The 52,538-nt window shown below is 34.3% G+C and overlaps 3 protein-coding genes, 1 long non-coding RNA gene and 4 pseudogenes across 8 annotated transcripts; 5 read left to right on the top strand and 3 right to left on the bottom strand.

Moving 5' to 3' along the window:
• The first annotated feature begins 265 nt into the window (after positions 1–265).
• LOC146939037 (protein SMAX1-LIKE 7-like) lies at positions 266–6,103 on the top strand. The gene is made up of 3 exons (XM_085752843.1): positions 266–1,750; positions 2,962–3,187; positions 4,115–6,103. Exons 1-3 carry the CDS (start codon positions 540–542, stop codon positions 5,927–5,929), a joined length of 3,252 nt encoding a protein of 1,083 aa, XP_085608969.1. The 5' UTR covers positions 266–539; the 3' UTR covers positions 5,930–6,103.
• Positions 6,104–6,324: 221 nt separating this feature from the next.
• On the top strand, positions 6,325–10,603 carry LOC146939038 (zinc finger CCCH domain-containing protein 66 pseudogene; annotated as a pseudogene).
• Positions 10,604–10,957: 354 nt separating this feature from the next.
• Positions 10,958–13,790, bottom strand: LOC146939039 (molybdate transporter 1-like; annotated as a pseudogene). Its single transcript, XR_015031530.1, has 2 exons — positions 13,480–13,790; positions 10,958–12,193 (listed from the first exon to the last, which is right to left on the bottom strand). The product of XR_015031530.1 is annotated as a molybdate transporter 1-like (transcript).
• A 6,997-nt stretch (positions 13,791–20,787) lies between these two features.
• LOC146939040 (zinc finger CCCH domain-containing protein 66-like) lies at positions 20,788–22,994 on the top strand (annotated as a pseudogene).
• A 1,386-nt stretch (positions 22,995–24,380) lies between these two features.
• On the top strand, positions 24,381–26,326 carry LOC146939041 (zinc finger CCCH domain-containing protein 66-like). The gene has a single exon (XM_085752845.1). The coding sequence runs from the start codon at positions 24,864–24,866 to the stop codon at positions 26,034–26,036; it is 1,173 nt and encodes a 390-aa protein (XP_085608971.1). The 5' UTR covers positions 24,381–24,863; the 3' UTR covers positions 26,037–26,326.
• A 1,632-nt stretch (positions 26,327–27,958) lies between these two features.
• LOC146939042 (zinc finger CCCH domain-containing protein 66 pseudogene) lies at positions 27,959–31,156 on the top strand (annotated as a pseudogene). The gene has a single exon (XR_015031531.1). The product of XR_015031531.1 is annotated as a zinc finger CCCH domain-containing protein 66 pseudogene (transcript).
• A 5,603-nt stretch (positions 31,157–36,759) lies between these two features.
• LOC146939043 (uncharacterized) lies at positions 36,760–41,039 on the bottom strand. Of its 2 annotated transcripts, XM_085752846.1 has the most exons (3): positions 40,897–41,039; positions 37,649–38,528; positions 36,760–37,205 (listed from the first exon to the last, which is right to left on the bottom strand). In XM_085752846.1, the coding sequence occupies exons 2-3, from the start codon at positions 38,517–38,519 to the stop codon at positions 36,847–36,849; spliced, it is 1,230 nt and encodes a 409-aa protein (XP_085608972.1). In that variant the 5' UTR covers positions 38,520–38,528; positions 40,897–41,039; the 3' UTR covers positions 36,760–36,846. The 2 variants fall into 2 exon arrangements, with proteins under 2 accessions (XP_085608972.1, XP_085608973.1); XM_085752847.1 differs by lacking the exon at positions 40,897–41,039 and having other exon boundaries at positions 37,649–38,672.
• A 1,124-nt stretch (positions 41,040–42,163) lies between these two features.
• Positions 42,164–45,639, bottom strand: LOC146939044 (uncharacterized). Of its 2 annotated transcripts, XR_015031532.1 has the most exons (6): positions 45,251–45,639; positions 44,055–44,130; positions 43,490–43,620; positions 43,127–43,193; positions 42,916–43,009; positions 42,164–42,478 (listed from the first exon to the last, which is right to left on the bottom strand). It is a non-coding gene; the product is annotated as an uncharacterized LOC146939044 (long non-coding RNA). The 2 variants fall into 2 exon arrangements; XR_015031533.1 differs by lacking the exons at positions 44,055–44,130; positions 45,251–45,639 and adding an exon at positions 43,706–44,047.
• Positions 45,640–52,538: the final 6,899 nt, after the last annotated feature.

The raw sequence follows: 52,538 nt of genomic DNA on the forward strand, positions 1-52,538 counted from the left end.
AAACACCCTTAAACTAAGTTAATCATATTGATTGACTTCAAAACTATTTTTTTCCGGGAAAATTGACTTCAAAACTTGATAGATACTATCAAATTTCTTGCCAAAATATATTTTTCTTGGTAAATAATTCATGATTAAACCTCTTGAATTCACTCCTTTCTTTTCTTCAACAGAGAATCTATGCCCACCATTGAACATAACAAGGGCCCCACTTCAAACAATCCACCCCATCATCATATTAACATTAACCCTCTCCCAAAAAATCATAATCCTCTCCCAAAAAATCCATCCTTCTCTTCACCATCTTCATCCTTCTCACTTTCTCTTCCTCTCACTAAATTTTTTCCCATACCCAAACACACTCACTTGCATTAATAATTGCGTTGTATTCAACTTCAATAACTAAGCTAAACCAAAACAAAAAACCCTTCAATTATTTATCATTTTTATCACCTCACTAAAAAAAAAAAAACCTCAACTTCAATATCAAATAATAAATTATATCTATTTTTATAATTTTGAATATATGCTTGCCGGTGATGCCGACGCCGGTTAGCACAGCGCGCCAATGTTTAACTGACGAAGCAGCGCGTGCTCTCGACGAAGCAGTCTCCGTAGCGCGTAGACGTAGCCACCCTCAAACAACCTCTCTCCACGCTATCTCCGCTTTACTTTCTCTCCCCTCCAATACTCTACGCGCCGCCTGCTCATGCTCACGCGCCACCACCTTCCCTTACTCTCCTCGTCTCCACTTCCGTGCCCTAGAACTCTCTGTCGGAGTCTCCCTCGACCGTCTCCCCACAACAAAAACCACCGCCGCCGTCTCCTCCGGCGATGACGGCGGCCCACCGGTGTCAAACTCTCTCATGGCAGCCATTAAACGCTCTCAAGCAAACCAACGTCGTCATCCAGATAGCTTCCATTTACTACAGATAATGCAGCAACAGCAACAAAACCAGAATCAAACTGCGTCGTTTTTGAAAGTTGAGTTGAAGCATTTCATTCTCTCTATTCTTGATGATCCTATAGTGAGTAGGGTTTTTGCAGAAGCTGGTTTTCGTAGCTATGATGTTAAGTTTGCTTTACTTCAACCACCACCGCCGCCACCACCACCATCTTCTAGATTCTTTCACCGTTCTCCTCCTCCGGTTTTTTTATGTAATATTGAACCGGACCGGTTTGAAACGGTTCGGTTCGATGAGAATTCAAGAAGGGTTGTTGATGTTTTATCTGGGAAGAGTGGGAGTAAGAGAAATCCTCTTTTGATGGGTGTTTATGCAAAAACCGCTTTAAAAAGGTTTATAGAGTTAGCTCAAAGTGGAAAAGTTGGTTTTTTACCTACTGAGCTTGATGGGTTAAAAGTAGTTTCTATTGAGAATGAAATTTTTGAGTTTGTTATTGGAAATGGGAGTGAGGAGAAGATGGGGTTGAGATTTGATGAAGTGGGTCATTTAGTTGAACAAAGTTTATGTACTGGTGTTGTTCTAAGTTTTGGGGAGATTGAGGTTTTTGTGAAGAACAATAACGATGATGATGTTATTGATGATGGTGTTGTGTTTGTTGTTTCAAGGTTAACAAGGTTGTTGGAGGTTTATGGTGGGAAGATTTGGTTGGTGGGTGTAGCAGGAAATTGTGATGTTTATACTAAGTTTTTGAGGTTGTTCCCTAATGTTGAAAAAGATTTGGATTTGCATGTTTTACCTGTGACATCTGCTACTCCTTCTATGGAAGGACTATACTCTAAATCCAGGTATGTTTCTCTTTTTTCTTTCCTTTTCTGTTTCCTTATTGGTTCTGGTTTGTACTTGTCTTGACCTATGTTTGTTTTTTTGTCATAGGGTGTGTGTTCATGCACTTTCAGTTTTAATAATACTATATTATATAATACATACCATATAATATATATTACATAGTTCTATAGAAATATCAAGAACTATATAGTATATTATATACATGAAAAAGAAGTGTTATATGATATTGGTATTTGTTTAGATTTGTGTGTAACATATAGTTTTTTTGTGAATAAATTTTTTGACATGTCAATTTGATCATTGGCTATTAAGTTATGTGTTCTTGTCTTTAACTTGTTTTGTGGTTTTTAATGTTCTAAATTATTCAGATGGTTTTGTCTTTGGTTGCTTTCCAACTCTTCTTTATCACTCTAAAGCTGTTTGCTTGGTTATTGTGCATAGAGAAAGGAAGGAGTAATTTTATATTATGAATATTGAATTATAATCTGACTCCTGGAACTTTCTATAACCTTTTTCTTTTCTATGAATTAAGAGCATAATTTAATAAGGGTCATGATTCCATTCAATTGGTTTTGGTTTTTGAGACAAATTATTTACTTGCCATTGTTTTGCTGCAATGTTCTATTATCTGGGAACAAGTTAATCTGAATTGTTAAAGTATTGCTCTAATGGATGCTATAGATATTTGTGATTGTGCTGTTATTGATCTGTTTGTGTCATCACATGAGCCATTAGTGTTATTTCTACCTGCAGTCTTTTGATAAATGCTTCTTCTTTTTCTGTACCCCTGACCCACCTCTTCTTTTTTGGTGTTATGAATGTAGTTTTGTGCGGTCCGATCAAGATCACAATCCAAATTTCAATGCATACTTTGATTTATTTTTTTACAAAAAAATCTAAAATACTGAATATGAAATTTGGATTATCTGATCTTGATCGAGCAGTCCAAATGTGTAGTAGTTGATTGCGTGTAATCAGGGGTCGCGACTACACACAACCTATATTCAATGTTGACCTATCAAATTCTATAGCCTATTATGATGTAGTATATATATTGCTTGGAATATATTTACTTTTGGTTGATGATATATGTTTTTACTTTTATTGGGTTAGATGATTCTTAAAGTCTAACTCTTCATATGCACCTTAGCTTCTGACAGTTTGGTGTCTACTGAATCTAAAAGTTCCATGTTCATTATTTAATTTGCAGCTTAATGGGGTCTTTTGTTCCATTTGGTGGCTTCTTTTCCACACCTTCTGATTTCAGAAATCCAAATCCATCATCTTTAACTCTTTGTGACACATGCAATAAAAAGTATGAACAAGAAGTTGCTGATAATTATGTGAATGTAGGACCTTCTTCTTCATCATCAACAAGTTTACCTTGGTTACAAAAGGTTAATGTGGATTCAGATAGAGGATTAGGTTTGGCAAAGGTGCGTTAATGTTATGATCACCTAACATTATGTTTCATTTTTAATTGCATGCAGTGACACTCACATGCTCACACACATAATTGCAACATTAATTGTGAGACAATTGCTGTTCTGACCCACTAAAATAATTTAGTCAGAGGTAAGCTGCAATAATGCTTCTGGCCTAATATGGTAAAAGTAAAAAAAAATGCATTTTCCTTAGTAAGAATGAAAGTAGCAATATAGTGATTTGTCATCTTGAATGCCTATGCCTATACCAAAGATATGCCTACTGAACTAATCTGGTGATGTTTCTGAAAGTTGATTAGGACTATACATTTTTTATATTTCCATGTGTACTTTGGTCCTACAATATACAAATGCAAATAATGCAATCAGTGGACCCAGGTTTACCTCTAGGCAGTGGCACTTCCATAAAGCCAAAATATTTCCTATTTAGTATTGTTTATGATATATACTTTTGGCATATTTTATGTATAAGCTATTTTCATAAGCTATCTTGGAGAACTTATGGAAGTAAGCTGAAAACAGCTTATGAACATGTCAATAGATAAATTCTAATGTTTAGCACCACTTCCATAATTGCTTTCTAGTTGTCACTGCCTGCCTACACAAGATATTTAAGGACTTCCTTTGAGATTAATATTGGAAAATGAAAAAGTCATAACTTTTTTTCTCATAAGAAAACTCATGTAGAACATATTCAAAAGTTATTTGATTCTTTAACATTTTATCAAGAAATACTAATGTAAATGCTTGATTGCGTGAATGCCGAAATCCAAATCCGTTTAGCCATTTGTTTTCTCTCTTTGTTTCTCTCTTGATTAACATTATTGTTACTAATCGTTTTTTGCATAATGTGCCATACTTCATTGTTTCAGTTTGTGGCTGTACTATTTATTTAACAATGAATTTCATCATGTGCAGACCAATGAAGATAACACAAGTTTGAATGCTAAGATCTTCGGATTGCAGAGGAAATGGAGTGATATCTGTCAACATCTTCATCAAAACAAACCATTACCTGAAATCAATATTTCCCAAACATTAACAGGGTTCCAAGCTCCATTCCACGAGGGGTTTCGATTCGGTAGAGGAACTAGCAGCCTTAATGAAATCCACTGTTCTAATCCAATTCCCTACATGTCTAAAGAGTTACAAACTCCATTTCCATCCAAACAGATGTTACCATTTTCACAACCTTTTGATACTACTCTTAGTGCCAAAGATAAAGCTGAACATGTACCGAAAGTTTCAAAATTCGATGTACAAAATCCTTTCCTTAACCACAAGTCATCTATGTCCCTTAATCCCATCACCACAGATTTGGTTTTGGGAACGACATATACACCGGTTACTCATGAGCCAGATACCCCGAAACTAAGTGATCATAAGAAGCATCTTCAGCACTTGTCGGATTCTCTTTCGACTGATTTTGATGCTATGAATGAGAGTACTTCAAACCAAATTGCTAGATCCTCTTCCTACTCAGGTCATAATTCCGACGGAAAATTTGAAATGGTTGATTTCAAGTCACTTTACAAACTTCTTATCGAAAAAGTTTGGTGGCAAGATGAGGCAATATATTCTATCATCAATATTATGACACTTTGTAGATCAGGCGACGGAAAGCGCAGTGGATCAAATGTTAGAGCCGACACATGGTTTTCTTTTCTTGGGCCAGATAGAGTCGGAAAAAGAAAAATTGCTTCAGTACTTGCAGAAACTCTATTTGGAAGCAAACAATGCTTAATCTCAGTGGATTTAAGCTCTAAGGACACGTTTCAACCATTGAACTCGATTTTCGAATGTCACGATGTGCTTAGGAGGAAGACAGTCGTGGATTATATTGCTGGCGAGTTGAGTAAAAAGCCACGTTCGGTTGTGTTTCTTGAAAATATCGATAAAGCTGATTTAATTGTGCAGAATAGTTTGTTACAAGCAATAAGAACAGGTAAATTTCCATACTCACATGGTAGGGAAATCAGCATCAACAATTCAATATTTGTTGTGACCTCTTCTGTGTTCAAAGTTGGCGGCTTTTTTGATATGGAAAAGGAACCAAAGATATTTCCCGAGGAAAGAATCCTTGAAGCTAAAAGATGTCAAATTGAACTATCACTTGGACATGCTTCTGAGGATGTCTTTAGAAGCAGTAGCAAAAACGTGAGGGTTTCAAAGAGAAATGGAGCATTTCTGAATAAAAGAAAGCTCTGTGAAACTGAAAGCAGTGATTCCAATGAAAAAGTAACTAGCAAGACAATGAAACATAACAAAGAGGCGTCACGGTCGTATCTGGATTTGAATATGCCTCTAGAAGAGGAAGCGGAGGATGGTGATTGTGAAAATGAATCTGTAGTTCAAAATCATGAAACATGGTTAAATGATTTCCTTGCACAAATTGATGGAAAAGTGGTTTTTAAGCCATTCAATTTTGATTTACTTGCTGAGCAAGTAATCGAACACATTGACAAACAATTTCAAACACCATTTGGATCAAATTTTGTGCTGGAAATTGATTACGAGGTCATGTCAGAGATACTTGCAGCTGCTTGGCTATCAGACAAGAAAAAAGCAGTGGAAGATTGGATTGAACATGTTCTCGGAAACAGCTTTGTCGAGGCACAAAAAAAGTATCGCAATGTAGCTGAATATGTAATGAAATTGGTTAAATGTGAAAGCATTTTTGTGGAAGAGCAAGCTACAGGAGTATGCCTTCCAGCTAGAATTAACGTGAACTAAATTTTTGATCACTATATGTATTGTAATGTAATTATTTGTATAATGTAGCTTGTAGGGTATATATCATTTGGTAGTTATAGCATTTTAAGGCTAATTAATCCCATGATTTTTTTCTTTTTGTGGTGATCATTGTGATGTGATTTCTTATGGTAAAAGAATGTATAATCTTCACCAGTTCTCCTGATTATTCTGATGGAATGAAAAATTTAATGCCTCACTTATGAATATTTTATATTCAAACGAAGTGAAGGATCATTATAATGAGTTAAAAAAGGAGGAAAAGATTCTTTTCGCAGAAACAATTCACCTGGATTGGAGTAAGAGCATGATGTTGTATCCCCATTGAACCAAGTGGGGTTGGAGAAGGAGAATTTGCTGGTTTAAATTTCTCTGTCATGGAAGGTTTGTTGTATTGTCCCTAAAGTTTGAACAAACGAGGAGGATCTAGGAACATGGTTGATCAAAAAAGGGTAGTCAGGTACGATTGAAAGGGTCGGCTATGCTTATATAGGTGATGAAGTGTAAGTGATAAGTGTATCATCTTCTTGAGAAAATCAAGCTGACTATTGGGAAGAGTAATAGGCAAAATGCAGGGAAAATAATTATGGCAGTTGGTTGGCCGAAGTAAAGAAGACGTAAGATTGTTCAATTTCTTACTTTACAGTGCAATGGTGATACTATTCACGCTCATCTGCGATGAACTATGTGTAATCATTTCTCAAGAATCAACCAATGATACAATGTAGGGGGCATTTGGTTACACCTAAAAATAAATTATCCTATTAGCCAAATTCGGCAAATCAACGATTGAGCAATCAGGCGAGGAAACCCCTTAGCCGAGTGAAGGATATGTTATGCTAGAGCAGCCAGGTGAGGGAGCTGATTATTTGTCAAGGCCACTACTCAGAACGTGAGTCGTTAAAGGCTCAAAACTGAGTCAGAAGCATAGTGAGGCTAGACAATGACACATTATCCATGATCTTTGCTCTCAATAGCAATAATCATTTAGAGGAATGTGAGAAGAGACAAAATCTATAGTGGAGTTGCGGACAAAGAGACCTTGTCAACAGATCACGCTGAGGAGATGAAGTTGAAGCACACAGGGCACCATGATTCCAGTACCAAAGGAGTTATCATGCAACACTAGTGTGGTCACGTCGTATGGCTAATACGAAATAGTCACACTATAAACACTTTGTCCATACACCGTAATTGGAACATCTAATCAATCAAGCAAGCTTATTTTTTCAAATTCATTGCTTTATCTTTCTGCTTTTATTTATACATTTCTTATTGTAGCTTCAACCCAAAAAACAGTTGCACCTAACACCATACTAGAGTATTTAGGGAATCTACAATTGAGGAACAATGTTCCTCCTCAATGTTAATTGTCAACCACGTCTAATTTCAGCTTCCATCAACAATTGCATACTCCTGTGGATCCATGTTTTGGATTATGCTTTTCAAAACAATATTTTAACCATTCGAAAAATATGATCTGAAACATGTCATATATTGATCTCATCACGATGCTCCTAGATCATGGCACTATATTTCTAGTGATGAAATGACGATTGTATGCACCAAAATTGTGTCAAAAGGACCCTACATCATAGCACAATGATAACACTTCAATTATGCCTTGTGTCCAAGATACTTTCCAGTTCCCATGACAACTTTGGCCCATAGAATTGATTTTTAAATTCTCCTCATTTTTCTTTTTGGTGTTGACCCTTCAGTTTTTAGGGAAAAGAGGCTCCAATAATTCAGAGTTCGATCGAGAGTTAAGTAAAGTTTGACCAAAAACTGTTCTACTTAGAAATCGAACCCAGGTTCTTTTGAACAATTCATCCTTGGTGGAGTTCATTAACTATTTGAGTCCAATTGCTTGGTTAATTCTCTCATTTAATTAGAGGTATTTCTCTAAAAAGTTAATTAATGCATTTTAAATTTTAAAAAACTATTATATTTTGCAAAATGGTCTTATATATAGAGATGAAAATGGTAATACTTAAAAAAGTCTTGTTTACGAGTTCTCTAAGTATTGGTTAAAGATTCTATTAAAGACAATTTTGTTGTGCAAACACTAATTGTTACTTTTGTTAATGTAATAATTACACCACTTTCTTAAGCAATGTCCTGGAGACACTCGTTTACATTAAGAATTGTATTAGTGAGTGGTTATGTTAAAGTTTTTTTTTTTTTTACAGAATGTTATGCTAAAACAACCATATGCTCTCTCTTTCACTCTAGAAGATATACAGGTTGTTTTTGCTGTTTGGTTAATAAGGTTATTGTTACAACTTTATTTATTTCTTTTCTTTTTTCTGTTACTAATGTTTATGTTTATTTTTAGAATTATCGTTGTGCACAAACAAAGATACTGAACATTTAAAAATTAAACCAATACTTGTTGCAACTTTTCTGGGATTGATGATTTCCCAACAAATTTAGCAGAATCTGTCTCTTTTCATTTCCCTATCTGATTCTTTTCTGTTTATTATTGAATAAACTGAAATCTTATAAACGAATTTTTCTATGCTTTAAATATGAATAATTCTCTCTGGTTTAGTATCATATTGAAACATGTTTTCTCTTCTGATTTTGCAGATTCTGCATAGTAATAGAGAGGAAGACAAACAAACTGAGATAAAATAAAAGTCATATGCAACAGTGCGATTGGAAAACATTGTCAAACTAGTTTGATTAGGGAAACTGAATATGGAAGACAAGAAGAACTTCATCATAAAATTTCAGCCTTGCTGAGTTTTCAGCCAAAGATGATGTAATGGCTTTCACAGATGTTGTTGAAAAAGGCGAACATGATGTTGATGAGGTAGGGTTAAGGTATGGAAGGAGGGTTGGATCGAAGGAAATGGGATATGAAGAGAGGACACCTCTTATGGTTTCTGCCTTATTTGGAAGCAAGGGTGTCCTGTCTTATATTATTGGAACCGGTCGTGTAGATGTTAACCGAGTATGCGGCTCAGATAAGGCTACTGCTCTTCATTGTGCTGTTTCTGGTTGTTCTGCCACTTCTGCTGAGGTTATCAAGCTTTTGCTTGATGCATCTACAAATGGTAGTTCTGTTGTTGCGAATGGCAACCGGTTTGATTGTCTCGGTGTCTAATAATATCTTCGGTTCAACCAGTGAAGATGACTTTTATGTTGATGACACTGACAATATTCTTAAGGAAGCAGGTTTCCAAATGGTGAAGCTGCTACAAGATGCAGGTACACCTCACACTGAGAAGAAAGATTATCCGATTGATCGATCCCTTCCTGAGATAAATAATGGGATATATAGTACAAATGAATTTAGGATGTTTACATTCAAAGTGAAGCCTTGTTCAAGGGCTTATTCTCATGATTGGACCGAGTGTCCCTTTGTTCATCCAGGGGAAAATGCAAAGCGCCGTGATCCAAGGAAATATCATTATACCTGTGTCCCTTGCCCCGACTTTCGGAAGGGATCATGCAGCAAAGGAGATGCTTGTAAATATGCACATGGTATTTTTTAATGTTGGCTTCATCCTGCTCAATACAGAACAAGGCTTTGCACGGATGGAATCGGGCGTACAAGGAGGGTTTGCTTTTTCGCTCACAAACCAGATGAGCTTCGACCGTTGTATGTTTCTACCGGTTCTTCTTTGCCTTCACCTACATCATATTCGAATTCACCTAGTTCTTCTTCATCGGATTATTTCACATTGAGCTCTCCGTCTTATTTGACACAATCTGCATCGCCGCCACCTTTGACTCCATCTGCAGCATCATTGCCTACGGCTGGAACCATGTGGCCGACTCAGACTCGGCTTCATACTGTAGTCCCAGCTCTTCAGATGCCAAGAAACAGATTGAAAACTGCACTGAATGCTGTAGATAACATTGAATTTATCGAACATGAAAATCTCCTTATGCGGAAGTTAATGACGGGAGAGGTGACAAGTCTTTCATCTCCTTCAAATAGGCTTGCAGGAGTTAATCCCGCTAACCTTGAAAACATTTTCGGGTCATCAACACAATCTCCGACACCAATGCAGTCGCATCAGAACACGAACCATCAACTCTGGGGCTATCCTTCTGATCTTACCAATTCAAATGTTATTGGATCACCACAATTAAGAGTTGATGCCATCACAAAGCGGAGCGAGAGCTTTATTGAGCGCACCAGCGTGGCAAGCTTTAAGTCCTTGTGCTACCTCACTTGCTATGGATTCTTCTAAATTCTCTGGTTGGGGCTCCCCTGATGGAAAATTAGACTGGTCCATCCGCGGCGATGAACTCAATAAAATGAGGAAATCTTATTCTTTCGGCTTTCGAAACAGAAGTAGCACTTCAACAATGGTGGTTGCATCAAATGTTGATGATCCTGATATTTTTTTAAGGCAAGAAACTGGGGTTAATTCACTTGTGAAGGATGATGCTCCAGCAATTGAATTTGATGAATATTTTGTTCAAGATCAAATGCAATTTCATAATCTGGGTGCGGTTCCGTCTTAGCCGGAGCAATTTTACATGAAGCCGGAGCAAATGGTGGTGTGAATGCTAACTTTGACATTGGATCCTCTGTGCTTCTCTTGACTAGTGTATATATTACATGTTCTTTCTTTTATATATATTTAGGTGACATTTTGTAGAAAATATTGTAAAATGTTTATAATACAAAAGTTATGCAGGATACTTGAGATAATACTATTATTCTTTTTTATGAGATTTTTGACTAGATTTATTAGTGAAGAATTTTACTTCAAGAAAGTCTACCTTTCTAATTTTAACCAAGTAATTAGGCTCAAGTGGTTAATGAGTTACATCATATTAGCAGCCAACACTCGGTGGGATTTAGTTCCACATCCGATAGATAGGATTCTTTATAACCGGACAAGTGGTAACACCAAAAATATATTTATAATTTTAGATTCAAATAATATTGTGTGCTTAAGTTTTGGTTTATTTCCTTGTCTAGTGAACTGAAGTTTCAGGACAAAAAAAATTCATTGAATAACAAAAAAATCTTGTAAGAAACTCTTGAAACTGAATCAGATTATTGTTCTATTATTGAGAGTATAATCCTTGTGTGTGCGATAGCATACACAATACAAGGGACAAAAAGCAAAAGCCAACAACAACTAAATATATATATTCTCTTCACTTTTTACAATTATAATATAAAGAGTCTTGGAACTAGAACACATTCAAGTCCTCATTTGACTTGAAATACCAACAAATAAAAAACAAATTCAAGAAAGAAAAACTCAAACCTCTCCAAAAATTACCATATTTTTTAAATTTAGATGAGGCTTTTCTGATTCCAAATGGTTGAAAATGGTTCATCCTTTGTGGAACTCCTTAGCTTAAATATTATATAAACAATCATTCCAACTAAAAATCCAAATGATGCACTTGATCCAACCATTGAAACAGCAGTGGAAATAAGAGCCACAAAGAAATCTTCTTTGCTATTCATGTCTCTAGCACACATAGCAAGTTCAATTCCAGCAAACAAAAGCAACACTCCTAATATCCCGACCGGAAACATCTTTAAAATGTTTGCCAAGGAAGTTCCTAACAACAATCCCAATACCAATTTTCCTGCACCAAGAAGTGCCACACACCCGCCACTTCTTCCACCGAATTTATATTGTCCTGCGAGTCCACCGGCACCATGACAAGTCGGCACACAACCAAACCAACAGCTGATTAAATTCATTAGTCCAACTGTCACTGAAATTGAAGTAACTGAAAATTCCTTTTCTGGAAAAAGATCTGTTGATAACTTACAAACAGCTATGACAGAGTTCAAAATTGACAATGGAAGTTGAGGAATTGCACCTTTAACAAAACCTTTCTTCCATGAATGTTTAGTGAATTTCACCAATTCTATTGAAGTCGGTCCAAATTTAATTTCATCGATATAAAACAAGTACAAACAATAGCTAGAACCAACCCATCTAACCCTAACCAAGGCCTTTCACCCAAAGCTTTAGACTTCGGAAGATCTTGCACTTTCTTCACATATTTAACAGCAGTTAAAGCAAATGACAAACCTTCCCCTTACAACAGGTAAAGGAATAAACTTGTAAACCAGCTTCATCAATCCTGTGATGCCAAGAATGAACAACACGCCGCCGGTCATGATTCCAGCAGCCATGATTTCCGGTATGCCAAATTCTTTGTCTGATAAGGCCGAGGCGGCGATTGACTTCATGGGCTGGACAGGCATAGGTACCCCATAATTAATACCAGTGATGATGTTGTAGATACCTGTAAGATGGATTACATCAGCAAAAGAGATTGCATGCATGGCCGATCCAAAGGTAAAACTACGAAAGCCCTAGCTTTAGGGCTTAGGCGCACCAACAAATTAAAAGTCTTTTTATTTTTTTTGAAGGAACAAATTAAAAGTCTTTTTCATTAGATTTTATAAAAAAAAATAAAAATATGCTCATATGCTTATAATATGCCCCATTAATAAAAACTTGTTTTAGGTCACACTCACCATTAAAAGTTATCTGGTTAAATATGTAAATGGTCTCTCTAAATGTATAACATTTGATTTTAGTCCTCCTAAAAAATTTTTTAGGTTTTTGATCCCTCCAAAAATTTTCATCCATAAAATTAGTCCCTACGTTTTATTCGACTCATCTCTAACCTTCGTATTTTTTAATGAAATTTTCTATAAATGGATAGAAAATTATGACAATATTTTCCAAAAAAAATTAGAACTTTTTAACAAAACATGAATTTAATATGAATTTTTTAGCACCAAAAACATAAAAATACACATTTAATTCATGTTTTGTTAAAAAATTCTAATTTTTTTGGGAGAGATTTTCATAATATTCTACCAATTTATGTAAAATTTCATTAAAAAATATGAAGGTTAGACATGAGTTGACTAAAAAGTTGGGACTAATTTCATGGATGGAAAATTTTGCAACAACCAAAAGTCTAAAGAATATTCTAGGGGACTAAAATCAAATGTTGGTATATTTAAGGAGGTCATTTACTTATTTAACCCAAAATTATTTGACCGGCTCTGATTGCATGTGTGAAAATTTATGTATCGTTTACATGGATTTATTTATTCTCAAGTGAGTAGTTATTACTGAAGTTGTATCAAAGTAGTTAATTAGTAAATTACATTCTAATTGAATCTTAGCCTCTTGTTGTTTTTTGTTCTCTCTTTTCTCTTATAGTCGGGTTAAGAATGACAACATGGAAATTAGACACATGACTAACACATGAGGTGGGGTGGATATTGAAGTCTCACACATCGCCAAGATCACTACCAGAAAAAACAAATTAGAGAGGGAAATTAGTGATGGAAAAAATTAAAATTCCTCGCAAATTCCTTGATCGCAAAATTTAGTCACGGAATTAGAGAAGGATTTCACTTTTTTGCTTTTCCCTCTCTAAATTTCCCTCACCAATTTTTGCTTTAAGATTGAGGTTCAATCCCATTTAACAAAAGTATGCTACCAGAAGATTAATAGTGTACATGATCTTCATTTCTCATTCATTAATTAACAGGAAAAAATATAACATACCGTTGAAAATCAATGTGGTATACCAAGGTTGAGGTCTTAGCTAGAGTGAGAGCCAACACTATGGGTATGTAGGTGCCAAGGTCACCCATGGCACCATTTAATTCAGCCCATTTTGAACGGAAAACCAAGTTGGTTTTCAGTTTCTGCACTGCATCTTTGGTTGTAAAACGTGTTTTGACTGAAGGGTTAGTTGGAGTAATTTCAGGTGCTTCGGGATCTAAGGTTTGAACTAAAGGAGGGTTTTGGTTTTCCATATATGGAATGTGATGTGTTAGTTGGCTAATGGAGAGTTGGTTGAACCAATGGAAGAAAATAAAATGATTTGGAAAATGTGAATTGTTTGTTGGTTTTATTTATAGAGGTTCTAAACTCATTGTTGCCATCAACTTGATGTCATTTTTAAATTAAAATGAAAAGTAGCAAACTATTCCACTGGTATGCTGTCAAAAATAAAAACTATTCCACGGGTAAATAACTTTTTTTAAATTGCCTCTTCGTGAAGCCAAAATAAAATAAAATTATATATTCAAACAAATTTGTCATTTTTTTCTCAAATAGTCTAGTGGTTAGAAATTCACTTATAAAGTAAATAAGTGATATTTAGGATTCGAATTTTGTGAGTTGTAATTCAATTTAGCCAATTATAATAGAATATTTCAACTTCTGTTGTGACAATTAGTTAGTTTTACTAGTCTGTTAGTTGTTAAGCAAAAATAGCCACAACTGGTGATGTATAAATAACTACTTTGAATGTGAAAAATAAAACCAATATTGTTGGTGAAATTTCAGGTGAGAATCAGAAGTGAAGTGATCAATTTTTATTCAACAAGTGAAGTGACAAAACTTTTTCAAACAACTTGTTTTTTATTCTTCTTCTTCCCTAAAACATAAAATCAACAAAGTAAACAAAAACAAGATATATTGGAATGGTTCGAATTATATTTGCCGAACTACGAGCAATTTGTTTCGGCAAGTATAGTCCTAACATGTTCAGACACAATGAATAAAAAACGAAGCAAACAAAGATAAATCCAGGGATGAGATCTTACCTCGAGTTTGTTGTTTGAAAATGCTTTTGAGCAAAAAAATCAGCAAGAATCACACAATGTTAGGTTTTCAGATTTTGGGATATGAGAGAGAAGTTTGGATAGGGAAAAATGGAAACCGTTGAAGTGACGGGAGTTTATGATTTCAACTTATATATAGAATATGTTTGGCAAATAAAATCCGAACTGCAGTTCGGATTCTATTTTCCGAGCAAAGGGTAAATTTAGAAGAAAAAAATAGAGTTTGTGAGAAACGCATAACATGGAAAATTAATAGCCTAACTCTTAATTATAGACTGATGACTTGGGTGACATCCTATTCTAGATTGGCCCAAGGCCTAAAATCCTCATTATACAAGACCCAAATACATAAAGATTCAACCCAACAACATTGGATCGTCTCCATCCAATAAACGCCTAAATGATTTTATTTGGATTTCATTGTTTTATAGCGCATCAACGACTAAGAACGGTCGCTGAGATACAACATTGGTGAAGCTTCAATCATAAGAGACTCCCATTGACTCCACAATGGCTCTTTTGCCAATGCTTATAAAAGGTATCATTCAACACCAACAAGATACACAATTTTTATCATTTCAATACATCACACGTTTTGCTCTCATACTAAATTGAATGTAAGAGTGTTTGCATGTACCCTAACTTCAATTTCGATGGACGGATGTTCAAAACCCGTCCTCAATTGCTAAACTATTTTTAATGAAGTGCTGCTGTCCATAAAAATGGTAGTTCGTTTTGAATGTGTCAGCTATCCATTTTTATTTATCTCACCTTCTATCAATACCGTAAAATATTCCTTCTATCAATATTGTGCTTTCAACACCGAATATTTCCTTAGCTATGTTTGATGATTGAGGAAGCCTTGACACGTCCTGTAAAATATTCATTTTGGTGCCTTTTAAAGTGGGCAAATGGCTAATTAATTTTTCTATGGTGGAAAATTTTGTATTTGCAATCGGTGGTAAATGTGTTTTCAACAATATTTGCTTTTTTTTTTCCTTTCTCGTGGAACAAATATTTACTTTTTGTTATGCTCCAAATAAAGAATTCCCTAGTGACATGTTAACTAAACGACCAAAAAGATTTAATATTTTATTGCACAAATGACATGCAAGTGCAAAAATGTTTTTTGTCTTCGTCAACTCAAAAATGTTTTGAGTATCAATTGGTGGTAAGAAAGCGCAATTTTAACCTATTAATATTATCATACTTTCTTTTTAAATATCTTCTTTATTATGTTGAAGTACTTAAGTCTTAGAATGCTGGACGGATTTTGGATAGCATGAGTTTTAATTCTTTCGTTTGTTTAGAACAAAATGGTTGACAACAGAAAAGCTCAAAACGATGTGGTGACGATGCTATTGGATGCATTGCTTAAGCCTAAACCAACTCATGATGATCCTCATTTAACGATTCTTTTGATCCTGAAGGAGCTCTATGATGGAATGGATTAAGGGCACCCTAAAGATTTTTGCAGCCATCAAGTGTAATACGGACACTCTTCGAATTAGGGATGTCCCGGTGTCGAACACGCGTTGGTGTCTAACTCCAACACTGACACGACACCTATGACTACGCTAAATTGTGTTATTTTCTCAAATTATTATTAATCGTGTCGGCGTGTCAGTGTCCGTGTCATTTCCGGTGTCCGTGTCTTTGTCCGTGCTTCCCAGCACTGAAGCATTGAAAGTTAAGCTCGCATCTTGAAAGCCGAATGTCGAAGCCTTTGGTGGGAGAAATTTTTTTCGCTTATATCTTGATATAAACACTCTCTTTCTAACATTCTCTCTAACACTTACTATTATTAGATTAAATATAAGTGGGTACCACATATTGGAAATGAATCACACAAAAAGTGGCGAGATCCACCTGGATTTCTCTCAATAGAAGAGTGCGTGTTAGAGACGGTGCTAGAAAGAGTGTTTTTAGTATTTCTTATCTTCCATATCGCAATGCTCCAAGGACCGCTTTAAGTTTGTTAAGTTTAGGAACAAACAACCATTTCAAATTATGCTTATAATTTTAGTCTTGCATGGCTCTACTTAGCCTTGCATGTGCATTTTAAGTTCTGGATTGTTCATTTTAGACATTGATTATGGTTTATGAAGAGTTTTTTTGAAGACTTTCATGTGATCTTTGAGAAAAATGGTTTGCTTGCATGTAGTTTAAGAATTTATGCATGATGATTCTAACCACGTGCATAAATTTTTGGGCTCCTGTTTGATTTTGAGATTTCATTTAATAAGTTTAGAGGATGGATATTAGTTATAGGAAATGCTAACTTGTGTCTTAGAGCACATGTTAAGATATCAAAAATAGAAATTATACATTGAAAATTGTGCCAATATATTTTTCAAAAAATTTAAAATTAATTTCTCAAAATAAATATTTGTTATTTATAGAATTCTTAACATGGCATAAGTTAACATAACCCTTAAGTTATTTATGGAACTAGTAAATGCCCCTTCCGTCTCGAGATTTTTTAAATAATGTAAAGTGGGAACTATCCCCTTCTTTTACCTTGGGCTCCTGATGGGGGAAAATCCTAAACTGGTTGCTACTTGGAAGTCGGTCATTGACGTTTTAGAGAAAAGACTTCGTAGTTGGAGAAATAGGTTCATTAGCCTTGATGAGAGGCTGGTTCTCATCATTGGTATTGACTCATATACCAATCTTCTATATCTCTAAACTTATACGATGCCAATAGGGGATTTGGAAGCTGATGGTGAAAATACAAAGCGCTGAAGTGGGGCTTCAAATTCTTCAAAGATTTCTTGGGGAGGGAGGGGTGGGGTGGAATGATTTCAAATGGTTTTGGTTAAATTTCCCTAAGTTGGGTGGAATGATTTGTGTGAAATTGGCAAGGTGGGGGAGTGGAGGCAGGATTGTTTTTTGTTTCTTCTTTTATGCTAAGAAAATGGCTAAATTACATATTTAGTCCCTTAAAATTATTAGAAATGTAGATAGGCACGGATGCACAACAAGCTAATTGGGGTCAACTGCCCCACTCCATTGTTTTTTTATAACACAAAATGTGATATTTTCATTTGATGACCCTACTTGAAATTTTGTGTTGACCCCACATAACACTTAATACAGTAGTTTTGAAGGATAACCACCTAATACATAAAACACAAACGAAATAGAATGTATTTTTATCAGGAAAGGATGAATTGAAATATTGCATACATGTAAATTAAGAATATAATATTTGTTAACAAATTACTCTCTCCGTCTCAAAATAATATTAATTCGTTTAAGGTTAATGCATAGTTTTTAAGAAAATAATTAATAGTGTTGATTTTAATGATAAAATTAGTATCATCTATTAAAGTATTCTTATTAACTGTGGTCAGTGTAGTGGTTAAGTTGGATGAAATTCAATAAATAAGGGTGTAATAAGGAAAAATAATAAATGCTACATTAGTATTCTAAAGTGATAATTATTTTGGGACATAGAAAAATGTTAAGAGACAATTATTTTGAGACACGTGGAGTACTACTATCCCACTCGTCTTGCATTACAACAAAAATTGGGGTATGTGTTTTAGTTTTTAAAATAAAAAGAAAATGCTCCAAAAAAAAAATGAAAGTGGCAAGTAAAAGATGAAAGTTTAGTGTCAATACATGAGGGAAGAAATCAAACAATAGAGAGAGTAATTATCATCCTTTGATATTAAGGTGTTCAATTTTCGATTTAAAATTGTATATTTTTTGTTATCTCTAATTTTTTGTTTAATGATAATGATGTTATCACTTAAGTTTTCAAAAAAAATTATGAATTTTTTAAGTTTAGTCTCTCAAAAAAAATTATTGAGTTTGAGTCTCTATTTACATATTATAGGGACTATTTTGAGGACTAAAAATCTAAGTTTTTGTAAAAGGTTTTCAAAATATGAATTATTCTACAAACTGCAATATTATAGAGGACTGAAATTATCATTAAAATTTCACCGCCTTCGACTAGGACACTATATTCCCTCACCCTAAATTTTCTCTATAAAGAAATTATCATTAAGAATTAAATAAAATTAGATTTGAAAGCTCATGATTTTGTAGGAACTAAAAACATATTTAACCTATCATTTTATTGGCTTTGAATTTAAATATTTTTTATATAAATATTATGATAAACATTATTTGACCCCACACATTGAAATTTCTGGATCCGTCCTGAATGTAGAATCAACTCTCTTCTGCCATGATACTTGGATTTTGAATACACCACTTAGCAAAGGTTACCCTAGGTTATTTTCAATGTATTTACAAAGGCCGTGTTTTGTTGGTGATATAGGTTTTTGGGAAGATAGTGTGTGACATTTTGTTATGAAGGAGGTATTTTTTGTATGGGAAGTTGGGTTGCGAGGTAACTTAGTGGAGATTATCAGTTGGCCTATTTTGAATAATAAAGATGATTGGTGGAATTGGGAGCTTGAATCGTCCGATCAATTTTCAGTGAAGTCTCTACACAGCTTTTTGCACTAAACTATTGTTAAGAGTTTCTTTAAATAGGACTATGCGGAGGGGATTAAAAGTAAATTGGGAGAGTATGGCTGCAAATTAAGTTTAAACCTTAGGTTGGCAGCTCATGCAATACAGGTTTCCAACTCGAGGTAATATTGCGAGAAGAGGATTTTTTTAGTGGAAGAGATGTAGCCAATTGTGTGTGGCATACAGGTGTGACGGAAGCAGAGGATCATTTATTTTGAAGGTGTGATTTTACTTCTTCTATTTGGTAATCGCATCGATGTTAATGACAATGTTCTTGATGCGTCAAATATTGATGTAGGTATCGATGACCACTTCATTTCTCCTTTAGATATATATGTTCCTAGAAATGAGATATTCTTTTACTATACTTTATATGTTCCTAGAAATTGAGGTTATTCTTTTTTCACTTCAAAGTCTCATTTATTCCAAAATAAATGTTTATTTTTGATAAAAAAAAGTAAATATTTAAATAAAATCAATAATTATATTAAATCAAGATAAACTATTTTAGCTATTTTTTTTACGTAGAGGTGTTTCTTCCACCAGACCTTGAACCAGAGACCTCGCCCGTGAAGTAAATCATTGCACCTACGGTCCATCCAATTGGAAGAGAATAAATAGATTCCTTTTCGGGAACGATTCGTCATTCCCATACAACTATCCATCATACGAGTGCCTCTCCCAAACAGAAGTCGAAACTTGGTTTGACACATTGTGAAAGTCTAGCCCCTTTTCGCTAGACCTAACCTCCATTGGTAAAATAGATGGCACTGATGACACACTAGTGTCCAGGAACAATCACTTTGAGACTAAATTTTTAACACTCACTTTGTTATGTCAGGGTGCCTATGATATGTAGTTACAACTTACAAGACTAAACAAGAGAGTATTAAAATGATTGTTCCCAACACTAATTCCATTGTTATGAGGGAATGTAATGTTACGAGGGAATTCAAATACTTTGAGGTGAATTCCATTGTTTGGATGGGGGAATGTAATGTAATGTTGAGGGAATGTAATGTTATGAGGGAATTCAAATACTTTGAGGTAAATTGCCTAGAATTTTAAATTCCTTAAAATTTCCAAATCACCTCATCCAAACACACTCTAAGGAGCTATGAGGAATGACTCAACAGGGTGGGCTTTGCCTTTTTGACCGACAAAGTAAAATAGTTCTTTTTAAGTATTCAAGATTACAATGTTTTTGCTTGGTTCATAAGAAATCTCCTCAAATAGGTGTGTTCTGAATTGTTTGTATTTGCTTTTTAAGATTGTGGATGTTAATGTAAATAACCATAAGCGTGTATACAAGAATGCAACAGGTTTTATCGTTCACTGTGGAAGTTGTAACAACTTGTTTTTGCTATTTGGTTAATAAGGTTGTGCAACGGTTTTCGGTTTTTTTTTTTTATGTTACAAAGGTTTATGCTTGTTTTATAATTACGGTTGTGCATAGACAAAAATATTAAACATTTAAATATTTAAACCAATACTTGTTGCTATGTTTTTTTTGAGACATTGTTGCAAATAATAACAAATTTAGCAGAATTTATATCCTTTTATTTCCCTATCTGATTCCTTTCTGTTTATTGTTTAATTAAACTGAAATCTTTTAAGGGAATTTTTCTATGCTTTAAATATGTAGAATTCTCTCTTGTTTAGCATCATATTAAAAAAAACGTTTTCTCTTTTCATTTTGCAGATTCTGTATAAGGAGAAAGATAAACAAACTGTAATAAAATAATAAGTCATGTGCAACGGTGCGAATAGAAAACCTTGTCAAACTGGTTTGATTAAGGAAAATGAATATGGAAGACAAGAAGAACTTCATCATAAGATTTCAGCTTTGCTTGAGTTTTCAGCCGAAGATGACGTAATGGCATTCACAGATGCTGTTGAAAAAGGCGAACATGAAGTCGATGAGGTAGGATTATGGTATGGAAGGAGGGTTGGATCGAAGGAAATGGGATATGAAGAGAGGACACCTCTTATGGTTGCTGCCTTATTTGGAAGCAAGGGTGTGTTGTCTTATATTCTCGGAACCAGTCGCGTTGATGTTAACCGAGAGTGCGGCTCAGATAGGGCTACCGCTCTTCGTTGTGCTGTTTCTGGATGTTCTGCTGCTTCTGCCGAGATTATCAAGCTTTTGCTTGATGCATCTGCAGATGTTAGTTCCATTGATGTGAATGATAACTGGTGCAACGACTTGTTTGTCTCGGTATCTAGTAGTATCTTCGGTTCAAGGAATAGGATACTACAACCCATACTAGAAGGCGTAGATGATGTTGATGATGATGATTTCCTTAAACAAGTAGGTTTTCAATTGGTGGAGCAGCAACACGATGTAGGTACTCCTCGAACTGAGAAGAAAGATTATCCGATTGATCCATCCCTACCTGACATAAACAATGAGATATATAGTACAGATGAATTTAGAATGTTTACATTCAAAGTGAAGCCTTGTTCAAGGGCTTATTCTCATGATTGGACCGAGTGTCCATTTGTTCACCCGGGGGAAAACGCAAGGCGCCGTGATCCAAGGAAATATCATTACACCTGTGTCCCTTGCCCCGAGTTTCGGAAAGGATCATGCAGCAAAGGAGATGCTTGTGAATATGCACACGGTATTTTTGAATGCTGGCTTCATCCTGCTCAATATAGAACAAGGCTTTGCAAGGATGGAACCAGATGCACCAGAAGGGTTTGCTTTTTTGCTCACAAACCAGAGGAGCTTCGACCGTTGTATGCTTCTACTGGTTCTGCTTTGCCTTCACCTACATCATATTCAAATTCACCTAGTGCTTCTTCAATGGATTCTTTCACATTGAGCTCTCCGTCTTCTTTGATACAATCTGCGCCAACGCCACCTTTGACTCCATCAGCATCATCGCCTGTGGCTGGAACCACGTGGCAGACTCAGATTCAGCTTCATGCTGCAGTCCCAACCCTTCAGATGCCGAGAAACAGATTGAAAACTGCACTGAATGCTGGAAATAACGTTGAATTTCTCGAACTTGAGAATCGCCTCAGTCTTTCATCCCCTTCAAATAGGCTTGAAAGAGTGAATCCTACTAACTTTAAAAACTTTTTCGGGTCATCGATACAATCTCCGACCACAATGCAGATGCATCAGAACGCAAACCAGCAACTTTGGGGCTGTCATTCTGATCTTACCAATTCAAATGTTATTGGATCACCACAATTCAGAGGAGATGCCTTCTCAAAGCAAAGCGAGAGCTTTATTGAGCGCAGTAGCATGGCGAGCTTTAGTTCTGATCTTCCTTCTGCTACCTCAGTTGCCATGGAGCCTTCTACTTTCTCTGGTTGGGGCTCGCCTGATGGAAAATTAGACTGGTCCATCCGCTGCAATGAACTCAATAAAATGAGGAAATCTTATTCTTTCGGCTTTCGAAACAGAAATAGCACTTCATCAATAGCTTCAGCATTAAACCTCGACGATCCAGATGTATTTTTAAGGCATGAATCTTGGGTTAATTCTCTTGTGAAGGATGCTCCAACAATGGAATTTGATCAATATTGTGTTGAAGATCAACTGCAGTGCCATAATCCCGACGCGGTTCTGTCTTTGCCAGAGCATTTGTACATGGAGCATTAGCAGATGGTGGTGTGATATAATATTAATTATAACATTGGATCCTCCGCGCTCTAGCGTCTTTATTTATTTTATGATTTTTTTTTTTTTTTTGTTATAGATACTGATTATTTATAGGCGACATTTTGCAGAAAAAATGTCAATTATACAAAAGTTATGCAAGTGTTTTGCATCAGTAACAGCTTGTTACTACTACTAGGGTATAGTATATGGTTCCATTTTCTTGCTTTGTTGTTCAAATTGAGTTGTACTTTTCAGCAACCAAGAGAACCGTGATTTATGTAGTGAGACTGGTGAATGCAAATGCTGATAATTATACAATTCCAATTTCATTTTTCATATTTCATTTTAGTTTGAGTCATACATATATGTGCATATAATGTTTAAGATGGTTTAATCTAGTAAAATAATTACATATGTTTGCAAGTGTTAGGACATGTGTGACACTGGTGTCTTCCTTCATATTATAGTTTGATGCCTTTTAGATTCTTGCATTGTCTTGTTTAATGTTTTAGCATAATCTGATAGGTGCTGGTCTAATCTAATTATATATTCTGCCATATGTACCATTGATGATTCTTCAGGCTACTTTCGGTCTAAGAAGTTTTTATTCATTGGTTCTTTCTGTCAAAATATAGTTGAGTTTATCGAGCACAAGGAAAATTATTTATAGAAAGCTTAACATATTGGATTTAGTTTTTATCAGTGTTTCTCCCTGAAAATATCAATATTGAGTTATAAAATAACATAGCTTAGTTGTATTTATATCCAAAAAAAAATCCATTCATCAAAAAAAGTATTGGAATGCATCAAAAAAATATCCAGTTTTTTTACTTATTTATAAAAGAACACAGCTTAGTTGTATGTAAATCAACTAATTGTTGGTAATATGTAAATGGTCGGTTTTCATATACTGTATATACCATTACTCTAATTCTAGTCAAGAAAGTGTGTTATCCTCAAAATGCAAAATTAAGGATTTTGTCTCTACACAGTTCATTCACCCGATACGACATATCTCTTGTTCAAAAAGACATTTGGACGCAGTGACATAACTGCACAATATTGGTCTTAAAAAGATTAAAATCTTGAGCTCCTATCATAAGGTAAGCTGCACCACATGTAGAGTAACTTTGCTTTTAAAACAAGAATCTACCTCAAGTAACTCTGAAATATGAAACTGATATAACAGTTTCTAACTGTTTTCCTAACTGTTTTGAGCTGATATTTGGCTTGGATGCACTTAAATCTGACTTAGAAGAAGAGCTGGTAATAGGTGACTAGTGCAGCAGCTTGGTGGGTTTTTCTTTTTGACCTCAAAATCATAAAACAACAAAACACACTGAAAAATTCTTCCACTTCTTCCTTTGCCTTGTTTCTCAAGTTTCTAAACCTTCACCAGATTTCGGTGCAGGTTCCTTATTCATGTAAGTTCTTTTATAATTCTAGATTTATGTATTTTTCTTATTCTTCTCGATGAGTCAATGAATTTCACCTAAAGATGCGATCTTTTCAAAAATTATACAAGATTGCAATGTGTTTTCTTGGTTGCTAAGAAAATTCCTGAAAAACTGTGTTCTGAATTATTTGTATTTGTCTTATTAAGAGTATTTCTAAAACCTTCAAGTTTTGGTGCTGTTTCCTTGCTCATGTAAGTTCTTCTTTATTGATTCCCTCTTTATGTATTTTTCTTATTCTTCTTGATGGGTCATTAAGTTTTGGATAAAGATTTGATCTTTTCTAAAAGCATTTGAGATTACAATGTGTTTTTTTGGTTGCTAAGAAAGTTTCTGAAAAATGGTGTGTTTTGAATTGTTTGTTCTGGCTTCTTGAGAGTCTTGATGAATGTGTATGAAAAAGTATGCTTTCTCTTTCACTCTCTGGAAGAAGATACACAAAATAACCATTGTTGTGTTCTTAATCTAACAATATTAAATGCAGTTGGTCGATAAAATTAACAAGCGGAACGTGTAGTTGTCATGAGTGTAGAATCCCAGAATTCTTTGTATTGTTTTGCTATTTGGTTATTTTGTTAATAAGGTTGTGCAATAATTTACCATTGTTTGTTCTTATTTTTTGAATAATTGTTGTGCATAAACTATGATATTAAACATTTAAAATTACACCAATACATGTTGCTAATTTCCTAGTAATTGATGATTTTGTAGCAAATTTAGCAGAAACAAGATTGCCTTAAGGGAGCAGGTTTTGAAATGGAGAAGCAGCAACAAGATGATGAATTTATGATGTATACATTCAAAGTGCGGCATTGCGGTTATGTTCATGATTGGAAAAAATGTCCCTTTGCTCATCATGGGGAAAGCATAAAACGCCGTGATCCGAAGCAATATAATTACAGATGTGCCCATTGTAATGAATTTCAGAAATATAGATCATGCAGTAAAGGGGATGAATGTCAATATGCACATGGTGTTCTTGAGTCCGGGCTGCATCCTAGTCGATACAGAACAACGCTTTGCAATAATGGAACTGAATGCACAAGAGAAGTTTGCTTCTTTGCTCACAATCATGAGGAACTTCGCCCGTTGAATGCTACTACCAGTTCTGCTTTGCCTTCACATACATTATATTCAAATTCACCAAGTGCTTCTGCAATGTATCCTTTCACATTGCCTTCATCGATGCCGCCTTGGACACCGTCTGCAATATCATATCCTGCAGGAAGAACCATGTGGCCGACTCCGACTCAGAATCGTACTACAGTCCCTACACCTCAGATGCCGAGCAACAGATTGATATCATATCCTGCAGAAAGAACCATGTGGCCGACTCCGACTCAGATTAGTACTACAGTCCCTACACCTCAGATGCCGAGCAACAGATTGAATACTGCATCGAATGCTAGAGATAATACTCATCTGGACATGAAATTTTTCGAATATCATAATATGCCGAATCCAATGATAGAAGGGTCAAGTAGGCTTGCTGGAGTGAATCCTACTAACCTTGAAGGCTATTTTGGGTCATTGATACAATCTCCGACAGCAATGCAGGGGTATCAGAATGTGAACCAACAACTTCAGATATATCCTTCTCACCTTACCAATTCTAATGTGGTTAGATCACAACAGTTCAGGGGTGATCCATTTTTTAATTCAAGATATGATGCCCTTTCGAGGCAGAGCCAGAACTTTATCGAGAGAAGCAGCATGGGAAGCTCCAAGCTTCCAGATACTACCTCAGTTGCATTGGAGCCTTCAACTGCCTTGTCCGGTTGGCGCTCCCGTGATAGAAAATTAGAATTGGGTGACACTAGCAACACTTCAACAATGGCTGCTACATCAAATGTTGATGATCAGGATGTATTATTAAGATATGAAGGTATGGTTAATGAACTTGTGAAGGAAGATGGTCCAACATTGTAATCTGATCAACATGGTGTTGAAGTTGAAGATCAACTGCAATGCCATAATCCGGATGATGCTCCATCTTAGCCGGAGCAGTTATACATGTTATTCACCTGTGATTTTTTTTAACTTTAGAGATATTCATTATAATTGGGTGACACTGCAGAAAATATGGATAGATTGCTAGTATATTGTTCCATTTTTTTTCCCTTAATTCTTTGTTTTGTTATTTGTTATGTTCAATTGATATGTCATTTTACAGCAACCAGGAGAATGGTGATAAATATAGTTATCCAAAGATTCATGCATATATTACCCTTCATTTGGTGCAAATCGCCCTTCATTTGTTCTTCTTGCTATATTATTACCCTTTTATTTGACTTTTGGTGGCTTTAACTTTCCAATATCACTTTAGTTTGGAAAGTGAAAAGATGTATCCAAACATACGCCTTGAATTATTGTTTCATAGATACTATCATCACTATAGTTGTGTGCTTGCTTGCACGATGAAATACAATTGTTGTGTGTATGTTTGAATATGTGGTGGGAGGTTCCAAAATCGCAGCGAAATATCACGTTTACGTTGAAGCTACAAATAGTAGCTTCTGGTTTTCATAGTGAGAAGACCTACAGTCGTGCGACTGCAGCAAGAAAACATGTATCCAAACATACGCCTTGAATTATGGTTTGTAACTATGAAGCACAAATCTTTTTCATTTTCGGTTTTTATCAAGGTACCACTCTTTTGGAAATAAACACACTACTACCATTCTCGTTTTTTGAATGTACGCTAGTTTACTGATTTTGGGACACGTGATTTTTTAAATTGAAATATTGTCATAAAGTAAACTTGTGTCCAATCTTATACCATTTTATTCATAAGGTTTAAATTTTTTACAAATTTTGAAGTTACCAACTTGTGAGTAGTTACTTGCAAGTTTACTTACCACTTCATTCAACAATTGATCAAAAATTTCTGACTCAAATTCAGCACATATGCTTCCTAAATCAGTTTGTCAGATGCTGAGGTTCTATTTTTGAAAAAAAGTAATATGTGTGCCTAAATCATTTTCTTTTCGCGTGTATAAAATAATATGTTTTATCTTTCACTCTGGAAGATGTACAGCTTGTTTTTGCCGTTTGGTTAATAAGCTTATGTAACAGTTTACCGCTTTGTTTTCTTTTTTCTTTTCTATTACGAAGGTTTATGTTTCTTTTTAGATTAATTGTTGTGCACAAACTAAGATCTTAAATAATACTGTGATAAACTGTATTATTATTGCAAATTTTATTTTATTTTTTGTTTAAACATTGTTGCAAATTTCTTGGGATTGATGATTTTATAACAAATTTAACAGACTTCCTTTCCATTTCCCTATCTGATTCCTTTCTGTTTAGTATCATATTAAAACACGTTTTCTCGTTTGAGTTTGTAAATTCTGTATAATAATAGAGAGGAAGACAAATATACTGATAAAATAAAAGTCATGTGCAACGATACGAATGGAAAACTTTGTCAAACTAGTTTGATTAGGGAAAATGAATAGGGAACACAAGAACTTCATCATAAGATTTCAGCTTTGCTTGAGTTTTCAGCCAAAGGTTATACTATGGTCGAAGCTCCTCGGGTTTGTGAGCAAAAAAGCAAACTCTTCTGGTGCAATAGGTTTCATACTTGCTAAGCCTTGTTCTATATTGACCAGGATGAAGCCAGAACTCGAAAATACCGTGTGCATATTCACAAGCATCCCCTTTACTGTATGATTCCTTACGAAACTCAGGACAAGGGACACAAATCAGCAACTTTGGGGCTATCCTTCTGATCTTTCCAATTCAAATGTGAGTGGATCACAACAATTCAGGGTTGATGCCTTTTCGAAACGGAGCCAGAGCTTTATTGAGAGCAATAGCGGGGTGAGCTTCAATTCTTTGCTTCCATCTGCGGTGATGAACTCAATAAAATGAGGAAATCTTATTCTTTCGGCTTTCAAAACAGAAGTTTCACTTCAACTGCTGCATTTAATATCGATGATCCAGATGTTGAAGATCCACGCCAATGCTATAATCCAGACGCGGTTTCGTCTTTGCCAGAGAAATTGTACATGGAGCATAAGCAGAAGGTGGTGTGAATCTAATGTTAACTTTGACATTGGATCCTTTGTGCATCTCTAGGCTAGTTTATTTATTAAATGTTTTTATTTTATTTTATTTTATTTTATTTTATAGATCTTAATTAAATATAGGTAATATTTTGCAGAAAATATGGTATAGTGTCGATAATACAAAAGTTAGGACAGAATGCAAGTATTTTGCATCAGTAACAACTTGTTACTACTACAAGGATATAGTATATGGTTCCTTTTTTTTCTCTCTATATCTTTGCTTTGTTAATCCTTCTTAAATCTGTATTGACATTTTGTTCACTCAAAAGCACAAAGTTAAGATCAGAATTTTCTTAATTCTAATCAAGAAAGTTTGTTATCCTCAAAATGCAAAATTAAGGATTTTGTCTCTACACGATTAATTCACCTGATACGAGATATATATATACAGTTACAGAATGAATTTTCATAATAAAAAAAGACACTTGACCGAATTTCTTTCTTCAATATAACAAGCGTGAGACATTAGAAATGCGTGACCAATATATACAAAATACACCTCATGTAGAGTAACTTTGATTGTAAAACAAGAAACCAACTCAACTAACTCTATGAAATCTGGAACTTGATATAACAGCTTCTAACTGTTTTTCTAACTGTCTTGAACTGATCTATTTAGCAGTGACTAGTGCAGCAGCTTGGTGGGCTTTTCTTTTTGACCTCAAAACCGTAAAACAACAAAAGACACTGAAAGAGTCTACCACTTCTTCCTTTGCATTGTTTTCCAAGTTTCTAAACCTTCACCAAGTTTCGGTGCAGTTTCCTTATTCTGTAAGTTCTTCTTTTATAATTCTAGATTTATGTATTTTTCTTATTCTTCACGATGAATCAGTGAATTTCACCAAAAGATGAGATCTTTTCTAAAAATATATGAGATTGCAATGTGTTTTCTTGGATGCTAAGAAAGTTCCTTAAAAAGGGTGTGTTCTGAATTATTTGTGTTTGTCTTAGTAAGAGTGTACTTTTCTTATTCTTCTTGATGGTTAATTGAGTTTCGGCTAAAGATTTGATCTTTTCTTTAAGTATTTGAGATTACAATGTGTTTTCTTGGTTGCTAAGAAAGTTCCTGAAAAAGTGTTTCTTGAGAGTCTTGATGAATGTGTATGAAAGAACATGCTTTCTCTTTCACTCTCTATAAGACAGAAAGAAGGTTCGTTGATAGACAACTTTTTATACGCTTTGTCATATCAATGTTGGATGATACACAAAATAACCATTGTTGTGTTCTTAATCTAACAATATTAAATGCAGTTGGTCGATCGATAAAATTATCAAGCTGAACGTGTAGTTGTCATGAGTGTAGAATCCCAGAATTGTTTCTATTGTCTTGCTATTTATGTACTAAGGATGTGCAATAGTTTTCCATTGTTTGTGATTATTTTTATAGTTATTGTTGTGCATAAACTATGATATTAAACATTTAAAAATTAAAATAATATTTGTTGCCAATTTCCTGGTGATTGATGATTTTGTAATAAATTTAACAGAACCAAGATTGCCTCAAGGGAGAAGGTTTCGAAATGGAGAAGCAGAAACAACATGTAGGTGGACCTCGAAGTATGAAGAAAGACTATCGGATCGATCGATCCCTACCTGACATAAAGAATGAGGTATATAATACAGATGAATTTAGGATGTATAAATTCAAAGTGAAACTTTGCTCATGGGATAATGCTCCTCATGAGTGGACAGAATGTCCCTTTGCTCATTCTGGGGAAATTGCAAGGCGCCGTGATCCAAAGAAATATTATTACAGTTGTGTCCATTGTTATGAATTTCAGAATGGATCATGCAGTAGAGGGGATACATGTCAATATTCACATGGTGTTTTTGAGTCCTTGCTTCATCCTGCTCAATACAGAACAAGGTTTTGCAAGTATGAAACTGAATGCACAAGAAAAGTTTGCTTCTTTGCTCACAAACCCGAGGAGCTTCGCCTGTTGAAGGCTTATACCAGTTCTGCTTTTCCTTCACCTACATCAAATTCAAATTCACCTAGTGTTTCTACAATGGATTCTTTCACATTGATCTCTCCGTCTTCTTTGATACAATCTTCGTCGACACTGCCTTGGACTCCGTCTGCAACATCATCTCCTGCAGGAGGAACCATGTGGCAGACTCCGACTCAGATTCATACTACAGTCCCTACACTTCAGATGCCGAGCAACAGATTGAAAACTGCATTGAATGCTAGAGATAATACTGATCTAGACATGAAATTTCTCGAAAATCAGCACATGCTGAAGCCAATGATAGAAGAGTCAAATAGGCTTGCAGGAGTGAATCCTACTAACCATGAAGACATTTTCGGGTCATCGATACAATCTTCAAAAGGAATGCTGGTGCATCAGAATGTGAACCAAGAACTGTGTGGCTACTCTACCGACCTTTCCGATTCAAATGTGATTGGATCACCACAACTCAAGGTTGATCCATTTATGAATTCAAGATATGATGCCATTTCGAAGTGGAGCCAGAGCTTTATCAAGCGAAGCAGCGTGGAAAACTTTAGTTACAAGCTTCCTTCTGCCACCTCAGTTGAATTAGAGCCTTCTACTGCCTTCTCTGATTGGTACTCCACTGATAGAAAGGTAGATTGGTCTATCCCCGGTGATAAACTCAATGAAATGACGACATCTTATTCATTCGGCTTCCTAGACGATACTAGCAATGTTTCAACAATGGCTGCTTCATCAAATGTTGATGAGAATTATTCATTATTAAGCCAGGAATCTTGGGTTAGCTCACTTGTGAAGGATGATGATCCAACATTGGAATCTGATCAACATTGTGTTGAAATTGAATATCAACTGCAATGCCATAATCCGGACGATGTTTCATCTTAGCCGAAGCAGATGTGCATGTTATATGAGCAGACAGTGTTGTGATTTTTTTTTAATTTAATAGATATGCATTTTATTTAGGTGACATTTTGTAGAAAATCTGGTAATATGCCAATAGTGACAAATATTGCTTCATTTTTTTGTCCCTAATTTTTTGCATTGTTATTAATGTTATACCCTAATTTTGGACCTAAAAATACTAATCAATTCTTCTTTTCTTGCATTTCAAGTCATTTGATATGTCTCTGATCAGTTACATCTTTCTCTGCATTTTATTTCAATGTTATTTGCAAAATTCACATGAAAGGGTATTTTAGTCATTTCCTGCATTCAATTCATTTTAATCCTTGAAAATTGTTTGAGTCTTTTAAATTGGTTTGTATAAGTCCTTGTTTCAATCTCGTGTCAAAATTCATTTCAAAAAATATTCAGTTGAGTCATTTTTTAGTCATTTTAGCCCCTAGGGGCATTTTAGTCATTTCATATGTTAAAATTCTTTCAGTCTTTTAAAAATTTGTTTGAGTCCTTTCAAATAGTGTGAATAAGTCTTCATTTCAATTCTATGTCAGAATCCATTTCAAAAATTGCATTTAAAGTCATTTCGAGTCAATTTTGCCCCTAGGGGCATTTTAGTCTTTTCACGTGTTAAAACCCTGTTTAAATTCTAAAAATTGTCTCTGAGTCTTTTATTTTGCTTGTATGAATTCTTGCTTTAATCCCTTGTTAAAAAAAAATCATTTTTAAATTGCATTTGAGTCATTTTTAGTCGTTTTAAGCCCCTAAGGGGCGTTTTGGTCATTTCACATAATATTTCTGATTCGTTTTAATCTGCTTTGTTGTTTTTAATCGTCTCGTTTTACGTTAATTTTCAATTTACTTTTTCAATTCAATTTTAGTTTTAATTTTCATTTTAGTCCACGCACTTTTGTTATTTACATTTTAATCCTTTTTAAGTGTGTTAAGTCCAAGTGCCATGTGTCCAAATGCTATTGGTCCACAAAAGTTTGTTACAAGTCCAATGCCACATGTCTCTATCCTATTGGTCCAAGGCTTACCACATCATCTATAAATGGGTCAAAGTCAAGTCAAAGTCCACACATTCAATCATTTTTTTTTTTACACAAAAATCATAAAAAAAATCCATTTTCTTTCCCACTTTTCTTTTCTCTCACGTGGCCATTTTTTCATCCTCCATAACCACCACTTTTCTCATCTCTAACTAACTCCACCACCATAACTAACTCTTTTTCTCATCTTCCACCACCACAACAAACCACAACCACCACCAAAACCACCCTAACAAACTCCATAACTAATTTCCACCACCACAAACCACCACCATCTTCATTAATCTTCATCACTTCAACCTCCATAAACAACTTACAAACAATCATCATCATCATCATCCATTCAAACGGTTTCCACACAACAACACAACGGAGTAGCGTGTAACAACAAACAAAAAATCCAGAATCGAAGTTGACGTGAGAAAGAACAAATCCGAACCAGATTCGCGAAGGAGGAAGAAGAAGAAAGTGCAACCGTTTTTAGGCGAGATCGGAGCTCAACGACAACAACACAAGCTGTCGCGAATCAATCCGAAACAGAGGTATATCTCTCCTTTTCTTTTGTTCTTGATATTTGCTTGTTAGATCGAGAAAGATTGAAGCCTTTTCTTGAAAATCCGAATTGAGAATCGAGAAGAGGAGAAGGAGTGGAGCCTTTTGATATAAAAATTTTCGAAAAAAAAAAAACAAAAAAAAAGCTCCGACGCGGCGGCTCTCCGGCCGACCACCGCGTCGGAGCAACTCCGGCCACCACTCTTCATCTTCTCCGGCGGACTGTATTTTAGAGAGAAGTGAGAGCAGATTTTTTTAGAGAGAGGGAGAACAAGAAGGAATGAGGTCTTTTTGCAGCAAAATTGCATTTATATGCCTCCTCCATAAGCCCATTTTCGTTTTCCATGCCAGGCCCAACACTCCTCTTTCATTTCTGTTTCATTTCTCTACAGATTTGCTCCCTGCACCCCCTTTGTCTGTGTGTTTGTGATAATTTCTTGCTGTTTGCACCCCTATGCGTTCAAAAATTTTGGAAAAAATTCCAAATAAATTTCTGTTAATTTTCTTGTGTTTTTTTGATGAATCTTGATGCTGTTTGCATGTTGAATATTGATTAGAGGTGTAGGAAAATATTGTTGTGTTCTTGTTAATTCAATACTTTGATTCTTGTTAAAATTTTGTTAAAAAGCTCTTAAGTGTTGGTGCACTTTTTCTTGTAGTAATTTTGGCACTTGAAACCTATCATTTAAGATGTGGTTTCCTGCCAAAATTCACCTCAAGAGTATGTGTAACCTTTCCTTACTTGTAGCTTACTTTTTGTTAACATTTTTTGTGAAATTGTGGTGTGATTTTGAGCTTGGGTGTTGGTACATGATTGTGGCCTTAGACGTATAATTTTGTGGAATAAATTTGCCTCTTAATGTGGTGTATGCTTGCTGTTTTGAATTAGATTTTTGTGGATCCTTTATGTTGTGAATAATATGAAATAAGCTTGAGAAATAAAAGTGCATAAAGAACTTAAAAACCTTATAAATTTTGGCATGGTTAAATTCTTTGATTCTCATGTTTTTGTCTTGAAACAAGTCATTCAAAACTTCTCCAATATTATGAGAATCTAGGCTTTAATCTAGCTTTAGTTTTTGCATTAAATTTCAAGTTCTTTTATCACTTTTTGTCAAGCTTGTTGGTTTACTTTTCTTGCAAGAAATAATAGTTTTACTATGCATTTTGTTGCTAATTTCTATTTCACTCATGCTACTAACCCTTCTTTGTTTCATGTCTCATTCCCATAGAATTTCACATCGTACTTTCATCTCTTATTTCTTGCACTTTAATCTCTTGCCGTTTAAATTCATGCAAAGATTAGAATGTAAAACCTAGGAATTTTGTATTTTTTTTCTTATGCTTTTAAATTCTTGCAAGATCATAGCATGTATCTAGGGCATGATGTAAAGGACAATGGACTCTAATAATGTACACCGACACAAGCACCGACACATGCACACACTTCACTTTAGATATGTAGCTAGAATATGCATGTTTAGATGTATGTTTAGGATTGTATGTCTAGATGTATGGTTAGGCTTTATACTTAGAAAAATCAATTTTCCAAAAAATATAAACAATATCACTCAAGCTTTTTTTTCTTAATAAACCTTGGGGTCCAAAACCCCATTGAATTTTCCTTTTATTTTCTTAATCAAAAATCCAATGAAAATAATCATACTTTGACTTTCTTTTGCAAATCACTAATCCAACCTCACAATTTCATAAATCTCATGCCCTTGAGGCCTCTTTCTCTCATTCTCGGAAATTCCCATTTTCAAACTTAAAATCAACCAACAAAAACAAAAACATTTTTGGAAGAGAACTACGGTGGATTTGATCCCTTAAACGGGTACGTAGGCAAGGAACAAAATTCCTTCAATTCAACTAAAATAAAAATTCAAACACATTCTTCTCCCTCCAATTCTTCATTTAGTAACTTTTAGGTGTAAATAACATTTTCAAAATAGCATTTAAAAATAAAGCGCGCGCGTAGAAATTAAAGACGGTTCCTATAGGATACTATAGTCGTTATGGGTGCCTAACACCTTCCCGTAGCGAAAACAACTCCCGGACCTCGATTCTCAAGGGTTTTGCTTACTTTTTCCCTTCCCAAGAAAAACTAAGATATCACCGGTTAAAAAGGTTCAAACGTAATCAATGTTTGACACCCGAAAACCAAGATAAAACAATTAATTATGTTCAATTGAGTTGTAATTTTCAATTTGGGTAACTTATGGTGCAAGTCACCCTTCAACCTTCATTTGTTCTTCTAGCTATATTACCCTTTTATTTGACTTTTGGTGACTTTCATTTTCCCATTTCACTTTTAATTTGAATTCCAATTGTTTAAATTATTTCAACATTCCCTCATTAATAATTTCATTATCCTATTCCCTCAGTTATGTGTATACATACACATAACTGTTAACTACCCTTATTTTAGTAAAACTAACTAAGTTGTTGGCATGTGTAAATGGTGTTCATATATAGCATTACTCTAATTTATTTACTTTTGTAGCTATTTAAAGTTATGGTTGAAAACTTGGCGTTTATTCACTCATAGGAAGCTTTTATTGTTGTAGTGGATGCTACATTTGGCCTCTAGCTTTGTGAGTGTGAAGCATATAGATACTTTTATTATGATCTTAATTCCCAATGTCATTTTACTTGGTCATTAATGTTACCTTTTAACTATAAATTTTTACATTTGTGGAGAGTGCTTATGAATTTTTACATTATGTGGTGACTCCATTTTCAGCATAAACTTTAGTACAATAATTAATATTTTTACATATCATCACAACTAAACTTGACTATGGTCAAGACTTTAAGCCATATTATAGTAGTATGTTATGAATTTGAATTTAAATTCTTTCAATAGACCAACTCTGTCAACTGTCATTAAATCTTTACCTTAACATTATTTTCTCAAAAACAATAATGATATTGTCAATCTACAATTTTGCAGGCTTTGAAGATCCATACCCCTGTTTTCTGTAATGATGATTAAGGCACAAACATCCACAAATGCTTTGTCACAAAAGCATTAAGCATCTCCTCATTTTCTCTCAGATGATCATTTTGGGAAATGTTAAAGTTAACCTCTAGTTTAAAATAATCCAAAAGTTATTTTTTTTTTACTAAAACAATATACCAATAAAATGATCAATGAATTAAAAAATTTAGGTTTTAACAAAAAAGATGCAGCACTTGATAGCTTAATCCCTATGAAGCATGGATACTGACACAAACATCGGACATGACACCAACACGGACACACCGATAACGCTATATGTGTCGGTGTCGTATCAATGTCGGACATGTGGGACACCAACACATGTCCAGTGGCGGATCTTGAGATATTTTCTTGGGGGTGCCAAATATTGTTAGAATATATATAAATCAGTTTCAAAACATTTCCAGAATTATGTGTTGTTGTGGTGGTTTACTTGCTTGAGTGTTACTTGTATAACCTCGGTTCAACTCCCGCCAGGATATATTTTTTTGAATAAAATAAAAAACATTAAAAATACAATTGAAATATAAAAAAGAGAGTATGAACTCCCGCCAGGATATATTTTTTTGAATAAAAAACATTAAAAATACAATTGAAATATAAAAAAGAGAGTAGATACAATTGAAATATAAAAAAGAGAGTATAAAAGAGAGTATGAGAGAGAGTCGAACACACAACCACGAAAGCATCTGGGGTGTGTCTGACCACTACAACAACCATGAAGCATGTGAAATATTATGATTAGTATGGTATTTATAGAGAAGTTGGGGGGTGCAGTGGCAACTGGGGGTCTCAAAGGAGATCCGCCCCTGCACATGTCCGACAGTCTAATCCAAAGAGTGTTCATGCTTCATAGAATCCTTTTAACTGAACAAAACACACTGCATTATAAATTCAACAAAAAGAAAACACAGAATCATCTTGGATGCACTCTGATGGGAACAAAATAAGAACAGAAAAACAATAAGAGGGGGATTTAAAAAATTCAAAAAATTGTTTACAGTATTTTTCAAAAATGTATTCTCTCTATCACAGTTAAAAACACAAATTCAAAACTAAATGTAATTCCATTCATTTACATACAAATGAGAAATTCAACTTCAAATATTGTCATAAAGTAAACTTGTGTCCAATCTTATACCACTTTATTCATAAGGTTTATATTTTTTACAAATTTTGAAGTTACCAACTTGTGAGTAGTTACTCAACAAGTTGACTTACCACTTCATTCAACAATTGATCAAAAATTTCTGACTCAAAATCAGCACATATACTTCCTAAATCACTTTGTTCATTCATCCAAACATGAACTTGATTTTTTGAACCACCCAATTCATCTTCAACTAGTCTGCATGCTTCACCCCAAAAATCTACATACTCCTTGTAACTGCACTTCTCTTTCTTCTTTGATCCTTCATATTTGTTGCTCTCAATTGCCTTATCCTTCTTCTCATCAATCATCAAGTTATCATCAGATCGCATACGAATGTGCTTGCCGGTTTCTAGCTCCGGTGTCAACTTTCTTCTAGAATTCAAACCAACTGCTACAGAATCTATCCCTGCAAAAAAAAAATATATATAAATTTACAATTAACTCAATTTCTTGAGTTGAAATGATGTATATTATTTAAAGCAATATAAACAACGATTATAACAACCAATGTTATACGATAAGGTCTGTTGCCGTAATCTAGTCCACGACAATAAGATTTTGTATATCTTTCCGATCGCAATGTGATTGAAATTGAGGTTGCCTCGGCCTCATTTGATAAAGAATATGTTTAGTGCATGTTTGAAATGACACTGAATTTTACAAAATCGCAGTGACACCGTGATTTTACTCAGTGTAACGTATGATTAAAATCACGTGGCGCACTGTGATTTCATCAAACTCGCAGTCAATTCAAATATGAACTTAATACGAAAGATCACAACGCAGCAATTGAAGCTAAAATCAGAAGAAGAAGAAATTGAACACGTCAAATTCGCAAAAGAAACAAACCTGCTACACAAGACCTGCGCTCAAATTCAAGAACAGAAACAGGACTAGAATCATCTGATTTGCATTCAGTTTCTAACTTCTGTTCTGCATAACAATTTCTTCGCTTCTTCCTCGTCCTTCTCTTCTTCAGCCTTTCACCAACTACAACTTCCTTGCAATTCCTTGCTTTCAACAATTCAACTGCTTCTGAATCAAAACGCTTCATTTCAGACGAAGAAGCCTTAAACCGATGCGAAGTGTTGGTGATTTCTTGAAGTTTATTAGACACCCTTTTGCTCATTTTCTCATCATAAACATTTTCTCTCTTGTTCTTCTTCTCCTTCAATTCTGAACAACTCATTTGCTTTTTTCTCCCATTGGATTTCAACCCTTTACCACTCTCACCTTCATTTCCAAAGCTAAGCACAAAAAAATTCTCATTTTCACTCATTTGAAAAGTTGGTGGCTCTCGAAAAGACAACGTCGAACCAACTCTCTTATGATGCAAACTCTCAATTTTCCCATTACTTTCTCCCAAATAGTCCAAAGAGTTCATTGACTTGCTACGCGAAAGTGAACCTGGTTTCGACGCAAAAGGTACTTCAACCATTGATTCTAAACCCATCAACCTTGCCACTATAGGAGGAGGAGGAGTAACAGCAGAAACGCCGAAGTTGTGATCATTGACACTTAGAACAGAATTTGCTGAATCAAACTCTGTGGTTTGATTCGACGAATCTTTTGGAAGGTTTCCGGAGCAAAGAATCTTGCGCATGATGGCTGTGAGACATCCTGTAGTGGTGGTTTTGGAGCTGCTACACATTGGTGGAGATACATTTGAACAAGATGAAGTTGGAGTTTGAGTTTGAGTTTGAGTTGAGAGTTTCATCATTTGAATGATCTAAGAAACATAAAGAAACAAATTAACAGAAAATAAAAACTACATGTTAAAATAAAAATACACACAAAAAATAAAGTAAAATTTGTTACTTTGTTGGAGTCTTAAACTAAGGACTAAAAATAACCATTTTGGTCTTTAAAGCGAGTCTCTCTCTCACAATAATCTTTATTATAATTGAATATTGAGATAATGTCTTATTATTGAATGAAAATAATTTAATTTTCTTTTTGACTAAATTGAATGAGAATAATTTTAATGAGATATTATTTCCAAATTATATTACTTTAAATTTATAAAAATTACTAAAATGTATTTCAATGTGTCTTTTGTTAGTGATTAGTCTTTGAATGTGTCTTTTTAATAAGGTTGATCTGTAAATTTATATTTTGCTAGTTAATTTGATCTTCGAACATATCTTTTGTTAATAAGTTTGATGCATAAAATTATTTAAAATAATAATATTAGGGATTTTTTTTTATTTTGAAATGTTTAGAAGTTATACCAAGAAGGACTCGTATATTTAGCCAACAAAGTAACTACTAAAATGTCATTGTAAATATAACTCAATTTGACAAAACGTTGCAATATATATTGGTCAGGATTCAAACTGTCATTCACTTCAGTTATTCATCGTAAAGAGTGAATTTCTAATCACTAAATTTTATAATAGAAGAAAAAAAACTAAATATAAACTCAAATTTCAATTTAGTACAAAGATAAATAAAGCAATAATTTTCAAATAGAAAAAAGAAAGCAATGAGAACAATGAAAAGTGATATTTGAATTTTGCTACATAATTAAGGGGGGACAAAGGGTGGCGGGCTTTGGATTTGAATATGAGAAAGAAAGAACAAAGCAATGAGTTTAGGATGATGTGGAAGTGATGTTTTCCACTTTTTATCACTTTGACAATTTGACATAGTTCAGTGTACAATGTTTCCACGCGCGTATAAAGTCTTTTTTTAGTGCTAAAATTATGCATTGTTTCCCATTTTGAGCAGACAAAAAGCACGCTCTTGGGGCGCGTGAAGATAGTACTAGTTTTGCACTTTTGCTATATTTGGTTTAAGTTCAAAGTTTCAAAGAAAAAAAAGTGTGAGAGTTTAGTTTCTATTGGATGAGGATTTTACTTTTGACAGAAACTGTTTGAAGGGTAAGTGAATGATGAAGATTGGAACTCAATGATCTAAGTACTGGTTGTGTTTTTTTTTTTGTCATTTTGTGTGACTGGCAATTTGTCAGTGTGAAGAAATTCTTGTGTTATGTAGCATAAGACACTGACATTTGGTCATGGTTGTCCAACAACTGTGTAACTACTTTCATAATTTGAAGTTGTACTGCTCATTGTGAAGTTCTAAGCTACTCCCTCTCTTTCAAAATATAAGCAAATTTTACTTTTTAGGTTCATTCAATTAATGATGTATGTGGTTCATAATATGGACTACATACATCATTAATTGAATGAACCTAAAAAGTAAAATTTGCTTATATTTTGAAACGGAGGGAGTAAGACCGAAAAATAGGAACCGTAGGCAAACTGCGGGATAGAATTCGGTTTAGGCGGATTGTCGGTCGATGTGGGTGGGTTGGAACGGTTTGGGTTTTGGCAATCAGACGTAAAAATAGAACAAAAGTTTACAAAATTCAAGCTTTTTCACTTGTTCCGCACATAATAGAACAAAATCTTAGAAAAACTAATGTTTTTCAAATTGAGATACCAATTGAACATAATGTCTTCGGGCCGGTTGGTTTGTGTCGATCAGGATAAATGAAATTCATTTTAGGGGTTGAAATCTTTTTTTTTTTGTGGTGGCCGGAGTTTGAACCCCGGACCTTGCATATTTTATGCATTGTCCATACCAACTGAGCTAAACTCACGAGGACATAGGGGTTGAAATCTAAGTGAACATAGTGTATACTATGGAATTTAATATGGTAATGATGTAAGTGAAACAAGTGTTTGTTATGACAGTATACCATGGTCATATCATAGTGGGATGATGGTTAAGGGTACTAACTCAAAAGGATAACAATTACCCTCCCCTAAAAGTTGACCAATTCACACTAATTAATAAAAGTGTACAAATATACTATCGTGATAGTCGATAATTGCTTTACAGATCCCCTATATTGCTATAAAATCCCTCAAATGCCCCTCACCAAAAGATAATATCCTATTAGTTATGTGAGCAAAAAAAACCTATAGGAAGATAAGTTCTGATAGGTTGAGAAACTCAGGGGCCTCTTCATCAATCTCTTATTTATTCAGACATAAAACAAAAATAATAGCCATAAACAAGACATTTGTTTACAATAAATTCTATTTGGTGGGGAAAGAAATAAACATGCTATAAAAGCAAGCAGATACCTGTTATGGATACGATTATCAAAGCTTATCCGTCCAATTCTTCAAACTCAGTGTGTCGCGGCGCGATCAAAGCCTAAACTATATGGTTTCGAGGTTGCGATTTGAGACGATATGGATGTTATGTTTTAGTGGAAGCAATTTGTAGTTATCCATGTTCAAATGATTTGAGCATGGATGGAACAATGGGGAGAAATTAGGGTCTCAATTTTGAACGGAAATTGTATTTCTTAGTTTATTTGTCAAAGTTTAGTCACTTGAAGTGATGTAAGCCCTTTTTAATGAACGAAATCTTGATAGCCATTTTGAATTGGTTTCAAGCCCGCACATTGAGATCAATTTTTGTTAGACAATGGGTCGTTTGGCTTTCTATATGGCCCATATGAAGAAAAGAAAACTAATTTTATGAAATTGGGTTTCTCTAAGCCCACAATTTAACAAAACTTGCTCTTAAAAATCCAGATCAAGTCTCATAAAAAAAAAAGTTCATTTTATTATTGATTCATTTTTTTATATATGATATGAATATTTATTTAATTTAAGAACATTAATGCATTGTATCCCTAAAAAAAACATTAATGCATTGTAGAAAGAAAAAATTTCCCTTCTTATAAATATTTATAAGTAGGGACTAATGTGTAAAAAGAAAATTTTATTCAATAACCTAGAGTTATTTATTTTTGGGTTAATTATGTTTCTAGTCCCTATAAAATAGCGACCTTGTAAGTTTAGTCCTTACTTAATTTTAATAGCATTTTGCGATAATTTTTTGCAGAGGAACTTAATGTTCTAAACATGTCTGCAAAAAATTATTCAAAAATTTAAGAGTTTAAGCATAAATTAAACAAATTTGAATTGAGTAGGGACTAATACACTACAAGAAATTTTCCATTTAGCAACGGCAAAAACCGTTGGTAAAGGTCCAAAAAACCGTTGGTATAGGTCATAAAACCTATACCAACGGCCACCTACTGCCGTCTAGGATACTATGCTTATACCAACGGCAGAAAGCTGTCCCAATAGCTTATACCAACGGATAACTAGCTTGTTGCTAAAGATTTCGGAGCTATAGCATCAACATTTTACACCTGTTTAATTGCTTTAACCAACCTGTATATCCGTTGGTATAGGACCAGACTGCCCGTTGCTATAGGTCTGTTTTTTTTTATTTTTTTACAAATAAATATTTTTGTCTAAACCAAATAGTTTTTTAATAACAAAAGTTTTGCACTGTTTTTTTTATATGCACCACACAATATTTAAAGCAAAATAAAAGAAAATTTCAATTATATTAAATTGTCAAATTAACAAGTCTTACAAACATGTGAAACTAACATCTTACAAACTAACAGAGTTACATGATACCAAACTCTTATCCTTATAGAATTAACTTAATACAACATATTTATGACTTCAGCTCGGATTTCTATTAACGATTTAAGCAACTCCTCTTAAGGAACTGGAACAGAGAAGATTATAAACACAATCGTTCAATCATATTTGAAGCCGGCACAAACTTCAGCGGATGCTGCAAGGAAGTAAACATCAAATGTGCCGCTGCCTCTCAGATTACAAGTTCACTCGTCTGCAACATGGGAGAGAGAAAATTATTAGAATCCAATAGGAAACACAACACAAAGCCTACGTCCTACGATAACAAAACACAACAAGGAGAAAATACACTCAATCCTAAGGAATCTCATTAACAAAAAAAGCCTATGCCATGTAAAAGGAGGTTTAAAATTTTTCTCTCTATCATCTCGGTCATATTTTAATATCAATATTAACTCAGCACAACAAATCACAATCAGAATGACAGAAATCAAAATCTACAAATCACAATTATTAAAAAGCTAAAAAGAGAATTAGGAAAAATAACTTGGTCTATTGTATCCTTAGCACCTAATTCAGTGGCCGGCAAAATATCATCCTACCAGTAACTTCAGTGTATTAAAAGTTCAACTCCCACAAAAAATAATGCTAATTAATTAGTGCCTCAGATGATAATGGTATAGGAAGTACCTTGCAAGGTGTGAAGAGAAGTGGCTTTCTCTTTGTAAAAATTCACATGTAGTGCTTGAAACTTAGTAGTTTTATTCTTAAAGGAACTTTCAAACTGCAGACATGTAATCAAAAAAGAAGAATTAAACAAGTTTTCTTCAACACATATTTCCCTTCCTGATAATGACTCGGTTAACAACATCATTCATAAACCAATTTGTATTTTAAATACCTCTTTGGAACTGATATTCAGATGAAAATTTCTCTTTGGACGGTGATGGTGGTGGATCATAGAAGATCTGCCATAGAAGCAAGTATAATTATATATTAAATGCAAGTGAAGTATCAGATGTCAATGGCATAAAAATGATAAGAGGTTTACAAACTTCAGAGGTTTACATTAATAGAAAATAAAAATCTTCAAACTTCAAAGGCTTAGCCTTATTTAAATGCAAGTGAAGTATCAGATGTCAATGGCATAAAAATGATAAGTAAACATACATACACAATAGTATAGCAGATTCCAAACTATGATAGATTTTGTAACAATTGAAGGCTGTACATAACAGAGTGGGTAAATTGAAACTGGACTAACCTATGAAGACAGAAGTGCCACAAGGGTTGTGCAAAACCAAGTTGTTTTAAGAGTGGCCACATATCTTTGAAGGAAATCAGAAGGCGAGGTGGAGAGTTCTTGTGGTGCGAAATTTAAGTTCATAGAACTACCTGCAATGCAACAAAATAAATCAATGAGAGAGACGCAAATTTCTCCGCGAGCAGCGGGAACACAAAACCTACGTCAGGGAACTACCTGCAAAGAAATAGAGGGTATAGAGATATAGGCTATGCCACGAAGACACTGAAAATCCGGAAGAGGAGGAGGAGAATTAGAATATGCAATTCTACCCACTTGTGGGAATGGCTACTATATCCTTAGGGCTAGTTGAACTAACAACTTAAATATCTAAATTTCAACACAATCAGTTCCACAAATTTGAGCCCGCAAAAGAAACCAAAGCAACGAGAGACTAAACGTTAATATCCAATCTTAACTAATGATCAAGTAGTTTGCGTTAAAAATAAATAAGCCTATTAAAAGATAAAGCAACGAGCAGTATAACTTAGATACAAATGTCATACAATAAGATAAAAGTTCTTACCTTGTGAAGGATGCACTTAGCTCTTTCTTTTGACAAGGTAATTGTGATCATTGAAACATGATGAGTAGTCTCCAAACTGAGCAGTAAAACAAAAAACCAAAACAATCAGACCCATGCACACTTAGATTAATTGACAAGGTAACATTAGATATCTAAACCATAACATTAATTTCTTATATAACTCATGCATCCCAATGTCTATATGGTACCATTAATCTATTTTTCTTCTATAGTATGCTTCATTGCCATATTCACAACGGTGAATGTATGATCTACCATTTGTAACAAACAAGGTGAAACTTTAACCTTAATATTTCAATAAAGAAAAAATCATGATGAACATTGCCTGCATATAAATAAATTCATTCCAATAAACAAAGTAGGTAACATATCCATGTGTGAAACATGGAAATGCATAAGACAATATAAACGTCAAAATAAAAATTACAGGATTAAACAAATTATCTCCCAAAAAACAAGACATTTTGATCCTGTCACTTGCCATAATGAAACTATAGGTGCAAAACTAGGAGAGTAGGTGTAGAAGGATACATAAAACAGGAAACCTGAGTTCACACAAATGGAATAGAGAAATTCTACTTTCTTTTACCGTGTACCTAATCATCATTTGAAAAAGAAAAAAAAATCAAAGAGGGATGATTTTGGTTTATGAGTATGACCTTGCTAATTAAAGATTTGGAGAATATTTTATTCATGCAATGTCACACATCGTCTTCACATATTTTGTAAGCTACATGTGATATTATAAGGTAAGCCGGTTTCCAAGATTCCAGTGAAAAATCAAAATCAACACATCTATGTTACCAAAGTTTTGATTAAAAAAAAATAAATAAAAAGACTAAAAATTTCTTCAATGATTGTCAAGTTTTCATAATAAAAAAGAAAGCATGATGTGTTCTTAAGCTACAATTGTTCATACAAGTTCAATAATAAATTATTAAAACTGTACAAAAAGAATGCTAGATTCTGAAACCCAAATCCATTACATATTGAGCATTAAGAACAAAGAACTAAACCATAAGATTCATGCACTAATAAAATTTGTTGAAATAAAATTGAAATTGAACCTTGCGTGAGACTGAGATTTTAAAATTGAAATTGTTAACCATAAGATTCTAAAACCTAAATTCATGACACTAAACAAATATTAAATGAACAAAATAGTGCAAATCAACCTTGCGTGAACCTTTGCAGTGGTGAGACCTTCATTGTTAACGAATCTAGAGATTTTCAACCGTCGTGACCATCGTAATGGCGGAAGCGAGTTTTTGCGAGAGAGAAAAGATCTGATATTTGGGGTTTGGAAGAAGGGGTTAGGGATTGGAAAGATTCACGATTTGCGATTTGGGGGTTTTTGAGAACATCGATTTGGGGATTGGAGCTATGAGCGATACAGGAAAGATTTGGGGAGAATAGAGTTTTTGATTTTCGATTTGAGCTATGAACAAATTTTGGGGGATTGAAGCCATTTGAGATGATTTTTTAGAAAGATGGGGGATGAAATTTTTAGAAAGTGAAACCGGTGTTTTTAGGAGTGAGAAAGCTTTCCGAGTGAAAAGAGAGTGAGAATTATTTTTTATTTTTTTATTATTAAGTAGTGAGAGGGAACCCAAATATTTGGAACGACCTCTGTATTATTTCAATTGGCGCCTAAGAAAGAACAAAATATTGCGACTGTTGACCAAATGGTCATTTAAACTGTCGCAAATGTTTTGGAGGCATGTGAATATTTCATGAAAATTTTTGCGCCTTTTTTTCTGCTACCCTATAGCAATGCCAGGGTGCAATTCCGTTGCTATATTTAATCTATACCAACGCTTTTTTTTGCAGTCACTAAAGGTGTCCGTTGCTATATGGCAAATTTCTTGTAGTGATACTCAGGGCAAAAAAACAAAATTAGGGACTAAAAATGCTATTAAAATTAAGTAAGGACTAAACTTACAAGGTCGCTATTTTATAGGGACTAGAAACATAATTAACCCAAAATTTTTTGGAACTTAATAATATTTTATAGTTGTCCATTAGTCTTCTTTACACATACGTATGTGTAAACATATTTTGAGTTGCGGATGACTTAGGTCAACATATTTCTGGTTAACTCTAGGTTGATATGTAACTTTTAAGTATTAAGTCAATTTATCACACATATTCCTTCTATGAGTGGAATCATGAACTCATTATGTGTTGGCACCGATTGTGTTTTGTGGTGGATTTTTTAAGGGTTGGTTGATTGAGGGGTTATGTTCCTAGTCTTTCTCTTGTTCGTTGTGGTTAGGTGCTCTTGATTGGAGTTTAGTTTGATTTCTAGCGTTGTTTTAGTTTTTGCTCTTATTTTTTGTGGGGTTGATTCTTTGTTTTTGTTATTGTTTGACATGAGTACTTATTGTACTCAAAATTTTATATATGTTTGCACTCTTATAGGAGATTTTTCCTTTAAATAAATATATATATATATATATATACATACACACACACGCGCGCGCCATAAGTGTAAACCCATTAAACAAAAAATAAGAGTATTATTTCAAACATTTTACCGTTTAAAGTAAATTATTATATCCGTAAATATTTAGGTAGACTTTCAATTTTCCTTCACCATAGTGACATCTGAGATGGCGCCACCATCCTTCAGGATGTCTCCCTCTCTGATGGTGTCATCCTACTACCTTTTTTTTGTTTTTTGTTTGCCTTATTAATTTATACATCCTTCATCATGGCTCCAACTGAGATGGAGCTATCTTCCTGTGTTCTTTTTAATTTTGTTTTTATTTTTTCGTTGAAAATTTATTATATAAAATAGATATAACTAATAATAGATTCTTTCTAAAAAAAAAAGATATTGATCAACATAAATAATTAATAGAAAAATTTAAATTAACATTATAATATTGATTGATGATTATTACACAGAAAAATATTGAAATATAAATATTACATTACTTTCTAGTTTTTCTAACTATTTTATTTCCGCCTATAACATATCCTTTAGGTTTTAGTACACGAGTGAACTTCCGTTGTTAAATTATTGGTTCTAACTCTTCTTCGTCCCCGTCTTCTTCTCCATTATAACTTTTGTAACACCACGTTTTCCCAACATAAAAATTTCACATAAAATCAGAGTATTTAAATCACAAACGGAATGTCACATGCTTCTTGGAAATCATAAATAGATAATAATAATTATCCTACGAAATTTCAACATCATAAAATCTGAAACTTCGCAGCGGAAAATAGTTCAACATTATAAAAGTCTTGGCACGCAGGCCTCATCAAAATCTCATAGTTTCAGTTCAACATTTATTCATAAAAAAGTTCATAAAGACACGTAAGGAATAGTAGTAAAACAAGTCCCATCCCGTTACGTATCAGAGCACCTAGACACAAAGTGAGGAGTCCACTCACGAACGCCTCTAGTCTTTATTACCTGCAAGTTACTCATACGAAGGGCAACATTTTCAAGCAGAAGGGGTGAGATTTCACAGTCAATAAATTAAGCATATAATTCATCAAAATGCATTTAACAACATAAAACATTATTAACATATCAAACATTTATCAATTAGCATCATATCAAATCATAAACAAACATCATCGTCAGAGCATCATAAACGTCAATAACAATAATCATTTATCATCTTATAATCAACATAAGACATCATGTTCAACTTAACACTTGACTCGACAACACGACTCATCTTGACAATGCAACTCTTAACAACTTAACAACTTAAACCATCGTGAAACTTCTTGATATGCAAATGCATGTGGTACCATTCAACAACATATATGAGCGTAATTAGGCTCTTCAACAAGTGAGCATAAAGCTTCCGGGCCTAAAGCCCCCAACGTAGTTTGAGCATAAAGCTGCCGGGCCTAAAGCCCCCATCTTTAATGAGTATGCAATGGACTCAATCTTCCTACAACTTAGACAACAACGTGAACATCTTATACAATTCCATAATCATGGACAACTTCTTAAATTTTTGCAACTTAGACCGACTCATGCAACTTCAATACATTAACAGTCAACAGCAGCAACCAACAACAATTACAGCATGTAACAGTGCTTAAATAACATATCAACATTAAAGGGAATGAATCAATATCAACTTATCATCATAAAGCATCATAAATAATACTTATACATCATCACTACTAATCTCAGTCACTTAAACAGACTTCTGGAACTTCTGAAAGTATCCTGAACAACCATCATTCTTACTTCTAAGATCAACTCATGACTACACGTGCGAAAGGATCGCATCGGAAAAATTTTGGGCAACTAACAGCCTAACTCGCAGTGGCGAGTAACTTTGCTCGCAATGGCGAGCAAAACGTGCTCCCTGGAACTCCTAGAGACCTTGCTCGCAACGGCGAGCTACTTTGCTCGCAACGGCGAGCTACTTTGCTCGCAATGACGAGCGTTACGGGTTACTCGCAGTTGCGAGTTGTGTTGCTCGCAATGGCGAGCGATGGTTCCTAGCTCGCAGTTGCGAGTGTTACTGCTCGCAGTTGCGAGCGATGAATGTCAGTACGGCCAGAAACCTAAAAATCACAACTTTTCACATATCTTCATGATTCTTTCATCCAAATAGCATCTAATTATCACCCTAGGTAATATCTAAGGTATGTACACTAATTTTGCATCAATCTAACATCTTTTCATGGTTCAATCTTCAAAATCGGTCTTAAACCTAATTCCCAATTCTCACCAAAACTCAACCTAATCATGTTAAATCCACTTCTAAGAATCATACCCTTAATGATATTGAAAGTTAGTCTCACCCTTACCTGGTTATTGCAGAAAATCGCAGCCCTCCCCTTGTTCTCCTCTTGTTCTGACTTTTCTCCCTTTTTCTCCAAAAACGTACGTACTGTGTTTCTAACTTATGTCTGCCCTATTTATCTTTCCACATTGCTCTACTCACCTCTAAACTTACTCATCTCACCTCACAGCCCAACTTCTAATATTTTTATTTTATTTTCATATCTTATTTTATTAAATAATAAAATAAGTCTCAACACCTCATAACATCTCTAAAAATCATAACATCGCATATATCACATAATTTTCAGGTAAATCATATATCTCTCATAAAATCACGTAAACCTCATAAATCACTTAAATCATAAATCATATAAATATATATATAAATGTATTTCTAAATAATTAGATAATTTACGACGGGCGTTACAACTTTCACTTCAATTTTGAGTTGGTTCGAGTGGTGGTAACGCGGAAGAACTTGTTTGACCCGGACGACCCATTAACATAGCTGACATTGATGATTCTATAGGTGCCCAAGTATTGTTCATTGCGTTTTCATCATAAACAATTTGTGGGACATCGTTATAAATACTATTCAAAAATTGAATTGAGTAGCTTATACAATCAAATACATTAAAGTTAATATGTGAATTGGAAGGGACGTTTAAGGTTTGGATTTGTGGTTGTGTTGGTGTTGGTGGGAAGTCTTCGAACTCATAGGAGACATGAGTTTCGTTGTGTGGTTTTGTGTAGTCACTGTATTGAAGAATTGTTAGATCTGACCCTTGGTATTGGGGTGGGTTGTATTGAAAATTTTGGGAAAAGATAGTTTGGTGATAGTCAAATGTGGCTGACGGAGTGTTAAAGCTAGGTTGATAGGGGGTAACGCTGTCTTGGAATGTTGGTTGTGGTGGGGTTAGATAGGTTGTGTTGTATTGGGTTATTGACGGTTGTGTTGGCTTTATTGGGTAGGTTTAGAGTTATGTTGACTGGTTATGTTGGATTGGTGGTTGTGGTGTGAATGGGTGGTTTGGTTGTTCAATAGGGTTGATAACTAATCATTTCTCTGAAAATAACAAAACATCCTTGTAGGCACGCCAAAACTCTAGGCTGTCACAGTGATTTTGTTAAAGCTTCTATATGTTTGGTGCATTTCTACTATGAAGGAAAATCAAATTACAGAATAAACAACAGAATAAAAAATTTCGATTTTCTTTCCTTGGATCATCACGAATTTGTCATGAATCAGTGATTCGATTGTTACCTCGAAGTGTGCAGTCTGGAATATCGATCACAGCTAAGCAAGCAGCAGAGCCTCTAGCAAGTCCACACGAACGGTGCTCCTCCAAGTCTCGGTGCTAGCCAAGGAATCAGAAGTTTAAGAGAACTAAGGTTTCTCAAAAAAATGTGTGTTTCTTATTTCAGCACAAGGGTTCTATTTATAGAACTCCTAGTGTGCTCTGCAAATCAGAAGTCACTATTGGGCTTCTGTAAGCCCAATAACGAGTTTAGTCTTTTGCTAACTAATTAGCGTTATTTTCTAAACGCACCCATCATATAAGTCTTACTTCTATTTCTCTTTTGACCGTTCTTTGTGTGTGACCCAATAGGTTCTAGTCACGTTGGCAATAATATTAAATCTAATATTTAATATTATAAATAATGAGCGGTATCTAGCAACACATCATTACTACCCAAGTGACAAGAATGTCAAGTGATCTGACGAAACTTTTTCCTTGACAATATTCATGTGTACAAATACTCCTTTGTCCTCATATCTATATTGATCGCAAGGCATAGATATTGTCACCCTTGTTTAGATCAATATTTATATTTCTTGATCCCGAAATATACTGAATAACGAATAAGTCCAATATCTTATATATACTTAGTTCGGCATGGCCATGCAACTTTACAGTCATATTTCATCAAAAGGCCTAAAGATATATCTCATGTTAAGAGGAGGGACAAATATCATCTAGGACACTCATGTCCCTCAACATGATTCACCAAGTACCCATTAGCCAACGTTATGGTTATCCTTTTACAGACAACGCTAGAATGACAATAAAGCCCTTGAGTCCACATCTAGGGATCACATTTGTTTCAGGTCTAAGAGTGATATACATTATTATCACTGTGAGAATATCTTATGACATTTTCATAACATACTATGTAGTATTCTCAAGGTCGGCCAATCTAGTATAAATATTATTCCTAATATTTATATATATGTATAGACTTAATATCTCATATCTATGACTCATGAGATGCGCTCATCAGTCTACATACATAATAGTCTCGATGCTTTATTATTATCCCAATTCATATTAAAGTTTGACTACGGATACATTTAAGAATAGCGTTCTTTATGTTAATGTAATCTCATGATTAAGTCGCACTTAATATACAATTACACGAACTATCTATTCCAAGGCCGTTCCTAGAGTTTTACAAGCCTTAGACATAATATGATAAAAGGGCCCCTTACATAATACATCATAACTTTTTTTAGCTCATTGTTGTGATTTTATTAGGTATTCTTTTCGTTTTTTTCCCGCTTTTTACTACCAAAAAAGAACAAAAAAAACAAAGAAAGATGAGTGGGCCACATGATCCTAAACTCATCTCACATATTATTTAATTTTTTGGAACATTTGAAAGACAGCATTAAGATTAATTTCTCTGGTAGGCTTATTTTCTACTAAAATATAATTTGTTTTGTTATAAAATTCCCAATTTATTGGATAATAAATATGACCAATATATTTAATATTAGTGAGGCACATTATTAGAAACAAAGGGTCCAAAAAAATATCACTAATTTATTCGATAATAATTTTTTGGCACATTATTAAGAAAAACTAAAAAATTTATAGGGAGGGTGTATATAGAAATCTTTATATATAAGGGGGTATATATAGCAGATTGGGACAAAAGGGCCATAAACATTAACAGGCTTCAGCACAGCCTATCATCATGTTTGGGCCTTTCAGTAAACTTTGCTATACACACCCCCCAAAAACCAAATATTTCTACATACACTCCACACTCCCGATCGTAAATAAATTTTTAGGCCCCCCTACCGGCAAGGGCCTAGGCCGTCGCAATCTCGGCCTATGCCTAGGGCCGACCCTGATATATTCTAGGGACTTTATTAACATTACAACAAATATCATAAAGAGTGTCATATATTATTTAATAATAAAGGTTATGATACATAACATAAGTTTAACATAAACTATTGGCCTTTAGGGCTTACACCAACATACTACTTGAAAGCATATCAAATAGGTGTTCGCCAATCATATGGTTTTATCCCCTTTGACATTGTGTTCAAATTCACGATAAGGCCTCCAAGAGAAGTAAAATATAAGATGTTTGATAATGTATGAAAAACAATTTAAAAACTGATTTTTGAAAAATGGCGTATATTTATATTACTTTGTGAGGTTGCATGTGGTTAATCTTGTTTCGGTAATCTTGGATATTATGGAAAAAGGCATTGTGTGTAGTCCTTTTGAGGTTACAACAATCTACCAAAATAAACTTAAAAATTACTAAAATAATAAATATTTGTAAACATTCACACTAAAAATAGTTGTAAACTTACTTATTTGCAAAAGGGTAAGTTATTGGTATATTTGATGTTAGAAGTAGGGTAGTTTAATAAAAATTCTGAAATTGATGGTATA

Source organism: Medicago sativa, chromosome 3, assembly GCF_051527215.1.
Source record: "Medicago sativa cultivar Bolivia chromosome 3, Bolivia_mono, whole genome shotgun sequence".
Taxonomy (NCBI): Eukaryota; Viridiplantae; Streptophyta; class Magnoliopsida; order Fabales; family Fabaceae; genus Medicago; species Medicago sativa.

Excerpts from the sequence above, each read along its gene's own strand:
- LOC146939037 (XM_085752843.1), top strand. The coding sequence starts at position 540 with ATGCCGACGCCGGTTAGCACAGCGCGCCAATGTTTAACTGACGAAGCA. Across the intron at positions 1,751-2,961 it reads GGACTATACTCTAAATCCAG|CTTAATGGGGTCTTTTGTTC; the intron begins GTATGTTTCTCT and ends TTTAATTTGCAG. Across the intron at positions 3,188-4,114 it reads GAGGATTAGGTTTGGCAAAG|ACCAATGAAGATAACACAAG; the intron begins GTGCGTTAATGT and ends CATCATGTGCAG.
- LOC146939041 (XM_085752845.1), top strand. The coding sequence starts at position 24,864 with ATGGAGAAGCAGCAACAAGATGATGAATTTATGATGTATACATTCAAA.
- LOC146939043 (XM_085752846.1), bottom strand. The coding sequence starts at position 38,519 with ATGATGAAACTCTCAACTCAAACTCAAACTCAAACTCCAACTTCATCT. Across the intron at positions 37,206-37,648 it reads GCGCAGGTCTTGTGTAGCAG|GGATAGATTCTGTAGCAGTT; the intron begins GTTTGTTTCTTT and ends TTTTTTTTGCAG.